Source organism: Suncus etruscus, chromosome 6, assembly GCF_024139225.1.
Source record: "Suncus etruscus isolate mSunEtr1 chromosome 6, mSunEtr1.pri.cur, whole genome shotgun sequence".
Classification (NCBI taxonomy): Eukaryota; Metazoa; Chordata; class Mammalia; order Eulipotyphla; family Soricidae; genus Suncus; species Suncus etruscus.
The window spans coordinates 131,217,417-131,289,505 of record NC_064853.1 but is presented as its reverse complement, the minus strand read 5'-3'; the positions used below and the strand labels follow the sequence as shown (position 1 = coordinate 131,289,505).

Genomic DNA, 72,089 nt, shown 5'->3' with positions numbered 1-72,089 from the left:
TTCCCATTTCAAAAATTTGTGTCCTTTCTGTCTTTTTTCTATAAAAACTTCTTCTGATCATGCATAAAACATGGGTACTTTTAAGATGAGTCCTTCACCATTTTCAATATTGCTAATCTGTTGCCAGCGAAACTTTCTCAACCCAACACTATTTCTCTCTTAATCAATCCTCCAGCTGCAGTGGAATGGAACCTACATAGTTTCATAAGTGATGATCTATAAAATTGGTTTACATTTTTTATCCTTGAAAATGTCTTTTCACAATTGGTAGTGTGTAATAAAGGATTAGCATTTTCCCTGAAAGGTGTGGTCTTTGTAATCATCTAATGGGAAGTTGTCACTAGGTCAGTGGTGGGCAACCTTTTTTTTTTCAACCGAAACAAATCTCGCCAAAACCACAATTGAAATTTATTTTGAGAACCACACAGGGCGTGCACTGACAGAGGCTAGGAGCAGAGTCCTGACTCCTGGAGTGGCCACTCAGTACACAGAAGAGCCGCATTAAAAAGTGTAAAGTCATAGCCAGGAGTAACCCCTGAGCATCAAACGGGTGTGGCCCAAAAACCAAAAACAAAAAAAAAGTGTAAAGAGCCACATGTGGCTCACAAGCCTCGGCTTGCAGACCAATGATAGGTTAATGGACTGTCACAGTTTGTCTTGGATTTTGGATAACACTGAAGAGTCTGAAAAAAAAAAAAAGAATTAAGTTAGAAATTGATCATGAAAGACAGAGCAACCAATTTAAATAGGTGGGGACATTGAAACACCTGATAACAGTTGGTCTGAGAGTTGATATCATCCATGTAAGCAATCACTTAGTCATCCTTTCTCAGTAGAGATCCATATAATAACTCGGATACCACAAGTTTGTTAAGCTTTCCTGCTCCATAATACTTTATACACACATTTACACTTGAGAAACTTATGCATGCTGCCATCATGTTAAGAAGACAACAGAATTACTTGAATAATATTGATATTATTTTTTCCATACTTGAATTAATTAAATTTGTGATTGTTGGTTTTTTTGATTACTCATTTCTTATTTTTTTTTTATTTTTTATATTAATAATTTTTATTTTGACCAAAGTAGATTACAAATCATTCACAGGAGAATTTCAGGTACATAGTGACATTGAATCAGGGGCATTCCCATCACCAATGTTGTCCTCCCTCCACCCTTGTACCAAACATGCATCCCATATAATATATTTTAAATAAAAATAATAGAAGGCTGGATATATATTACAATGGTTAGGGCATTTGCCTTGCACATAGCAGACCCAGATTACATACCTGGCAGCATATCTTGTCCTCTAAGTCTTTCAAGAGTGATTGCTGAGTGTAGATTAAGAAGTAACCACTGAGCAACCACTGACCAGGTGTGGCCTAGAAACTAAAAGATAAAATAAAACAGTGTTATATGTATGATAAAGTATGTTAGAATTTTAGAAAAGACCAAATATGAGACTATTCTCATTTATTGACTCATTCTATACTCTTGAATTTGGCTGATTTTAATAGGTACTTACTTGAAAAATTAAAAGTTGGTAATTTTACATATAAGTGTATGTGTTTGAAATCCAAAAATTTACAACTATTCCAAGAGTACTCTTAGTTACTCAACACCGAATATTCTTGCTCTTACCCTCTTATTGTACATCCTGACTCTGTATTTATGTACCCCATTAAATATGTTCCCACTCTTTCTAATATTCAGATCTTTCTGTGCCTTTTATCACTCAGTTCCCTTAACCATAACTACAGTCTATGAATTTGCATTTTATCTCTGTGACTGGGGCAATTTTACCTATGGATGGACATCTGTAATATGCACACTTTATTGCTTTATTTCTAAACATTACCCTCTAAAACTATTAAAGTCTATTTAGTTTATAACCTTTTATAAAATATAAGTATATACATCATTATAAAGAACATCTGTATTTTCTCTCTCATGGTTACAGAGAAAAATATAAATCTATCCTTCATTATAGAATTAACCCCTTTACCCACATCCCTTTTCTCTTCCCACTTCCAGTCTTGCAATTTTGTCTTATAATTTAAAGTCTTATTTTTTTCAGGGCTTATGTTTTTTTTATTTAAACAACTTTATTCCATACATGATTGTGTTTAGGTTTCAGTCATGTAAAGAACACCTTCACCACCAGTGCAACATTCCCATAACCAATCTCCGAAATCTCCCTCCTCCCCACCCAACCCCCGCCTGTACTCTAGACAGGCTATCTATTTCCCTCGTACATTCTCATTATTAGGATAGTTCAAAACATAGTTATTTCTCTAACTAAATTCATCCCTGTTTGTGGTGAGCTTCATGAGGTGAGCTGTAACTTCCATTTCATTTCCTCTCGTGTCTGAAAGTTGTTATTGCAAGAATGTCTTTCATTTTTCTTAAAACCCATAGATGAGTGAGACCATTCTGCATATCTCTCTCTCTCTCTGACTTATTTCACTCAGCATAATAGATTTCATGTACATCCGTGTATAGGAAAATTTCATGACTTCATCTCTCCTGACAGCTTCATAATATTCCATTGTGTATATGTACCAGTTTCTTTAGCCATTCATCTGTTGAAGGGTATCTTGGCTGTTTCCAAAGTCTTGCTATGGTTAATAGTGCTGCAATAAATATAGGTGTAAGGAAGGGATTTTTGTATTGTATTTTTGTGTTCCTAGGGTATATTCCTAGGAGTGGCATAGCTGAGTTGTATGGGAGCTCGAGTTCCAGTTTTTGGAGGAATCTCCATATTGTTTTCCATAAAGGTTGAACTAGACGGCATTCCCACCAGCAGTGGATGAGAGTTCCTTTCTATCCACATCCCAGCCAACACTTCTTATTCTTTGTGATGTGTGCCAATCTCTGTGGTGTGAGGTGGTACCTCATCCTTATTTTGATTTGCATCTCCCTGATGATTAGTGATGTGGAGCATTTTTTCATGTGTCTTTTGGCCATGTGTATTTCTTCTTTGTCAAAGTGTCTGTCCATTTCTTCTCCCCATTTTTTGATGGGAATAGATGTTTTTTTCTTGTAAATTTTTGTCAGTACCTTGTATGTTTTGGAGATTAGCCCCTTGTCTGATGGGTATTGGGTGAATAGTTTCTCTCACTCAGAGGGGGGCTCTTGTATCCTGGGTACTATTTCTTTTCAGGTGCAGAAGCTTCTCGGTTTAATATATCTCCATCTGTTAATCTCTGCTTTCACTTGCTTGGAGAGTGCAGTTTCCTCCTTAAAAATGCCTGTAGTCTCAATGTCCTGCAGTATTTCACCTACTTGTTGTTCTATATATCTTATGGTTTCGGGTCTGATATCAAAGTATCCATTTGGATTTAACCTTCGTACATGATGTTAGCTGGGGGGTCTAAGTTCAATTTTTTGCAAGTGCCTAGCCAGTTGTGCCAACATCACTTGTTGAAGAGGCTTTTTTTGCTTCATTTAGGATTTCTTGCTCCTTTATCAAAAATTAGGTGATTGTATGTCTGGGAAACATTTTCTGAGTATTCAAGCCTATTCCACTGATCTGAGGGCCTGTCCTTATTCCAAAATCATGCTGTTTTGATAACTATTGCTTTGTAGTAAAGTTTAAAGTTGGAGAAAGTAATTCTCCATTATTCTTTTTTTCCAATGATTGCTTTAGCTATTCTAGGGTGTTTATTGTTCTATATGAATTTCAAAAGTGCCTGATCCACTTCTTTGAAGAATGTCATGGGTATTGTTAGAGGGATCGCATTAAATCTGAACAATGCTTTGGAGAATATTGCCATTTTAATGATGTTAATCCTGCCAATCCATGAGCATAGTATATGCTTCCATTTCCATGTGTCCTCTCTTATTTCTTGGAGCAGAGTTTTATAGTTTTCTTTGTATAGGTCCTTCACATTTTTAATCAAGTTGATTCCAAGATATTTGAGTTTGTGTGGCACTATTGTGAATGGGGTCGTTTTCTTAATGTCCATTTCTTCCTTATTACTATTGGTGTATAGAAAGGCCATTGATTTTTGTGTGTTAATTTTGTAGCATGCCACCTTGCTATATGAGTCTATTGTTTCTAGAAGCTTTTACGTAGAGACTTAAGGTTTTTCTAGGTAGAGTATCATGTTATCTGCAAACAGCAAGAGCTTGATTTCTTCCTTTTTTACCCGGATTCCCTTGATATCTTTTTCTTGCCTAATCTCTATAGCAAGTACTTCCAGTGCTATGTTGAATAGGAGTGGTGAGAGAGGACAGCCTTGTCTTGTGCCAGAATTTAGAGGAAATGCTTTCAGTTTTTCTCCATTGAGGACAATATTTGCTTCTGGCTTGTGGTAGACGGCCTTAACTATATTGAGAAAGGTTCCTTCCATTCCCATCTTGCTGAGAGTTTTGATCAAGAATGGGTGTTGGATCTTTATCAAATGCTTTCTCTGCGTCTATTGATATGATCATGTGATTTCTATTTTTCTTGTTGTTGATGTTGTGTATTATGTTGATAGATTTACGGATGTTAAACAAGCCTTGCATTCCTGGGATGAAACCTACTTTATCGTAGTGGATGATCTTCTTAATGAGGCATTGAATCCTATTTGCCAGGATTTTTTGAGGATCTTTGCATCTGTATTTATCAGCGGTATTGGTCTGTAATTTTCTTTTTTCGTAGCATCTCTGTCTGGTTTAGGTATCAAGGTGATGTTGGCTTCATAAAAGCTATTTGAAGTGTTCCTGTTTTTTTGATTTCATGAAAGAGTCTTGCCAGGATTGGTAGAAGTTCCTCTTGAAAGGTTTGAAAGAATTCATTAGTAAATCCATCTGGGCCTGGAATTTTGTTTTTGGGCAGATATTTGATTACTGTCTTAATTTCCTCAATAGTGATGGGAGTGTTTAGATATGCTACATCCTTTTCATTCAACCGTGGAAGATTATAAGAGTCCAAAAATTTATGCATTTCTTCCAGGTTTTCATTTTTAGTGGCATAGAGTTTCTCAAAGTAGTTTCTGATTACCCTTTGAATCTCTACCATATCAGTAGTGATCTCTCCTTTTTCATTCCTAATACGAGTTATCAAGTCTCTCTCTTTCTTTGTTAGTTTTGCCAGTGGTCTATCAATGTTGTTTATTTTTTCAAAGAACCAACTTCTGCTTTCATTGATCTTTTGAATTGTTTTTCGGGTTTCCACTTCATTGATTTCTGCTCTCAGCTTTGTTATTTCCTTCTGTCTCCCTATTTTTTGGGTCCTTTTGATGAGTACTTTCTAATTCTATGAGCTGCATCATTAAGCTATTCAGGTATGCCCCTTCTTTCCTGATGTGTGCTTGCAAAGCTATAAATTTTCCTCTCAGTACCGCTTTTGCTGTGTCCCATAGGTTCTGATAGTTTGTGTCTCCATTGTCATTTGTTTCTAGGAACCTTTTGATTTCCTCTTTGATTTCATCTCAGACCCACTGGTTATTCAGTATTAGGCTGTTTAACTTCCAGGTATTAAAGTTTTTCTTCTGTGTCCCTTTGTAGTTCACATATAATTTCATGGCCTTGTGGTCAGCGAAGGTAGCCTGCAAAATTTCTATCCTCTTGATATTAAGAAGTATGTTTTATGTGCTAGCATGTAATCTATCCGGGAGAATGTCCCAGTACATTAGAAAAGAATGTGTATCCAGGCTTCTGGGTGTGGAGTGTCCTGTATATATCTTCTAGGCCTCTTTCTTCCATTTCTCTTTTCAGGTCTAAAAACTGTGCCCTTACTTGAACTTTCATGCCACCCTGGATATTGACCTGAAAATAAACTTCATCTTGCCTGCAAAGTGGACAACCTTAAATCTCCTCCTTAGGTCTCTAACTGTGGATTACCATGTGATTCTCCGATTACTTCATAGGATCTTTAAATCTTCCAGATCCATGATCTCGGAATTCTGGCTTTGTCATCTGGTCTACAAAGGAAGACTTTTTGAGAACTTTTCAGAATGTGCTTTGGAGACTGAAATAGTCTGGAGCCTCTAGTTGGCTCCTTAACTCATGTTTATGGGTAAGAACACCCTGTTTTTAGGCCTAAAGTTTTTTCTTTACATTTTTCTTTTTGATGTACCTATGCAAATTATTGCTATTCATTTGATTTAGTTTTTCCCTTGTCTTTTCAGGGCCTATTACTCATTTTCTGTTTTAATAGATTTAGAAAGGGGAAAATAGGTCCGGAGTGATAGCACAGTAGTAGGGCATTTGCCTTGCATATGGATGGACCTTGATTTGATCCCCTGAATCCCATATGGTCCCCCAAAGCCAGAGTTGATTTCTGAACGTGTAGCCAGGAGGAACCCCTGAGCATCATCAGGTGTGGCCAAAAAAAGGGGCGGGGGATATATGAGGTTAATTGAGGCCTTTGATATAGTTCCCATTTGTATCAAATATTTCTCATCTGTATTTTAATTATTTTCTGTTGGTCTTGTTTTCCCACTGCCTTTCATCTGGCTTTTCCCTCTCCCCCGAGGAGGGGCTTTGATTGGATCTCAGTAAATGGGAGGCAGGAGGGTTTAGCTGAGAGCTGTCATCTAGGCTTGTGGTTCCCTGTGGTGGAGCAACTGGCTTGTGGGTGAACAGCTTCCCGTGTGAGTTTTCTTGCCTGCTATAACCTCCATATCTATGTGGATTACTTATTGCGGGGAGTTGTTACCAAACCAGCTTCTCCTGTCCTCCACAGATAGAGAGTATTGGATACCCCTTTTCCTTCTGAAAAATGTGGGGATAACCAAACCTCAACCCAACAAAGAATTACATGTGATAAATGGCAACTGAACATAGCAGCTTTCAATGAGTTCTGAGAGCTTAATTCTAGTGAATTAACCCTGATGTTGGTTCTGAAACTTCCCCAAACTTGCCACTAGTATCAGAATTGAGAATGACTTAATGGGACCATGGACCCTCTAAACCAGGGGTGGCAAACAAGTTCGACACAAAGAGCCAAAATTTTAAACTGTAAGAGTCAGAGAGCCACACCATGAAGTGACCTGCCAAAACAGACAAACACTCACACAAAAGCATATAATTTTAACAATAATATATTAAACACATATTGCATTTTGCCATTTTGAGTGAGGATAAAAATCCTGTTCGCCACCCCTGCTCTAAACTGCTGTTGGCTAATGTATAATTGGTAAAAACTCTCAAAGAAAAAACTGCCAGATTCTGATATCAATGGGAGCATACTATTTTATTAAGTACTTTCATTGTTCCATAGGCATTTACAGAATACTAATGTTTTTCTTTATGCTTTAGTATGTCATCATTTTTCGAATTAATCATTCAATAAAAACCTAAAGGGGTTGGAGCGCTAGTCCAGTAGGTAAGGTGCTTGCCTTGAACATGGTTGACCTAGGTTCAATCCCCAGAACCCCACATGGTCCCGTAAACCCACCATTGAGTGATCCCTTTAGTGCAGAGCCAATAATAAATCCTAAGCACAGCCCAGTGTGGTCCCCAAACCAAAGCAAAACAAAATTAAATGGAAGCTTCTTAACTGCTGAAACATTTGAAATTTAAACATTATTTTTCCCCTATATTCAAACATGAATCACATGGTTAAAACTATAGTTACACCTGAAAAACAAGTTGAAAATCTGCAAATTAAAATGCCATAGGAGAAACAATACAATGGTTAAAGTACTTGCCTTACATGCAGCACTACATATGATCCCCAACCACCATTAGGAGTGATCCCTGCACACAGTCAGGAATAATCACCACCAAGAGTGACCCCTCAGAACAGATGTTTGTAGATCCAAAACAAAAAAAAAAAAACAAAGTAAGTAGAGATGCAAGTTTTTTATTTTAGTTTTTACAGCACAGAAAATTTTATTTTATAATTATTATTGAGACTAATATGAATTACAAGTCTTTCACAGATCTATTTCAGGTACATAGTGACATTCCCCCCACCAGTGTTGACCTCCCTCTGCCACTGTCCCCAGCATGCCTCCCATACCTCCACCCTTAGCACCCTGAACTGCTATTGTAACAGGTCTCTTTTATGTATAGCTTTGTAGTTTGGGTCTCTTGATTCTATTGTTGTTGACTTTGGTTTGGGTATTTAGGTTTGACCATTTTTTTATTTCCACTCAAAGCTCCTGAGACCACTTGGCCCCTGGGTTCATCTACTTTATTTCTTTTTATTTTTTATTTATTTATTTTATTTTTTTGCATAGGTGCAGTAAATATTGTGGAAATTATCCTGGAAGCATACTGTCATGAGACCGACTACAGGCCCCGGACATGTTAATTGTCAAACCCTAAGGTCTTTTTTCATGGTGCCAGGAAACATTCTGCTCAGTTGTGGTTGTCAAAGTCAGTCTTCTTTAATTAGAGATCTTGGTTTTTGCTAAGATAAGCCTAGGATAGTCTTTCTTTATGGTCCCAGGAAAAGTTCTGCTTAGTCGTGGTTGTTGTAGTCAGTCTTCTGTAATTAGTGATCTTGGTTTTTGTACAGATCCTAGGACAAAGGCAGCACAGAAATTTTAAGGCATTTTGACACTACTTGTGATATAAACAATAACTGCCTTCAAAAATAACTTAATAGTAAGTCTCTGCATATAATCATTTAGCTCTATAATTTTGGTTGGTTCTTAAAAGTTATAAATTTTCAGCAAAAGCTAATTTCTAAAATCAGTGTTCTCAACAGTAGCGGTTAGGTTTGCAAATGTTAAAAAAATCTTAACACTGAGTTCAAAAAGTCATAGATGAGGGTTAAGTATATCACTAAAGGTTCAGGGACCCAAATTTTGCAGGATCTAAGCAAAGAAGTTCAATCCCCAGAACCATTTGGCCTTCCTCCATTACACAATATGGATCAATCACTGCATTGAAGTGACTATACCAGATTCAGTCCCCAGGCCTATCCCCATCCTCCAAAAATGTAAAAATAAATTCTTTGAACTTGTTTTGATCACACCTGATTAAACTGCTTGGTGGGTGGTAGAGGAAATCAAGATAGTCAGCTTCTATTTTTGACAAAACATAAAATGGTCAAGTCTAGATGATCTAATGAAATTCATTTTGATGCATTATTAAGTTACTTTCTACAAAATACCTACTGATAAATACAATTTGCCATAAACCTTGACATTTTCATATGCTTTATAGATATATCCAAAAATTCATTTGCTCCACACATTTTTATTACTAACAGTTTAACTAACATTCTACTTCAGGTCAAACTGTTTGCCACTATTTCCTTGTTTTCTTTGAAAATATTTTTACTCATAATTTCTCCATATGGACTATTCATCTAAACTAATTTTCCACTTCTTTCACACTTGGCAATGACATAAAAAGGAAAAACAACAACAGAGCTGTGTGTGTACCATCTGTTTACTTATCAAGATCCAAGAAAAACCACTTGTTTTAAAATTGATTATTGATATTGTTCCCAATGTCCTCAAATCTTCAAGTAAACACAGTTGCCAAAAGCCTAACTAGTCATACACTAGTTGGCTTTCTTTGACTACATTTGTTAATAGATAAGGGTGAGGCCTCTTACTACAGCAATCAGCCACTATGATGAGTAGTTCATCATACTCCATTTGAAATAGAAAATTCTCTCTAAAACTTAATTTCTTCCACTCCAAACAATCATCTTCAACATACCACAAGCTTATTAAGATCCTCATTTGTCAGGAGCTTCCTGACTCCTTCCTTTTCTCCTTCCAATCTTCATCATGCTAATAAGATATTTTCTTCAAGCAATTGTAGTTTCCTCAAACTCCTAAAATAGGTTAAAAAAATAGTAAGCAAAGCATATTTGTAACTGAGGAATTTTACTACCTTAGGCACATTTGATCCTAGGATTTCCCTTCTGCAATGTCAAAACTTTTTTTAGAGGACCAAAGAAGTAGTACAACAGATATATTTTTTTACACTTACCTTGCATGTGGCCAACCTGGATTCAATCCCTGGCACCACATATGGTTCCCCAATCTCTCCCAGGAGTGATCCCAGAATAGTCAAGAGATAGTCCTGAACACAGCTGAGTGTGCCCCCACCCCCCAAAAAAATTATTCTTAAAGGTGAGAGCTGAGAAAAGAGGTCAAAAGGCTAGAGTCAAATTTTGCATGTAAAAACCCTGGTGTTTCTAAAACAGCCCTTGATCCTGAGTATGGTTGATGTGGCTATAAAGGAAAAGTAACACAAAAAGGAAATTTTTCATAAGGGTCTATCCTGCATCTTGAGTTTGTAGTTCTTCCAATCTTCACAAACACCCTCTTAGGTGTTTATTAAGGAAACATTCAGTACAGTTTTAAAACTTTCAATCTTCTCCAGGAAGAACAGGATAATGCAAGAGGTGATACTGAAGCATGTTTGTAGCCTGATAGAAGTGTTCCAAGCATGCGTGGAGAAAGTAATCATACAGAAAAAGTGATCATAAAGAACATAATGTCACTAGTGGTGACAAATTCTTTTTGTTTATTTGTTCTGACTACACCCAGTGCTCAGGGATAACACCTGGCTCTGAATTCAGAAATTGCTCCTAGCAGGCTGGGGGTACCATACGGGATGCTGGGAATCGAACCTGGGAACACCCCGGGTTAGCTGCATGCAAGTCAAATGCTCTACCACTGTGCTATCACTCCAGCTTCAGGTGACAAATTCTTGACTGTTTGAGATGGGAGTATATGCAGGCCTTTACAAAATTACACATTTCAAAAGGAAGGAAAACTAGAAATATTGGAGCCAGATACAAACAGGACTAAGTATGAGACTGAAACAAAAAAGGCCTTTTCTCTGTTTCAGCATACCATGAGAGATCCAAACACCATAGGATTTGGGTGACTGCTGGATTCTAGATTCAGTTCAATAGGTTCAAAGGCATGATGTCAAGAACAAGTTGTATGACTTTTTTTCATCATAAAGATAAAATTTTTGTGTTTTTTGTTTTGTTTTTGTTTTTTGAGTCACACCCAGCAGTGCTCAGGGGTTACTCCTGGCTCTGTGCTCAGAAATCACTCCCGGCAGGCTAGAGGGACCATATGGGATGCTGGGATTCGAACCACCTTCCTTCTGCATGCAAAGCAAACGCTTTACCTCCGTGCCATCTCTCCAGCCCCAAAATAAAATTCTTATAGCACATACTTCAGAAAGATGAGACAATAAAATGATTTTATATGTGAGAGCTTGTATTTGACACATAAACATGCAATGAACTGCTATTTGCTTAGTAAAATGTGAAGTTAATTAGCTGGAATTAAAGAAAAGAAGGTAATGAGAGATGGGGAAGTTGTCTTGAAGAATTAAAAATTAGTGCCCTCTAGTTATAAAATTATAGAGTATCTAAATGATTGAATGGCTTTCTTCTGCCACATTTAGCTATTTGGGCACAGAAATAAGTTAGGCCAGTGATTTTTCAATTTGGCTGCACATAGAGCCACCTGAACTTTTATTTTTGTTTTCTTGTTGTTGTTGTGTGGCCAGACCCAGTGGAGTTCAGGGCTTATTCCTGGCTTTGTAATCAGAGGCTTCATGACAGCCCTCTGGATACCATAAGAGCTATTGGATATAGAATTCAGGTCAACCATATACCTGCATGGCAAGAGTCCTACTGTTATACCATTTTTCTAGCCCAAACCACGTAAGCTTTTAAAACCTTTGCCCTTCCCTCCTCTGAATTCTGATTAAAATGATATAGAGTGGGAATCCAGCAGATTTTATGACTCTCATGTGTCACTGGAATACTGGAATCGGGAATCGCAGAAGTAAGGGAAAAGACTAATGGAGTTAAACTTAGTTGGGGTAAGGGAACCATGACATCCAAACTCTACAGTACAACAATAAGATACAAAGCAAAGAAAATTATCAAGTGAGGCTAGAGATATAATCCTCTCCACCAGAAATAATCTATTAACAGTCAGGAGTGAGCCCTAAACATAGCAGGAAGGAGGGAGGAAGAGAGGAAGGGAATATGTGAAGAAAAGAAGGAAAGAGGGAGAGAGGGAAGAAGGTAGGTAGGAAGGGAGAAAAGGAGGAAAGGGAGGGAGGAAAGAAGCTATCAATTAAAAACAAGTGGCAAGTATAACCAATCTTGTTATTTGCATGCTTTCTTCACTGCCTCTTCGTTCTTTTTCCATAAAGATCTCTCCCAAGACTAATAGAAAGAACTGTGTGTGTGTGTGTGTGGGGGGGGGGGGTGTTGAAGGCCTCTCCAGCAATGCTACTCCTAACAGAAGTTAGAAGGATAAAGAGATTTTCGGCCGCAGTGTGAGAGCACACACAGAGACACTGTGGGGAAACAGTTTAAAAAAGTTCCATCTTTATGCAGAAAAGCAAGGGTTTATATAGGATACAGGTGGCCGAAGCTGGCCAAATAATTGTCCATAATAGGACAATGTCAGCCGGGCTTGCAACATTCTATCTCAGATATGTTCTGTTTTTCTAAGGGTTGGTGTCATTGGTTAATCCTGTTTAAAAATGAAATGTCAGACTGGACACACACAAGTTGTGCCTTTCCCTTATCAATATTAAGTTTTATCAGAGCACATTTTTTTACTGAGCAAGGATGGGATCAGGAGATGCAAGACTGGCATCACATCTCTTTGCTTAGCAGGGGTGAGGGCTGGAGATGCAAAGCTGAGGGTACAACAGTGGGGGAAGGGAGGTCAAATTTGGAGCTGGAGAGCTAGTACAATAAAATATTCTCATTCTCTTCTAAATTATCATTTGCCTGGGCTTTTTATTTCTTCACTGCCTCTTCGTTGTTCTTTTTTGCCATAAAGATCTCTCTCAAGAAAGCAACAATATTTAGAAGAATACTAGATACAGGGTTGAAATTATTGGGTTGAAGCTTGGGCTCTAAAAAATAATCATCTAGAGAGATAGTACAGTGGGTAAGAAGCTTATTTTGTAGTAGGCCAACCCAGGTTTGATCCCAAGTACCACGTTTCCTTGAATCTACCTGGATGCTCACTGTGCACAGGGTGAGAGAGAAAAAGTGAGAATGAGAGCGAGTAAGCAAGGGGGGATGAGAGAAGGAAAGTATCTAGCTTTCTCTTTACAACTGCAATATATTTAGAATTAATGATTATGCTAACTGGAGATTAAGGTTGATTTTTTTTCCCTTCATGTTATACAAAATGACCCAGCACTATCTTTCAAAGACAATTCTCTCCGTCATAAATCAAGTGAGCGCGCGCGCGCGCACACACACACACACACACACACACACACACACACACACACATCTGTTTATGGTTTCTTCTCTTCCTTTGATCATATACTTTTATTTGATATTGAATTACCATAATACTGTATATATCCTTCACCATTAATATAGGTCCTTCATCTCTGTTCTTCAAGATTTTTGGGCCACACCTGGCAATGCTCAGGTGTCACTCCTGGCTTTGTGCTCAGGAAGTATTTGGGGGACCACATGAGATGCTGGGGATTGATTGAGAATGGGTAGGTAAGTTCCCTACTCACAGTACTGTTACTCAGGCCCCTCCTGAACATTCTTAACCTTTATATTTCCATGTAATTTTTAGAATCAATCATGAAAAAAAAGACTGCTTTCTAGAATTTTTTATTTTTTAGAAGACTTTGGCACTTTATTGTGATGGAGATGCAGTAACTGCACAGAAAAAACATAAATATCAATGCTATTGTAAATGGTCTGATCTTAACAATAATAAAACTTAGAAAAAGAAATTATGTCTTTGAGTAGTTGACACTCTAGTAAATGCCTTGAGACATAGATATTATTTATGTTAAGAAATTCTATGAGAAAAGTTTAGACATATTTTAATCATTTTTGTTTCTTAAACAGAAAATTCATAGCATTTTAATGTTACAACAAATAATTCATTGTTCTAAGTAGTATAAAGATGATTATTTTAAAAAAATTATCTAAGCTTCCATTTTTAGTTGAATTTAGTTGAACTGTTTTATTATTAAATTACAACATTTTACTAATTAAATTAACATGAATTAACATATTATTAAGTTTTTAAACATTCATGATGTAATTTCCTTAGATTACATTGGGATCCCACCCTCATGATTTATTTTCTAATCTTAATCATTTCCCAAAAGCTTCATTTTTTAATACTATTGTATCAGAGAACAGTGCTTCTACATCAGATTTTCAGAGAGACACAAACATTCAGTAAGTAACAATCTATTCTTGGCCCTCCAAAACTCTATCACCTTCACAAGAGAGAAATATTTGCTTTCTATTTCAACATTTCCTAAACTCTAAAGTAATACCAGTAATCACTGAAATTTAAGTCTATGTTTCATCTATATAGCTTTCTAGAAATTTTAGGATTGTAAACGTTAGATTCATTTGGAGACAAGTGAAGTCTTTATTATGCTCTTATTCATTTCTTTAATTTACCTTGGAGATGTTATGTGACTTCCAATATTGAGTTTTTTTTCCCTCTTTTTCCCTTCTTTTTATTCTTATGTAAGTTCAATACTACTGAAAAAGAAACAACACTGTTCAAACTTTTATTTGTAGAAAATCTAATTTTGTGATTACTCAAAAGGAACCTTTTTAAAAATAACTTTTTATTGAGACCAATGTGAATTACATGTCTCTCATAGTTATATTTAAGGTACATAATGACAGTGAATTAGAGCAATTACCACCACCTTTTTGTTGACCTCCCTCCGCCACTGTTCCCAGCATGTATTTCATACTTCCATCTTTCGCCCCCTGGACTGCTAGTGTGACAGGTCCCTCAAAAGGAACCCTTTTATATAAATTCAGGGGTTGAAGAAGTAACACAGTGGGAAATTTGTCCTAGTATTAATTATAATTTTTTTCAGTTATTGGGTCACACCCCAGAATGCTCAGTGGTTACTCCTAGCTCTGCACTCAGGAATTACTCCTGGAAGTGTTTGGGGGACTATAGTTTTGAATCATGGTGAAAATGATTAGATATTAAAATACAATCCACTGCAGGTGAAGTACACCTTTAAATTTGGACAAGTGGACCTTAGTTATTTAAAATCCTTACAATTCAAATATATTTTAGAATTTGCCTTTCTGCCAAAACAGGTTTTTGAGTTTGCTATAGGAAAAGCATTACCTGTGGATCTTTTCAGAATGCTTCACAATATTGACAATTAATTTCTATTTCTATTATAGCTCTATTTAGATTTACCATTTCTCTATGAATAAATTTTGGTAGGCTAACTTGGACTTAACCATTTCATCTGTTCTAATTTGTTGGCTTACAATCAAATTTTCTCTTAAAATCCTCTTAAAAGTACTGTCTCCATTTCCAAATGAATTAACTTTGGGTTATTAATTGATTTTTCTGTTCTTTGATTCATTAATTTTTGCAGTTGGGCATGCATGAACAGTGAGAGGAAGTCTCTTATAATTTAAAACCATTCAGATTTCAGGATAGGGGGGCTAACATAATAAAAAAAAGTGGGGGGAGAACATTGAAGTAGATAGTTCAAAGAACTGGAGTGCAAGCTTTGAATACTGATGGTCAGGCTCAATTTTCAATACCTCATGTGCCTCAGGCAGTACTAAGAACAACTGAAGTACCCCGCAAAAAGGAAGGAAGGAAGAAGGAAGGAAGGAAGGAAGGAAGGAAGGAAGGAAGGAAGGAAGGAAGGAAGGAAGGAAGGAAGGAAGGAAGGAAGGAAGGAAAAGAAGAAAAAAGAAAAAGGAAAAAGAAAAGGGAGATGCAGAGAAGAACAAGAAAATTACTACAGTAATATTGCTTGGCAACACAATGGTAATCTCTGGGCCAGAAAACTCTGAAGAGCCTCCTCATCCTAGGACTTTTATCTGGCAACAACTAATGTGGTAAAGTGTGGTAGGATATGCAAGTTCTAAATGGCTAATAATGTTACTTGGGTTATCAAAAAAGTAATTAAATGTGTAAAACGTTGAGATTGGCAGTGATGGCTTTTTGAATCATGGTGAAAAGAACAGCCTAGGAGATATGGCAGAAACTATCTCTGGCTCATTTACATTGTAAAGTCTAATCATTCTGGAACTTTTCCAGTTTTGGGGGGTGTGGGTATCATATCTATAAAAATATTTCGTGCTTTCTCCTTTCTTGGATTTGCTTTCTGCATAAATTGTTGCTTCAGAGTGTCCCGCAGGTCTTTTATACTATTCACTTTTTAATAACATTTTGTGGCAGGAGTACATTGGGACACACCCAGCAGAGCTCAGGGGATATGTAGTGGTGGGGATTATACTAAGGTCAGCTTCATACAAAGCCAATGCTTTAAACCTTATAAAACCTTACATAACCCCCCCCCCCCCTCCCAGCACCAATATTCTGTTAATTCTTCTTTATTCTTCATCCTTTTCATTTTGTTCTTCAGCTTGAACTATCTCAATAGTATCTGCTCAAATTTAGTGTTAAACCTCCACTACCAATGAATGGGCTCCTCACTTGTCAGTGTATTCTTAATTCAAGGTTCTACCAGATTCTTCGGTATAATGGCATTGATCTCAGTTCTTTGTCTATGGTTTCCATTAACTCTTGGAGTAAATTTTTTTGTCAAGTATTTGTCTAGTATTTTTTTTGTCTGGATTCCCTCATACAGTTTATTGTGAGTCATACATCCTATATATAGTTTAAACTTTGTTTCTTGTACATCTTGTCATGTTAAAAATTGGACTTGGTATTATGTGACAAATCTGAAATCAATTTTGTCCTTTTCGAAGAATTGTAATTATTGTTGTAGTTATATGTCTTTCTGGATTCATTTGGTACCCTTTATTTTCCTTATGTGTGGCACGTGAGCCTTCATTACATTAGTTTAATGGTCATATTCTGATTCCTCCAGGATTTCCTGAAATGCCAAGACTCAGATCTTTTCCCTTTTTCTGGGGAGTAGGCCTCAGTCAAGTGTTCAGGAGGACTGGGAACCATTCCTCCTGGGTCTAACTATGTGGATTAGATGGTTTAGTGCTAAGGTACTATGATAATGAAGTATTCCTTAGTCCCACAGGCTCTTGGGACCACTTGGGCAATACTGACAATGCTTAGAGGATCATAGGGTGCTATTAGTTCTTCACATTTGAGCTCTCTCCCTTGTCCCATGGCTGATCTATCTACCTGATACCTGTACTTTCTTCATTTTTTCTTGGTTTTGGGGACACAGTACATGATTTGAGGGGCCATATGCAGTGTCAAGGACCAAATTGATGTCAACTATATGCAAGGATAAGTTACCTTACTAACTGCATCATCAAAATTCATAGTTAATTCTGGCAAGTCACTGCCAAAAATCAGTATCTGAATCTTGAGTACTTTCTATACAAATTTTTGTGAGAAGGAAGATGAAGATTCTATCTACATATCTGGATCATCTAGTAAAGAAAAAAATGTATTTAATATACATTTTTAAACTGCTTTTTTTGCAGCATATTAAAATACAAAGTTTAAAACTTATGATACCAAAAGAGAAAGAGATGTGGGTTAAAAGTCAGCTGTACAGTGAAGTATAAAACAATATAGTTACACAAATATTATTTCAATAACCATTAAATAACTGTAGTGGATCATAACCAGCAATGTTTAGGCTAGTCCCAGCTTTGGATAAGCTGGGAATTAAAGTTAGGTTGGTCACATGATAGGCAAGTCACTTATGTCACATATTTGCCCACAGTTCTATTTCTGGCTCCTGCATTAATATTACTATAACCCAAATATCTGACCATAATTATTTATATTAATGACTAAAACCTATATAATGCAATATTTACATCAGCTAAAATATTCTTTCAAAATATTTTTCAGGGACTAGAGAGATAACTCAATGGGTGCTTAGCACATGCTTTGTATGTGGAAGACCAGATTCAATTCTTAGCACTTACTATATGGTGTCCTGATCATTGCCAGAAGTGATCCCTCAGTATAGCCAGTAGTCTGTTTTGGGGCTATACCCAGCTGTGCTCAGAGAACACTCCTGGCTCTCCATTCAGGAATTACTCCTGATGGTGTTTGGAGGACCATATAGGGTACATGGGATAGAACCTGGGTCAGCCACATGTAAAGCAAGTACTCAACCCACCATACTTTCTCTCTAGTCATGGCAATTTCCTTTTACCCCAAATACCATATTTTCCGGCGTATAAGACGACTTTTGAAACAAAAAAAGTCAACCGAAAATCGGGGGCCATCTTATACGCCGAGTATATTCTGAAAAATGTTTCAATATGCTGCTAAACGAAAATTGTCTGCATATTGCCACAAAACAAATTTTCCAACTCGATCCTGCACCAACTGCCAGGCTGCTCGGACCGCCTCTCTGACTCAGCCAATCCAAGCAGGCTTTTTATGCATGCAAAATTAGACAATGTTCTGGACCCGAATCTACACTGTAAAAAGCCTGCTTGGATTGGCCAGAGTCAGAGAGGAAGTCTATTACAGTAGAACCTTTGAACCTTTGCTTGTTGGGATTGGCTCACTGTGGTACATACAGTTGCAGCACAGGAATGTCCTGTCTGATACAGCGAATATAAGCCTAATCCTATGTTTTAACTGCAAAATTAGGGGGTCATTTTATACACCCAGTCGTCTTATATGTCGGCAAATATGGTATTTAAATAAATGTATCGAATTAACAGTGATGATTAACTATATGTGTCAACTTGGCTGTGCAATGTTCTGAATTCTATGATCAAACATCTGAAGTTTGTTTTTAGATGAGATTAACATTTAAATCTGTGGACTTTGAGTAAAAAAATTGTCCTCTATAATGTCAGCTGAAGTCCTGAACAATAGATGCTCCCTGAAGAACAAAAAGTGCTATCCCAGAAGGAAGAGAATTTCATAGTTTTTGCCCTTTAACTACATCTCTTCCTTGTAACTCCAGTCTGCCAATACACTATAAATTTCAGGCTTGCCAGTCTCCAGAAATCACACAAAACAATTCCTAAAAATAAATCTCTGTCTACATAGATTTATATACCCACCAATAGGACATATGAAGTTAGAGACTCATGTTATAAAAGGAAATAAAGTATTAAGAAAGCTTAGAATTAAAGCAACTATTAAATGTGTGGTATCTTAAGAGCCCCTGAAGTATATTTTTTCTGTACTCTCTTTTGATAGCACCCTATTCTTTATGATGGTTAGACGTTCAGTATTATAGGGGTCAGAGATTACAGAAGGCTAAGACACTTGTGGCTAAGACATGTGGCACATCAGGGTTCACTCCCTGGCACTGAAACAGTACCCCAAGCACTGGAAGAGCATTTCTTAAGCACTGAGCCAGATTTGAGTCCTGAACACAGCTGGGTTTGGTCCAAACAAAACAAAAAGAAAATTAGGAAGAGAACAAATTGTTTTATTTCAAATTTTAAATTTTAAGATAACTTTTTATGTTGAGACATAAAAATTATACAAAGAAAAAATATAGTTGCTTTAAACAGACAAATCTAGCAAAACATGTTTCTAAGACCAAATTTCTCTAACAGTGAAAACCTAAGTTCACATAGTACATAGACAATTATTTCAGTATTCTCTTCAAATGTGATTTTAAAGATAAATATTAATATAAATTAAAGCTAAAAAAAATACATTTCTGATACCTTTCCTTCAGTTAAGAAGTGATTTATGAAAGCCCATGAAAACTCAGCACTCAAGGAATTCTCCTGGTTAGTACCAACATTTTGATGGTTGGCTAAAGTAATGTGAAAATTTCAGTTCTTGGCACCATAAGTATAAAGAAAAAAAACCCAAGATTACCTATACCTTTTAGATAATCTTAAAATCAAAGCAAACTTTTGGGAAAGTGGTACCTTATTTTCACTAAAGGAAAGACTTTATTGTTGAGGGCACTGGGTCTCAGGAGTTGATTTGGAAGATACATATAAAATAGGGTGTGATTTCTTATGATTCTCCTCCAATTTGATTGCAGTTTCTTTTTCTTCTTTAACTTCTTTTTGAAGACTTGAATCATCAGCTAACCTATAGGCATTAAAGCATCCACTCTGAATTCAAATGCAGTTAAGAAAAGTTATAGTTTCTAATAATACAAGGTGACTGTATATAATGATGAAAAACTTCTATGATTGGGTGTTTGCCTTGTATACGGCTGACCTGGGACAGACTCCAGTACCAGTATGATATGAAGTCACTGCCTCTCTAACATAGTTTTCCTATCAATAGACATTTTTAATGTCTAAAAAAAATATATTTACAGTGACAGAATATTATGGCAAAGTCTGAGAATTAAAATATAGGGTCCAGAGAGATAGTACAATGGGTAAAGTGGTTGCCTTGTACCTTGTCTTTCATTGGTCCAACCCAGTTTCAATCTCTGGCACCCCTCATATGGTTCCTCTGTCTCACCCCCAAACCCTGCCAGAAGTAATCTCTGAATACAGAATCACCAGGTGTAGTCCAAATCAAAATGAAGACAACATAAAAATTAAAACATAATGGGATAACTGTCATAAGCATACCAACAATTCTAACATTACGTAATATTTTAACATTAATGTGACATATAAAAGGCAAATCCAATGAAAAAAATAACATGGCATCCTTTGCTACATAAAAATTTGTCTACTTGGGCCACATAAATAGTATAGGGATAAGGCATGTGCCATGAGTAAGACCAACCCAGGCTCAATACCCAACACTGCATATGGTCCCCTTAGCACTAACAGAATTGATCTCAGTAGAACATAGAAATAAAATAATAAAAAAAAAATCTCTTAAATTAAAGCTCAATGATCAGGATTATCATTTAGATAAAAATAAGCAGCAAAAAACATCTTAAAAAGACTATCTTAAATTAGCTATGTTATAACAAAGGCCATCAATTAAATTTATATGGAATGCAATAGTAAAATTCTCAATAAAACCCATAATTATTGTTAAAATATTTATCATAGAATTATAGATCCTGTAGAGAACAAGATTAGAAATGTCTTTCGTTAGCAGATGAACTCACACAAAGAAACAAATTTTTGTTGTATTTTATTTGGTTTTGTTTAACTAGCAACACAAAAAATTCCAATATGCTACTAAGTCAAGTACCTGAATACATTTGCTTAAGTTATTTTTAATCAAGCAAGAAAAGGCAGAAAAAGAAATGAAGAGAACACAGAAAGCAGTTTGCACTGATCACACCTTCAGAGATATAATAGTCAAGCATACTTACAAGATGAATTACATATATACAAGCATAACCTATCGAATTCACTTCTGAACACTGAAAGCCGTGTCTGTAGATTAAGATTAATTGATTAAAAGATTGAGAGGTTAATAATTTAAAGTTAATTTATTACGCCTTTATTTTATGTGATTTACAAATTATGTTCTATAAAAATTCAAGTAATGGATAAACTTCAATTCTAGCAACGGCTAATGTTGCCCAGGTGCTGCCATGTGTGAGACTACAATGAGGAGCACTGAAGCCTTCAAGAAAATGAGAACAAAAGACACACAAGAAAGCTTTTACCTAAGATACACTAATTCTTACAAACACGTACTAGTAAAACATCTTATTCTCTACTCTTCCAAGACTAATGTAGCCCTAACAGCAACATTAAAGATGTTTTACTCACAAAAGATAATTTTCACATCAATGTGCCTAGCTTCTTACGTGTCTAAAGCTATTTATTTAAAATAAGCCTATTCTACTGCATGCAAACATCCTTAATCATTTGTCATCTTTTTTTTTGTTGTTGTTGTTTTGGAGCCACATCTAGTGAGGCTCTAAGACTATTCCCAGATAAGTGTTCACTCCTGGAGGTGTTTGGGAGACCATGTAGTGCTGCGTATACCTAGACTGCTCAGATGCAAACCTTGCACTCCAGCCTATAGAGCCATTTCCCTGGCTCCTCATTTCTCATCTATTTTTTCCTTCCAATTTTCTTCTTCACTACTTCCCCCCACTATGACTCTTGGTTCTGTTGTACCCCCAAAACCTGCATTAACACCTTATTTCTTTCTCGCTTCAGGCACAATTCTTTTTCTTCTACTTACTTTCTTTGACCCTCTCACAATTTCTTTTAAAGAACATGCGGCCATAGAGATAGCAAGTAGTAGGGTGTTTGCCTTGCAAGCAGTCCACCCAGGACCAAGAGTGGTTCAAATTCCGGCATCCCATAATGTCCCCTGTGCCTGCCAGGAGAGATTTCTGAGCAGAGAGCCAGGAGTAACCCCTGAGCACCGCCAGGTGTGGCCCAAAAACTAAAAAGCAAAACAAAACCAAAGAAACAAACAAAAAAAGAGCAATGCTCATTTTATAACTATGTCACCTACACGACAATAAATTTATTTAAAGAAAAATAATTTCCTTAAAACATTAAAATGTACAGAGATACATATTTGATATTCTTCTTTTAGCTACAAACTAAATATGCCAAAATCAGACTTTAAAGTTTGAGTATAAAATAATTTTTGAGTGGTTGGAGTAATAGTGTACTGGGTAAGGCATTTGCCTTGCATGCAGTCAACCTGGATTTGATCCTCCACATTCCATATGGTCCCCAGAGCACTGCCAGGAAAGACCCCTGAGAACAGAACCAGGAGTAATCCCTGAGCACCACTGGGTATGGCCCCAAAACAACAACAAAAAGAAATTTCAGAGATTTTATTTATTTATTTATTTAGTTTTTTGTGCCACACCCATTGGCCCTCAGGGGTTACTCCTGGTTCTGAACTCAGAAATCACTCCTGGCATGCTCAGGGGATCATATGGGAAGCTAGGGATCAACCCTGGTCCATCCAGGGTTGGCAGTGTGCAAGACAAACTCCCTGCCACTATGATATCGCTCCAGCCCCAGATTTCTGAGATTTTAAATGGTTAGAATCTTCATCAGGAGTGATCCACTTCTCTCACTTAAGGCACTTGCCTCAAACACAACTGACTATTGTTAGATCCCCAGGACCATGTATGGTACTTCAAGCACTATCAGGAAGGATCCCTGAATTTAAGTGTTAGGATTAAGTCCTGAACGCCACTAGTGTGAACCCAAAGCAAAATATAGAAAAGCCTATCCTTAAAGGTTTAGGGTAAACAATTTCAAAAGTCATTAAAAATTTCAATTTTCTAAAATAATTCAATTTCTTAAACTAATGAAGACATTTTATGAGTAAGTTAATATTCCCTTTAGTCACTCTTGGGCCCAAAGCAAAAAAACCTCAACCTAGTAAAAAACAGGCCATTTATTCAAACTAATAAAAAATTCAGATATACTAAACTGAAAGTCTATCTTTTAAAAATTTTTCTTATTCAGGAATCCTTTTCCCTTCCAATCATTTTAGTCTTTCTTAAAGTTTTAGAAAGGTCGAAGGAAGACAGATGGAACTTGGGAATTAAACTGCATGCAATATTAAGAAGGTAGATAAAAAAACAGATAGCACAGCTCATGCAGCGATAGAGAAGAGATGCAGAAGTCTGCTTGCTGTCTTCAAGAAAGGAGGGAACTGACCTGGAAGAGTCAGGGGTGTTTCCACTTCTCTCACTTAAGGCTTCAGAGTCCGTTGTAACGCCTGCAAGTTTCACACATTTCTTTTCCTTCACTGGCGGAATATCCATGGGCATATTTTTGTGAGGAAAGAAACTGATTCCTGGCGTGTTTACAGAAATGGTGTTTGTCAACAGTGAGTTATTTTCTAAATTAGCAGGACACAATTGTGCTTCCACTTTAGGTGAAGGCCAGTTACATTCTTGTCCCACAACAGCACTGTTGGCATTGTCACTGACAGGCATAGGCACATCAACAGGCAGCACCTCACGCCTCTTTTTGAGTACCGGCACTTCAGTGTTCTCTGACAAAGGACACCAATAAAAATATGTTCAGTCAATAAATTAAAACAAAGACACAATCAACATGAAGATGTATATAGATTTCTACATGTTTTTCCTCTTTACTTTTTTCCAGTTTTTATAACACATTCATCTCCTTATTAATATTGCTTTTATATTTCTTTTTTCATGAACTGCATTAGTTATATTTCCTAAAGGTTATCTGGCTAGGCTACAAATATTTCCTTGGCTCTATTTTAGATCCTAGGAATATTTAAATGTTCTCTTCTGAGTCCTGAAAGAAGTTGTAGAAGGCTTTTAAAGATCCCAGTGAGGATAAGAAAAGACTCAATGGTTAAGAGTAAAGGAAACTAGTTAAAATTCCAAAAGAGTTGGTGCCAGAGCAATTGTACAGAGAGTAGGGTACTTGCCTTGCACATCGCTAACCTAGGTTCTATCTCTGACAGCACCGAGTCCCGAGTCTGTCAGGAATAATCCCTAAACATCAGGAGCAAGCGCTGAGCACAGCCAGGAGTGGCTCAAAAATAAACAAACAAACAAATCTATCACAGAATTCTTTTTCGAAAATGGGCAACCATTCTGAACTGTATTTCCTTAATTGTTAAATCGTAAAATGCAATTTAAAGTACCCACTTTAGTATGACGTGGAAAAGGATTAAATGATATAGGCCACGTTCTCTGAATATTGTAATCTGTGCCTATTAATTTACCCACAAAATGAGTATTTCTACTATGAATTCAAACTATATAATGACCACAAACATCTGAGTTGTTCTGTCCCAATTAAAACTATATTATGGGGGCCCGAGCTATAGCACAGTGGTAGGGCATTTGCCTTACACATGGCCAACCCAGGACAGACTCGGGTTCAATTTCCAGTACCATATAAGGTCCCCCAAACCTGCCAGGAGTGATTTCTAAGTGCAGAGCCATGAGCACTACTGGGTGTGGCCCAAAAAAAGAAAACAAAAAAACAACCCAAAAACAAAAAAACAAAAACTTATGACTCACTATAGACTAATATAATAGATGCTTAACAGAAATCATTCTGGTCCTTTGCATGTATGTATATTTTATCACCAAATGAACTGTTATCTTTTCATCATTAAGCCAATGTACCGTTCATTTTCAAGTCAGATGTCAAATCACTGTCAAGTGTCACTTTCATGGGCTCTGCTTTTAATGGAGGGTCTTGAGGATCTATAGTCCCCAGGATTAAATTAGGATTGGCTTGCATATAAAGCAAGCACCTTAATCTCCTTTCTGGAGTAAGGCATTACAATCTTAAAAAGAATACTTAAAATATCCATGAATACCCAATATATAGTTCTCTTTAAATGTGCCAATATATGTGGGGCTGGAACAATAGTATAGCAGGTACTTATCTTCTATGTGGCTAACATCTGGTACAATCCCCAGCATACTATATGGTCCCTCAAGCTCCACTAGGCGTAATTCTTGAATACAGAGTCAAGACTAGCCCCTGAGCATTGCCAGGGGTGGCCCCAAAACAAAGCAAAGCAATTTCCTATATATGTGGTAGTAGTAAATTTATTTTATAAAGTAGCTATACATAAACCACAAAGATTCACACTAATCTAGAACAAAGTAAAATATTTTATATTCTCATGGCTTCCCAGAGAAAAGATAAAAAAATGTGAGATATAATTACCTTCAAGACCATACTTAAGTTTCAACTCATCTAGTTGAGCTCTTAGTTTCATATTTTCACTTTTGGAAATTTGAAGGCATCTTTCATTTGCAAACAGTTTTCGCTCAATATCCAGAGCCCGTTGGCTCTCAAATAATGCTTTCATTCGCTGTATTGACAATTCACCTTTAGTACTTTCATTTTCCTTGCTGTATTAATTTATAAAAAGAGAACCAAAGAATAGCAATAAAAATAATAGAAATGAAAGTAACTGTTAGAGAAAAGCTTTTAAATTTTAAATTTATTGGGGATTTTCATGAAAAAATTAAAATAAACCTTATCAACAACATCAATAAAATCTCAAGCATTTTTTTTTTTTTGGTTTTTGGGGCCACACCTGTTTGACGCTCAGGGGTTACTCCTGGCTATGCGCTCAGAAATCACCCCTGGCTTGAGGGGACCATATGGGACACCGGGGATCGAACCGTTGTCCGTCCTACGCTAGCGTCTGCAAGGCAGACACCTTACCTCTAGCGCCACCTTCCCGGCCCCAAGCATTTCTTAAAGAAAATACACAAAGAGTAGCTAATTTTTTAAAACCACATTATACGTGTACAACAAAATGCCTTTCAACTATATTCTTAAAATTTTCAATCAGAATATTTTTCACATTAAAATTTCTTTTCACTTAACTTCACGATGACTAAAAAACTTAAAAAAGTGTTTTTTACTTACCAATTAAAAGCTAAACAATAAAATGTTTACTAACTGAATGTATTTTTCTTTAATCAGTAATTATACAATGAATAATCTCTTTTTTTTTTTTTCAAAAGGATTTTTTTTATCTGTCTGTTTTTTAGACCACACCTGGCAGTGCTCGGGTTACTCCTGGCCCTGCTCCTGGTTGTCCTGGGTCAGCTGTGTGTAGCCCTACTACTGTGCTACCACTCTGGCCCACAAGGATGGTTTGTTACCTTTCTTTTTTGGAGTTTGATTTTGGCAATTACAAAACAAAATTTTCAGTCACTATTACATTTAGCAAACAGAATGAGTCTCTGTCTTTTCATCCACTCTATAGATACTTACTTTAAGTTGTCAAGCTTCATTTGAAGCAAGTCTGTGTAATAAGTATTATCTTCTACGACTTCAGAGCTGGATGAAGGCTTTGATTCCATACTTTCATATAAATTCTAAAAAAATAGTTCTTATTAAATAACAAATTAGATTAATACAAGATAACAGATATTATAGCAGATAACGTAACAAGATAACATAATACAAGGTAACTCTTGAATGCTAATAGTATAGTAGCTAGCACTAACCTCTCATTTGCCTCCTGAATTATATAGAGAATGAACTTTCCACTTAAAGATACTGAAAAAAGTTTAAGATACCAATTAAAATGAAAAAATACAGTCTAAATCTAGATCTATATTCAAGGCCTATTCTCCTAACCATATCTATATCCTAATGTTGTCCCCCCCAATTCCACTTCTAGGTATATCCAAAGAAAAATAAACTAAAAAATTGGGGCCGGAGAAATAGCATGGAGGTAAGGCGGTTCCCTTTCATGCAGAAGGTCATTGGTTCGAATCCTGGCACCCCACATGGTCCCCCGAGCCTGCCAGGAGTGATTTCTGAGAGTGGAGCCAAGAGTAACCCCTGGGCACTGCGGGTGTGACCCAAAAACCAAAAAAAAAAAAAAAAAAAAGAAAGAAAAGAAAAACAAACTAAAAAATTTAAAAGTTCCGCATTCAAAAGTACTGCATTCAATGAATGCAGAATTATTTGAATAATCAAGACATGAATGCAATAATGCAATGTGAATGTCCTCTGATGGATAAACAGATTAAGAAATTTGGAGATATATGAAAAATTCAATCTTAAAAAAAAATTAAGAAAAAAAATTAAGAGCCTCACAGCTCTTCTGTGATCCCTGGCACAAGAAATTTCTAGCTACACCACAGACAGTAAGGAAAGTTTCTCTGCAGCTATCCCTGGAGACACCACAACCAAACCTGTGTGCCTCCACTAAGAGTGCAAGTCCTGGTAAGCACCTGTAATCATTGCAAATAAAGAAGTGCAAATCTCAGTGAGCAAGTGGCTACTACAGAAAAGTGTGTGTGTACTTTGAATTAAGTGTGATCTTAGGCAAGCACCAGTCATCCATGTGTGCAACCCTTTGGGCTTTGTAATATCAACAACAATGAGAATGGGAAGAGGGGGGAAAGTATGAATCAAAATATAAGAAGCGACTTTCCTTCAGTTCATGTGTTACTGGTTTGTTTTTAAAAATAAAATTCAAAAGTTCTACTTGTATTCAAAGAAAAGTTGAGTGCTTTAGAAAAAAGTATATTTAGAGATAATGTCTTTCCCAATTTCTAGAGGGAAAGATGGCAAAGAAAGTATTTAGTAGCCTTTTGGTTCACATTTCTCTCACTGAATTACTGACAATTCTTTTTTGAATCATTTAACTGCATAATTTTATAACAGAAAAAGATACGCCTCCTTAATAATACATTTAAAGAAATTTACTCAAGGGAGAACTATTAAGAACCTCTACCCCAAATTTGCTTTTATCCTTATTCATGGGTAGGGTGAGGGGAGTGTGGTCTTTTGAGCCAGACCCTGTGCTATTAGGAGACTACTCATGGCTCGGTACTCTGAAGTACACGGGGACCATAGCAGTGCCAGTTATGGAACTGGGTCAGTCATAAACGAAGCAAGCACCATAAACCTTCTGTACTACACCTCTTTAGCACTGGGTGTATTTTTGTTTGCTTGTCTATTTCTTTTTGTGGGGGGAGGGGACAGCATACCTGGCTCAGGGGTTACTGCTGGTAATACTGGAAGAACATATAGGGTGCTGTGGGTAGGTTGTCCATTTGGGAAGGCACCCTACCCACTCTCTATCCCTACATGTTTTTAAAGCTGCTACAAATACCTTAAATTTTTCCAGATTTTTAATTTCACCTAATAGATGTTTAATTTCACCATTCTTCTGCTCCAACATGGCAAGCAACCGTTCTTGTTGATCATTTTCTGTCTGAGATCCTTTCATTTGCAGCAATGTGGCAATTTGTAACTAAAAAAATAAACATCCCTATAACTGAGTAGGAAAAGAAGATATATTTTTGTACAAATTGCATTTTGTAGTGAATTACTTTGACCTCATTTTAGAAATAAACTTGTTATTCAGTTTAGTATTCTAATAATTTGAAAACATATCAATAAATAACTTTTTCTCCTTTACTTCTGGCTTTTGGAACACACCCAGCTGTGCTCAGAGCTGACTCCTGGCTCTGAACTCAGGGATCCCTCTTGGGGAGACTCAGGGAGCTACAAGGGGTACAAGGTGGTCAAAGCAGAGTCAGTCAAACGTAAGGCAGGTGCCCATCATGCTGTACTAACTCTCCAACCCTTAATTTTTTTAGTCCTTATTGTGACCACTCATGAATGATACCTGAAACCCATAACATTTATACTTACACAAAAGATACAATTAACCTAAATTAAACCTAGTTAAACATGTCATTTAACTACAAAACAAACCTGGCTATTTTAAATACTGTGTTCATTAAGGGTATATCTAATGGCACTTCTCAAAATGTTTAATTAACTTCCAGAATAGTGAAGGAAATTACTAAGCCACTCACATTTCATATGTAAAATTCACAAATGACAATAAAAAGCAAAAGTAAAAGGTGATCTAGTGTATTAACAAGGCCATCTGCAACATAAATATGAAATTACATTTTAAGAGCAGCAATCAGGGCTGGAGATACAATGGGTAAGGTACTTGCTATATTTTCGTATGATACAAAAAAGTTAAATAAACCGTTAAAGATGGTAGTTGGGGATGAGGGTATGCCCTACAGTATTCTAGGAATAATAAGATATAGGGGATCAAAACCCCATGATCCCCCCCCATACAAAATATGCACTTTGGATCTTAGTCATCTCTGATAATGATAAATCAATACCTTCATTCTTTGCATCTGTTCTCTATTAAACACATTTTGTTTCTTTAGTGACTGATACTTGACTTTCATACTGATAAATTGGCGCTCCATTGCCGCCCTTCGATCTTCCACCTAAAAAATATTAGCCTACTTAAGCATTTTTGCATTAAGTGAAATTTTAATTTAATCAATATAATATTTTTAAATACCTCAGCAAATAAAGAGTTTCCTTTACTACTGGGGTGCAAGGTTTGCTGGAGTGCCTGTTCTAATTGCACTTGAAGATCTTGATTTGTTTCACGAACTTTCTACATTCAAAAGAAAGTAATTAACAGAGATTAGGAAGACAATTAGATGATACATTTGAAAAGAATATGATACTATAATCACATACCTCTAAGGCATTATAGTAAGAAACAGCTTCTTTCTCTCGTTCTTCTTTTTCTTCTTTAAGGCGGTCTACCTGGCGCATTAAATTCTTACTAAGAAGTTCTTGTTGTGCTTGTCTGCACTGCAGTTCATTCAATTCCTCTTGGAGGGTGGCCTATTCAATTAAATTAATGCCAGAAGATTAGTTTTCATTTACTAACTACTTAGTGTATCTTCCAACATAGCTCACAACCAAAACTATAATTAAGGAACTAGTCATGGGTTTTAAGTATATTAATACTTTGAAAACCAGTTTCCAGAAAACTTGCTTTCCAATAAATTAAGGCTCTGGTTTTACTTTTTAAATAATTTTTATTGTGACCAAAAGTGAATAACAAATCGTTCACAGTAATATTTAAGGTACATCAGGGCCAAAAGAGGGAGATATGGTACACATGCTGAGAAAAGGGCTGGAGAGAGGACAACCCTGGCGGTGGGAATGACCCAAGGCTGTGGTTTTCATAACTTTGCCTTGCCTGGCCAAACTTCATAGCTTGCCATGAAGTTTCTGTTTGTCTTTAGTTTGTTTCTATGACATACCCAAGTGGTGCTCAGGAAACTACCCCCAGTTCTGTGCTCAGGGGTTGTTTCCAGGAATGTTTGGAAAACCAGACAGTGCTGAGTTACTAAACCTGAGCCTCCTGCATGCAAAACATGTGCTCATTCATTCACTATCTCTTCAGTCCTAAAAAAAAAATTTTGTTCATATGTATGTTAACATACAATGGAACAACTCTTTATATTGTGCTTTTATGACACAAAATTGTATCAGAGTACATGTCTCCCAATTCTTCAAGAGGGTTCATTATGCTAAATTCTTCTCTAATAATTATGCATTCCAAAGTTCTATTATGCATGAAATAAACCACATAAAAATCACATAAAATATTTTGAGTCAGATCAGTTAGACCAAAATTTTGTTAGCTTTAAAACAATTTCAAGATTACAAAAACATGTAAAGATATATGCAAGGAATAAAAAAGACCTAAGAAAACAAACCATAAAGATTACCTTTGCATTTTCTGTTTCAGACAGCTCAATTTGAAGAGCCAGCATCTCAGAAGACAAGCTTTCGTGCACACGGTCAGACATTTTCCGCAATTCCTCTGATTTACAATGGAGGAGTTCTTGCTGATGAGTTAGTTTTTCTTTCAATTGACTTTCACTAAGTCTAGCTTCATCTAATTCTGCCTTCAGGTTTTCTAGCTAAAGTTCAAAATAAGTTAATAAATCAAGGTATCAAAGGTCAGGAAACTACAAATAATTCAAATGTTCTGATGTCTAAAAGATTATTTTTCAAATACAGTCAAGTTAAAACAAAATTATTTAACTACTTTCTATGTCACACAGTTACAAATCTATGAAAACTAAGGATACACACATTAAGGAACAGCCTTATAGCAAAATAGCAAAGTTTTATAGTCAGTTCTAGGTATAAATAGCTTGAATTTCATTCCCAATATATAAAATATGGGTTATCAGGAGGTTCTCAACTAGGACTGAGTGATTTGTTAATATTCAGCATAGTGACAAGCATTCGTTATGGTTTCTGTTATTCCAACAAGCTTTTACTTAATGTCCAGGGTGATAATTATCTATACTGGGTGAGATTAATACTTTTTATTTTTTATTATCTACACTTCAGTGGAGTTCCAAATTATTATAATACACCCTGAAATAATTTCTATTTTAAAAATATAATACTTTGTTTTCCTTTTATATTTTCATGCTGTAAAATAAAAATTACATGACATGTTAAAACATGGTCATCACTCTAGGAAAAGAAAAACAACCTGCATGATAAGACTGCTAAATGGGATGAAGAGTCTACATGGGGTGGGCAGGGCACTGGCTTTGCATGTGGCAAACCTGATTTATACCCCCAGCACCTTATATATGGTCCCCAAATAACCACCCAGAGTGAACCATGAGTGCAGAGCCAGGAGTAAGCTCTAAGCACTGGCATGTGTAACTCAAAAAGCAAACAACCAAAAAAAAAAAAAAAAAAAAAAAAAAAAGATTTCCAATATGATCGATCATTAAGAAACTCAGACTTAATATTTTTTGATTTTGGAGCTACACCCAGTTGTGCTCAGTGCTTACTCCAAGCTCCACACTCAATGATTAAACCTGGGTCAGCCATATACAAAAGCAAGTACTTTCTCAGCCATAAAATCTTCCCAGTCCTAAAAGATGCCTAATCTTTTAACAGATGACAGGTTTCTTTTATTAAATACATATATAACCAATGTATGTCATCAGAGTAGGTCTGAATAGTTTTAGACAAGATGAATTACATTTGTCAAGTGATGTACATTGTGAACCTTCATTTGATATGCAAGCATATTTTTAATTAGTATTATTAACATTAGGAAAAATATAACCAGCTCAACTATACAATTTCATTATTTAAGATAAGGAAACATTTACTCTATTAACATAATTTTTTTTTTTTTTTTGGTTTTTTTGGATCACACTCAGCAGCGCTCAGGGGTTACTCCTGGCTCAGAAATCACTCCTGACAGGCTTGGGGAACCATATGGGATGCTGGGATTTGAACCACCATCCTTCTGCATGCAAGACAAACACCCTACCTCCATGCTATCTCTCGGCCCCCTATTAACATAATTAACATAATTTTATATTATTAATTACATTAACATAAATTATTTTTCTTTATGGCAGTGCCAAGAATGATTCCAGGGTCATATACAAGGTAAGGCAAATGCTTTCCAACTAAGCTACATGCCAACCCAGAGTGAGAAAATATTTAGTGAGTCAATTTAAGGAGAATCTAATAGCAATAATGATGTATGGAGGTAGAGAAAAAAAACTTAAAAGATACACAAAATATACTTAAATAAGAAAATAAGAGGCCAAAACAATAGCACAGCAGGTGTCTTGCACACGGCCAACCCGGATTCAATCCCTGGAATCCCATATGGTCCCCTAAGCCTGCAGGAGCGATTTCTTAGTGCCACCAGTTGGCAACAACCAAAAAACGAATAAATAAATAAATAAATAAATAAATAAATAAATAAATAAAATAAAAAGAATAAAAAATAAAATAGATGTTAGGGAAAACAGGATATAATTCAGGCAATTGTTTGAGAAAGGATTGGACAATATAAAACCTATACAAAGAGGAGTCACAATAAATCATCAACTAATCAATCATTTATTTAAAATAAAATCAGTATATGTCACTAGACTAAAAATAAAGCTTTATGGCCTTTGAAATTTGTCTCATTTAAATCTTTTTTCTGTTGTTGGTTTTGGGGACACACCCTGCAGTGCTCAGGGGTTACTCCTAGCTCTGCCCTCAAAAATCGCTCCTAGGGCTAGAAGTAAGGCATCTGCGCTAGTTTAGGATGGATATGGTCTCCCCAAGCCAGTAGCGATTTCTGAGAGCATAGCCAGGAGTAACCCCTGATAGTCAACATGTGTGTCACAAAAACAAACAGACAAACCAAAAAAATCGCTCCTGGCAGGCTTGGGGGACCATACAGGATACCGAATTTGTGCTGGGTTGGCAGTGTGCAAGGCAAATGCTCTACCGCTATGCTTATCACTCCAGCCCCAGTTAAATCCTGACCAGTAACTTTTAGCTTTGTGATTTTTTCATACTAAAGCAATCTAACACACTCAATCTATTTAAACACTACTTTTCATATAATTTAAAGAATTTAGTAATGTTACTTCCTTTATGGAGATGCTATAAAAAACAAAGTCATATTAGTTTATCTTCAATAAAACAAATATAAAGTGTCAAATTCTGATGAACATAATTATTGGTTTTAAGGGTTATTAAAAGCATGCCATAAGCAACAATGAAAGGCAGTGGACTAATATTTTTCTTTTTTGGGGGGTAGCCACACTTGTGGTGTTCAGAGTTTACTTCTGGAGGTACTCGAGGGACCATATGAGATGGCAGGAATCAAACCCAGGTTGGCTATATGCAAGGTTTCCACTGAACTATCAATCCAGCCTCCAGAATTTCTGGTTTGTTTTGGGATCACATCCAGTGATGCTCAGGGCTATAATCCTGGCTCTACGCTCTAGAATCACTCCTGGTAGTGCTCAGAAAATCATATGGGATGCTGAAGATTTTATCTGAGTTGGCCACTGGAAGGCAAGTCACCTTAACAGCTGAGCTAGCACTCCAGCCCTAGGGGACTAATAGTTTTAAAGTGGCTATCTTACCATGTACTCTAAATATGGAGGTCATAGTGGTCATTAAAGTAAAATTCTAAAATTTACAAAAGGCTGTATAAACAAAATTTTTTTTCAAAATATACCAATATTTCAAACCTTATTTTTCAATTCATTCACTTCCTGTTCATTACTTCTGTTCAGTTGTTCTTTCAATTTCTCCAGTTGTATTTTCTGTTGTTGTTTAATAGCTTCACATTCAGAGCTCAAACTCTCTAACATTCTATTTTTTAGCTCAACTTCTCTCTGAAGAGTATATTTTTCTTGTTCATAATTCTGAAAATATTCAAAAACTCAATTACACAAAAATAAATCAAAACATGCAAATATAAATAATTCTCAAGTCAAATGTCTTATTCCTGTTTTATACATCTACAGTTCTCAAAGTGATAGCCAAAAGTTAAATTCAAAAGACCTTTAAGTGGTTATTTAAAATCTGTCAGGGACTAGAGCAATTGTACAGCACTTGCCTTGCATTCAACTGAAACAGGTTGAATACCCCACATCACATATAGTCCCCCAAGCACCATCAGGAGTAATTCTTGAATGTACAGCCATTTTTTAATGTTAGAATGAAATCTTGAATTTTCTTTTTCTTGAAGTCTTGAATTCTTGAGTGTTACCCCTGAGTATCACTGGCTGTGGCCCAAAACCAAAAATAATTTAAGGGCTGGAAAGATAGTACATCCAGTCAGGCATCTGCCTTGTATGTGGCTCACCTGAGTTCTATCCTCAGCACCTCATATGATCCCCTGAGCCTACCAGTAGTGATCCCTGAGTGAAGAGCCAGGAGAAAGTCCTGAGCACCACCAAAGATTGCGTGTGTGAACTCATGTACATACACACACACACTTTAATAGCACTCATATTTGCCTTGTGAGATTTGTTTATTTTGATAATGATATGTTTTACTTTTAGCTCTCAATGAAAGGAATATTATCATTTGGAAAGCACTTCAGTAAAGTAGCACACTGTATTGTCCTGTGGCTCTAAAAGCCTGCTGGCTTTAGAAGTCAGCCAGTGGGGCCAGAGAGATAGTATGGAGGTAAGGCACTTGCCTTTCATGCAGAAGGACGGTGGTTCAAATCCTGGCATCCCATATGGTCCCCTGTGCCTGCCAGGGACGATTTCTGAGCATAGAGTCAGGAGTAAACCCTGAGCACTGCAGGGTGTGACCCAAAAACCAAATAAAAAAAGTCAGCAGTGACAAATTTGACTATTCTGTCAAGTGCAAGAGAAAGAATAACTGCACTGCCAAGGCTAAAAGATAAAATATAACTGGGTGGGATGGGTCAAATGAGACATATAAAGACTGGAAATTGTAGATTCAGGCATGGATTCTGTGAGAATGAAACCTAAACCCAAAAGGGGAGTTGTAGCATTCAATTCATCCTAAGGATTTCAATATCTGGTTTAAAAAAAGAGTAGACATCTAAGAATATTCAAAAAATGAACATATGAATGGGTCGCTGCTGAGACAAAACCACTTCAGGAAGCTTTTTCTCAATGAAAGTTTTTCAACAAGTTTAAAAATAAATTAGGGGTCTGGGGAGAGTTCAAAGGTTGAGTGTATATGATTTACATGCAGGAAACCCAGGTTAGATTTCCAGTACTATCTGTTCTCCCAAATACAACTAGAAATATTCCAAGAGCTGTGTTGGGAATAACCCTGAGCACTACTGGGTACAGGGCACAGGGCACAGGACACACACACACACACACACACAAACACACAAGGTACAGAGCACAGGACACACACACACATACACACAAGGTACAGAGCACAGGACACACACACACACGATTAAAATAAATCTAAAGAAAGTTTAAAATATTTCATTATAGTTCTTCTATACTTCATATTATTCCCAAAAGACACTCTATTTTGAATTAAAATTTTTTTGATTACCAAACTAGCACTTATTTTGATAACTCCCCAAAACAAATATAATATGGTTTTATTTTCCACTACTATAGGTATCTGTAATCTGTATGTGGCTGAACTCTTGGTAATAAGCAATATCACAAAAAGGCTGTCACTTGCTAGTTTGACCTTCTAATTTATATTTAAGCTTATAATACAGAGAATCAATAGAAGTCTTTCTCCTGAAATGATATGTAATATAAACCTGAAGTGAAGACAGGTCTCAATCCAAGATAATGAGGGATGAATATATCAGAAGAAAACTAAACCTGTTATAGAGTCCTTAAGTACTAGTCTACTTAAGAACAAAGGGAAATTCTGAGATGAGGTCAAAAAGAAAAGGTCAGATCAAATAAGGATCTGCAAACCATGAAAATATTTGGATTTGGTAGGAATACAAGTGCAAGTTGAGTGCTTTTAGTTGTTACCTGATCTTTGAAATAAACCTTAATAACTGCTTTGTTTGGCTCTCTGTGATAAAAGGATGGTGGAAGGGCAATGAGGAAAGTGAGATATTAATAAGAAGACTACAATTAGTGAGAAAATTAGGAGACAAAATGTAGATTCAGGCCATACCCAGCAGTATGAGGGGGCCACTACTGGTCAATTTGAGAGGATTAATATGTAGTATCATGAATGAAACGAGGACTGGCTGCATAAAAATTAAGTACCTTACTCCCTACACTATCTCTCTAGTTCATAAAAATTGAGGGGGTGCTGCTGGAGATTAATTTCTTACAGGTTATTTTTTGAGTTAAATGTGAGAAATAAAAGACAGAAGTATATTGTCTAAAGCCCCAAGATTTTTTACTCAAGAACTGATCGTGTTATTATACTTATCATTGTAAGCCAAAGAAACTGCAAGTGAATGTTTGTGGTTAGTAGTTAGGAAATCAACTTTTCTGTTCTATTTAGTAGACAGTTTAGTCTACGAGTATAGATTACAGGGCACAAGTAAGAATATAGCCACTGTCACAAGTCATTTCATTAACTAAGCTGTGATCTAAATGCACTACCTCAGAAAAATGCAGATAAAATAATGTAGAGGAGAGAATATATTGCTTGCTTTACATATGACTGACCTTGGCTCGTACAGTAGCACCAAGAATCACCAGAAATAGCCCTCTGGCCTCCTTTGCTCTGCTTGAGAACCCCCACCCCCCAAAAAACAAAAATCTAATAGTAATAAAAAGTACAACTGTAATTTAATCTTTCAAACTCAAAATAAACTGGCTTAGAAATGATATAAAATATATACTAGTTATTTTCCTTTATGGGGTAGAGGTGGAAAGGAGCTAGATAAAAAATAATCAGAAAATAATATATTAATTGCTTTACAACCAAACTATCAATACTTAAGCAAAGCATAGTAAAGACAAAGTCTAGAGTCCTACCTCAGTCATGGTCATCATTTCATCACGACATTTATCCAATTGATTCTGCAATTCACTCTGACTCTCCAACAACTGCAAACCATATTGAGCAGCTTTTAGTTGCTCCTCTTCAGCCTTTTTAAGTTTACATCGAAGATCTGTGATCACATCTGCCTCCATTTTATTTTCTTCTTTTTAGCCTACTATATATAAGAAAAGTATTTAGCACAAATCTTCCCTGGTTAATACCAATAAAAATATATTTAGATATAGGCAGTAGCACTGAATGTATGAACATATATATGTATATATGTATATATATACACACATATATATACATTCATACATATACCCAATACTACTCTTCTATAAAGACATATTAACATTTTTCTTCCTGATTTGTAAGTAGCCAATTTACACTTCTGCTCTAACACAACTTTATTACCAAATAATTATTACCAAACCAAATCAAACAGAAATATAATTAAAGAGAAAAGAATGGATTAATCTGTTGAGTTGGAAAAGAGAGCAAAGTATACTTAGATACAATGTTCTAGGAAGATAAGGCCATACGACGCATCTTATAGCCCAATTTTGTTTTTTTGTTTTTGTTTTTTTTTGGTTTTGGGGTCACACCCGGCAGTGCTCAGGGGTTACTCCTGGCTCTACACTCAGAAATCGCCCCTGGCAGGCACAGGGGACCATATGGGATGCCCGGATTAGAACCACCATCCTTCTGCATGCAAGGCCAATGCCTTACATCCATGCTATCTCTCCAGCATAATTTAGTTTTTTAAAGTGTATTGCTTTATGGCTTGAGACAGAAGCAGCTGGTGATACTACTACTACTAAATTAAATAAGTTGAGCGTAAGAAATGACTAGTAGATTTGAATTCTAAAAGGTCAGTAGAAGCTGTAAAAAATTTCAGTGAAAGAGACAAAAGTGTATCTGAATTAGGTTGACAAAGAACTCAATAAGAACTGCAAGTATATTTTTTTGGCAAAGTGTAGTGAATAATATGCAGTAGCTGGAGAGAAGCGTGGTAATTTTTGCATATTTAACTATAAAAAGTATGTTTTATTCCATGTAATAAATTCAGGAGAAGTAAAACTGTAATTGAGAAAATAACAAAAAATTGCTAGAGTAATGAACCAAAACAAATCTGAAGTAGAGGGGCTACTTCAGTCAGGGCGATGAACATTTCATCTAAAGTTGGAGAAAAACATGACACAATAGTAGATAACAGTGGTGGAACCTGTATAATTATTTAATGACTCAATTGATAAATGAATTAAGATGCAAGACCTCAAGGTCTTGGAGCATGAGGTATAACTTAGTAGATCACTTGTCTTGCAAGTGAGAGGTCCTAACTTCCATCCCCAGTTCAGGAAAAGGGAAAAAAGGCAATGTCTTCAAATGAGAGTAGGGATGAATGGTTTCAGAAGATAATAAAATGTCACTGTTTTCCAGGCCTGAAAGTTAACAGCTCTAGAATGTAAGACCTCTTCAAAGCCTATGTGTAATGGGATCTGTCAGCTAACTTTTACGTTGTATTTGTTATTATTTATCATCTGTAATCCATGGCATTCTCCCTCAAATCTCTTGATGAGCCATAATTGAATGCTATAGCCAACGTTCAGCCAAGTACTTTTAAAATATGTAAGTGGTGGTAAATGGCACCTGCCTTGACACAGCAGACCAACCCCTGGCATCCGATAGGCTCACCTAAGTCCCATCAGGAGTAATCCTTGAGCACAGACCAGGAGTAAGCATTGAATATGGCTGGATGTGGCACCAAAAATACCAAAATTAAAATAAATGAAAAATATAGTAGACTCAAGATATCCTATCAGAAAGGCTGAATGAGGAAGGGACACAGTATAGGACTTAAGGTGTGAAGTTAACATGATACGATCCCTGGCACTGTTTAAGGTCCCTTGTGCATGACCAGAAGGGACCTTGAGCACCTATCGCTAGTGGCCTCAAAACTAAAGTTCAGTGAAGTCAATTATTTAGCTCATTCAAGGACTGTTCAAATTGCTAGTGTGTATTAGGTACTGAGCTCAGTAGCTCCCAAACTAGATTGCATTCTAATCTGTTTTTTTTTTTGGGGGGGGGGGAACTGGGGTCACACCTGGCAGAGCTCAGGAGTTACTCCCAGCTCTGCACTCAGAAATCAGTACTGGCAGGCACGGGGAAACATGAGATACTGGGGATCCAACCCAGGTCTGTCCCTGGTTGGCAGTGTGCAAGGCAAATGCCCTACCACTGTGCAATCACTGTGTCCCTGCATTCTAATCTTCCAGTGAAGCAATTACTGTAGATACCCCAAATGTGAGTGGACCTGAGCAAACAGTGTAGTGCAGTCACACCTCAGAAGGGAACAGCTGTCATTGCTGTGGCCAAGGAAGATGTCCCTGAACAGACATCTAATGGATGTATTCAGCTAAATATCTACAAAGAAAGACGGACAGGGTTGAATTATCAACCATAACTAAGCGTGAGCCAAGAGCTTTGCAGACCTCTCAGATGATCCCACCGAATCATTCAACCACCCAGGAAACACAGATGTCATTTCATGTACACGAGTGCAACTTGAGGTGCACAAAGGTGAAGCCACTGACTCAGGGTTCTCAGCAGCACAAGGTTTAAGTTAAAGAGATGGGAATTGGGCGTGGGTGTGTCTCCTTTCAAATCTAGGGCTTTGGACCATTTGTCCGTTTGCTCTCCAACATAAGCAAGCACCAAAGCTGTCAGGAAACAAGGCGCCCTGGGAACCAAGAGGCTCGGGTTCGGACCCCACCTCTCCCAACACTGAATGCTTGTTGTTGTTGTGTCTTCTATAAAACCAGGACCTTTTCAGGTCGGGTGGGGAGGGAGGCGTCCACTCTGAAACAGCTAATTGTATTTCAACATTAAGGCAGCGGGCAGATGAAAAACAGTCCCCAACAGAAAGAGCTTTCTTTTTTTTTGGGTTTGGAGGTCACACCTGGCTCTTCTATGCTCAGAAATCGCTCCTGGCAGGCTCAAGGGGGGGACCCTATGGGATGCCGGGATTCGAACCACCAACCTTCTGCAGGCCAGGCGAACGCCCCAGCTCCAGGCTATCTCTCCGGCCCCTCGGGTTATCATTTTATTTCCATCCCATCTCTTGGACACCCTCCTGTCATTTCCCTAACTTGATTATCAACCAAGATTATTACCCAAATAGCAATATTGTCTTATAATATCGGCCGCCCTTTGGGGAATGTTTTTGTTTTCGTTTTTTCTTTTGAGGGTTTTGGGGTCACAGCCTGCAAGAGCTCAAGCAGGCAGAGCCCCGGGGCCCGGAGCCCCCAAGAAGGGCCGGGCCTGCTTGCAGAGGCTCGAGGGATCCCCGGGATCCGTCCTGCGTCCAGGCCCCAGGCTGGCCTCGGGCCCCGGCCGGCCGGAAAGCGTCCCCTGGGTCCTCCCCAGCGCTCCCGTTCCACAGGCAAACCGACCTCCCTCCGGGACCCCCCGGCCCTCCTCGGTTCACCCTTCCCGCCTGCCGCGACGACAGGCTCCCGCCGCACCGCCACCGCCACCGCGCCACCGGAGGGCCGGGACGCTTTCTGCAGCGCTGTCCGCTGAGCCGCCAAAGCGATTTGAACAAAATCTCGCGACAACGCCCACATCTCACGAGAAGAAAGGAGCAAGCCGCATCCGGTCCTGCCTCTGCCACGACTGCGCAGGCGCGGGAGGGCGGGGAGAGGAACCGGCTGTGCGCTGAGCGCAGGCGCGGGACAAGAGTCGTCGTTTGGCGCAGGCGCAGAACAGCTGTCGTTGACGCAGGCGCAGATTAAGATTAAGGGTCTCTCTGAGGGTGATCCAGCTGTTTAGCTGCCTACTTGGGAAATATTTCTTTTCTTTTTCGCTTTTTATTATGCAATAAGCTTTCCAAAATGGAAGTGCTTTGGTTCTCTCTGGACCCTACATTCACACTCATGAGTCCATGTTTCTTCCCTTAATTCAGTGCTTCTCAACTATTTTCTGTCATGCCCCCCTAGGAAGAAGAAAACATTAAATAGTATCTTTATTTAAAAAAATTAAAACTTTAACCTGCAAAACAAAAATATATAAAATAATTTGAGCTGAATTTGTCATCAGAGGTGATGTCTAGATGAATGGCTATGATGAGCACGTTTTTGCAACGCATAGCTTTTCCAAGCGGGTTTGAAGCAGGACACAGCAACTCTCAGCTCCAGAGACATACAGAGACATAAACATGGGGCTTAGCTTATTAGGACAGTGTTTGCTGAGGTCACACACCCCCACTATTTGAGAAGCACTGCCTTAATTCTACTCTTTAATTTACTAATTTTATCCATCTTATCTTTTTTTAAAAATTTTTAATAATATCTTTATTTAAGCACCTTGATTGCAAACATGATTGTAGTTGGATTTGAGTCATAAAAAGAAGTACAAAAGTTGCATTTTTTCTTTTTTTTTCTTTTTATAATTTTTTTATTTAACCAACTTTATTACATACATGATTGTAATTGAAACCATCTTATCTTTTTTTAAATTTTTTTATTGTGGCCAAAGTAAATTACAATTCTTTCATAGTAATATTTGAGGCACAGAGTCACAATGAATGAGGGGCATTCTACTTGGGAAATGTTTCTATCTCCACGCATTATTATTATTTACCGGTACCTATTTTTTTTTAATTCCTTTAATAAGCTGTCTATAAGGCCAGGCAGTGGATACGCAGTCATGTGCGGCCTCTGACACCTTTTGCAAGTCGTGTACAAGCAAGGCCCAAGTGGTACCTGCTTTGTGGTCCACGAAGCTGAGCGGTGACTTGAAAGCATCCTAGTACAGAACCACCCTGGTCACTACTATGGCGTTCCTTGGTGCAGACTAAGTCACATGTGGTCAATCAGTTAATATTTTAAAATACAAAAATTGAATTTAGAAGACATTAATGAGCCATAAAGATCAATCAAGTGACTAAGGTACTTGCCTTAAATGCAAACCAACCTGGGTTTGATCCCTCACACCACATAGGATTAAGTGGTATTAGCTGCTACACAAGGACACAGCTTAAAATGATCTTGCACGGGGCCGGAGAGATGGCATGGAGGTAAAACGTTTGTCTTGCATGCACAAGGACGGTGGTTCGAATCCCGGCATCCCATATGGTCCCCCAAGCCTGCCAGGAGCGATTTCTGAGTGTAGAGCCAGGAGTAACCCCTGAGCACTGCCCAGTGTGACCCCAAAACCAAAACAAACAAAACAAAACAAAAAATGATCTTGCCCGAGTGATGAACTAAAATTGGAACACATGTATATTCCTGCTGGAGATAAAGCTCTGTGTATATGTGTTTAAATAATACTGAAGTTGTTATGTAAACTGCAATCATAGCATTAAAATTTCCTAAGCAATAATAATAGCCAGCATGCAGTGAACATTTCTGAATTCTAGTAACTTTTATTCAGGGTCGTGCTTTTTTTCAGGGAAAGCACCCTTTCCCACCCCAACACATAAACTTGTTTTGTCACTTGTGAATTGCATATTTATTTTCTTATTTTAACATTTTTCCTATATAAGCTAATAAATATAACTTTTTTTTTTGTCTGTTGTTGTTTTTGGAAGGCACAACCAGTGGTTACTTCTGGCTATGAGCTCAGAAATTGCTCCTGGCGTGGGGGACCATATGGGATGCTGGGGATAGAACCAAGGTCCGACCGAGGTTTGCGCGTACAACTAAACGCCTTTCTGCTTGCACCTCTCTTCCGGCCCCATAAGCTAATAAACTTAACTTTCTTCATCATAAAAAAATGTACAATTTCACTTGGCCCCATTCAGTTTTCACCCCATTTACTTGCTTCCCTGGATAATAAAATTGGAGGGAGAGGGAAGAGTTTGCACCCTCTTTTTCTTACTTTTTTATTTTTCGGTTTTTGGTTTTTGGGTCACACCCAGCAGCGCTCAGGGGTTACTCATGGCTCCACGTTCAGAACCACCGTCCTTCTGCATGAAAGGCAAACGCCTTACCTCCATGCTATCTCTCTGGCCCCAGTTTTCTTACTTTTAATCTTTAATTCTACTTTTTGTCAGAGTGTGCTTCCTGCCAGTGTAGTGAAATGACTCTTGTCAAGGTCACTCACTAGTCATCAAAATCAATTATTTCATCCTTATCCCTTAATTTTGACCGTTTCTCACTTTCCTGGCATCTCTGTTTAGGTCTTTGGGGGCCACACCCCTTATTTTCCTCTTAGTTTCCTTTGCAGAATTCTTTTACTAACTGAGCTGGGCTAAACTATAAATGACTGATTTGGTTTGAAGATTGGCCACAATGCCTTCTAGCCACACACTTTCATGAAGGTAGAGGAACCAAATGGTAGTTCATGTAGCATCACTACCACTTTCTTGAAGTTCCATTTTTTTCTGTCATTTTATAAAGATTTCTTTGTCTCTGTCTCTTTTGAGATTTCCTCAACTCAGAATTCTGGAAGACAACATTCTAGAATAGTATAATCATGAGTAGCTGAAATTAACCATTCTAAATAAATGAGCCCTAACTTTATTTTCTTTCTTTACATGCAATATTAATCTTATATCATTATGAACATCAATATTTTGTTTTGAGCCATGCCTAATGATGCTCAGAGGTTTACTCCAGGCACTGAGCTCAGGAATTACTCTTGATGGTGTTCAGGTGATCCTATGTGGTGTGGGGGTCAAACCCAGATTGGTGTTTGCATTCAAGGCAAGCACCTTAGGCACTTTCTTGATCTTTATGGCTCATTAATGTCTTCTAAATCCAATTATTGTATTTTAAAATATGAACGGATTGACCACATGTACTTGTAGAGAATAAAAATTTTAGAGATATGTAATCTCCAGTCCTGTCTAGAAAACCTGCATAATATAGTAGAGGGAAACACATTTTCTTTTTCTTTTCTTTTCTTTTATTGAAACCATGGTGATTTACAAAGTCCTTCATAGTTGGATTTTAGATCTACAATGAATCAGGGCCAATCCAATCACCATTATGGACCTCCCTTCACCATGTTCCCAGAGTGTATAACATACCACCACCCGTTGCCCCCAAATCTGTCAGTATAACAGGCCATTTACAGTTTAGATAGTTACAATTTGGGTCTCTTGATTCCAGGGTTGTTTGTTGACTTTGGCTTGGATATTTAGTTCTGTCCTTTCTTAAAATCTCCACCAGGGACAGGAGAGATAGCGTGGTTGTAGGGTGTTTGCCTTGCATGCAGAAGGACGGTGGTTTCAATCCCAGCATCCCATATGGTACCCGAGCCTGTCAGGAGCGATTTCTGAGTGTAGAGCCAAGAGTAACTCCTGAGCACTGCTGGGTGTGACCCCAAAACCAAAAAATAAAATAAAATAAAATAAAATCTCCATAATGGACCTGAGACTGCTTTGCCCCTGGCCTCCATCACTGCAAATCTGTGTTTCTCCTCCTTCACTCAGTTTATTCCTTCTACTCCCATACGCTGGGGCCAAGGGTGTTTGAGACAACTCCCATTTAGATAATTGCATTTATTCATGCAATTATTCTAAATAACACATATAAGTGATATCATTTTGTATTTATACTTCTTCTGGCTTACTTCATTCAACATAATATTTTCCAATTCCATCTGTGTTGGAGCAGATTGCATGATTGTGTTATTCCTTATAGCTATGTAATATTCCATTATATTTATGTACCACATCTTCATGATCCACATGTCTGTTGTTGGACATTTAGGTTGATTCTAAGTTTTAGCTATTGTACTGAGTGCTGCAATAAATAGTGGTGTGCATGCATCCTTTTGGATTAATGTTTTTCTGTGCTGGAGATAGATACCTAAAAGTGGGGTTGCTGGGTCATATGGCAGCTCAATTTTGAGTTTATGAGAACCCTCCAAACCATTTTCCATAGGGGTTGGACCAGGCAGCATTCCCACCAGGAGTAGATGAATAGTTCCTTTCTCACAACGTCTGTGCCAACACAGATTATTCCCAGTTTTGTTTTGTTTCGTATTGTTTTATTTTGTTTTGGTTTTGGTTTGGGGGCCACACCCAGCAGTGCAGTATTTAAAAAATACCCAGTGTATTTTTTTAATTTAAATAATATTTATTTTGACCAAAGTGGTTAACAAATCTTTCACAGTATTATTTTAGGTACATAGTGACATTGAATCAGGGGCATTCCCACTACCAGTATTGTCCTCCCTCCACCCCTATTCCCAGCATGCATCCTATATTCCCCTCCTTTGACCCCCGGGGTTCCTAGGATAAGTGGTCCCCTCTGTGTCCAGCTTGTTGTAGATTGGGTTTCGATTCTACTGTCGTTGGCTTTGGATTTGCTGTTTAAATATGATCATTTTATATTTCTAATCAATGTTCATACACCTGCTTGGTTTTGGTACGCTCCTGAGGGTATTTCCCCCTCAATTTGTGAGGCAGAACAAGATGGTTCAAGTTATGTGGTCCTGTTTGGAGGGAAGAAAAAAGAAAGAGAAAAAAAGGTGGTAAAAATCAAACAAGAAAGAAACTGGAGGTCCTTCTAGAGGACTTCTAGAGAACCCGAAAAGTACCACAGCAATAAAGACAACAACCAAACAGTAACCATGATCCTGAAATAAAAACAAAACACATAAAAAAGAAAAAATAACAACAACAATAATAACAAAAAATTAATTTGTACTTTTTTTTTTTGCATAGGCACAATAAATATTGGGGACATTAGAAAGGGAATTCCTTGGCCACTGGTCTAGCTGAGACAACTGCAACTGAGCAGAACTTCTGGAAACATAATGAAAGAAAGACTCTATCCTAGGCTCCATACTAAGATCAGTGCAAGAACCAAGACTGATTAAAATTAGTGTTGGAACAGAACTTCTAGAAAAATAAAGGAATACTTCACTCTAATTTCCATCCTATGACCTGTGCAAATACCAAGATCTCTAGTTACTGAGGCCTGATTTTATCATCCACGACTGAGCAGAAAGTTTCCAGACAGCACAAAAGGACCTAGGAAAGAGAAAAAGAGCGTTAGAAAGCCTATAGTTATTCTCATGACAGTATGCTTCAAGGGCGGAGAAACCTTTTATCTCTTACCCAGTGTATTTTTTTTTTAAAAAAAAAACCAAGGGGCCTTAGAATTTGTTTGTTATCCGACCAAAAAAATTGCCCCAGGCAGATTGTTGTCTCCATGCTAATAGGTAACCTGGTTAACTAGAAAAAGAAAAAAAATTGGGGCTTTTTAAAATTTCTACTGAAAATAAATAAATAATAAATTTCTCTGACTTTAGAAATTCCTAAAAATCGGGTGAATAAAAATTGGTTGTAAAGTAATATTGTTAATTCTGTAAGGTGGAAGGCACAACAGAAAATCTCCCTCCACCAAAAGCCTGCAATACAAAAACCGGTTTCACTGGCAGGCTGACTGCAAATCTAAGTTGTCTAAAGATAGGGAAGCCTTTAAACTAAATCTGGGCATCCTTCAGCCCCATCACCTCAATGGGGAAGTACTAAAATGCTGCCTCTAAGGGTCCTTCACTTTTAAAGCAGGTGGTTCCAGGAGTAGGGGGAAGTACCCCCTCTCTTGAAACCATTAAGTGGTAAATATGCAAAGATTCAGATAAAAAAGTTTCAGGGGCTATAATATCCCTCATAGTCAGAGGTGTATCCTCTAACCTCTTCAAACAGGATATACTGGGGCAATCAAAGGCTTCTGTCTCCAAAACACCTAAAGGTGGTGTGGCTGGGCCCACCCCTAATACTAAAGGCTACTGCCCCTCAGGTACCATATTCTGGTGACTGGGAAAATCTGTCTGGGTGTAGCAGTGGCCACTCTCTCAAATGAAATTGGATGCTTTACAACAGATAGTGAAAACAGCCACCCACTCCTCAGGAATTCTGAAGGATTACCAGTAAAAGAAAATATTTCTGGAATTTTAAATTCAAACAGGCTAAAAAATATTAAAGTTTGGGTCTTTTATATTTCTGTTGGAAAATTTCTTTGATTTTAAAGGTATCTAAAAATAGAAATTGTGTGCAAAATCTGTGGTTAGCCTTTTTGTTTTGTTTTGTTCTGTTTTGGGGTTACACCAGTGGCACTCAGGGGCTACTCCTGGCTCTGCACTCAGAAATCACTCCTGGCAGGCATTGGAAATCATATGGGATGCTGGAATTCGAACCACTATCTGTCCTGGAATGGCTGCATGTGAGGCAAACGCCCTACCACCGTGCTATCTCTCTGGCCCCTGTGATTTGCCTTTTTTAAACTATTTGCATTTACCAAATTTAACAACTCAGCTATCAGTTAAAACACTGAAGCGGCAAGAAAGTATAAGATATATTCTTAAAAACTGCAAAATGATATGCCTGAAACAGAGAAAGAGAACTATTTTGGATAATGTACTAAGTTATTAAAATAAAAGGCAAAGTAAATCATATGGTGTGGTGAGGTCATACCTTGATTCCTCTGGATTACAAATTATTGAGACTCCTTTTAAGAAAATTTATATTTTGTATTGGTCTAAGAATTTTGTTAATCCGGCATATAAATTTTAACATGGAATACTTATAAACACAAAAGAGACCATAGTTTCTAAATTTATTTAATTTTGGTTCAATGTTTTAACTAGAAGTCTTCTTTTCAAATACAACATAAATTTAAAAAGGAATACTCATTATTTTGGGGCATTTAAAGTAGGCTAAATTTGCCTTAAAAGAACAAAAATAAAATTCATGGTAATTTTCAAATTATTAACTTGAGGTCTTCAAAAGTAGAAACATTTGCTTGTTTCTTGAGTTAGTTTTGTTCACCTTTAATAGTTTGTGTTCAATAATTGGAAATTTAAGATATTATTACAGCTGTTTTACTGTTTATGTTATTCTAATATAAGCTATATCCTTTAATAAAGTGCCTTCAGAGGATGAAACAGAGAAGGTTAAAAAAACGAATGCAGGTGTGTGATTTATGCAAAAAAGATAAGGTGTAAATTTATGAATACTGGGAAAAGGAAGGAAATTCTGTGGATTTAAAGGAATGTGTAGAAATATTTAAGAATGTGTTTTATTTCTTTTAATTTGTTTTATTTTTTTGGTTTTTGGGTCACACCCGGCAGCGCTCAGGGGTTACTCCTCGCTCTATGTTCAAAAATTGCTCCTAGCAGGCTCGGGGGACCATATGGGATGCCGGGATTCGAACCACCGTCCTTCTGCATGCAAGGCAAACACTCTACCTCCATGCTATCTCTCTGGCAGGATGTGTTTTAAGTAAAGAAACTGCATAATCAGATTAAATAATTATTAGACATAATTAGACATGCTTTTGTCTAATCAGCTTTTATATTTTCTGCCATCCAACTAAAAATTTCCAAGGACATTGTTAGGTGTATATCACAAAGAGCTTCTCTCCTCCAAGTGCAGAATTATAAGGATTCCCCTGTAGCTGACTCAATTTTCAGTAAGGAGAATGGGCCGATGCCTGACATTGTCAAAAAAAATCAGCCAAGCCCCAAGTGACATTCCAATTGAAGGTCCCAAAATCAGGGAAAAGGAGGGGTCCAGATCCTCTGTTGTCAGCAGGCTGTGGCTTTGGCTGTGTGTTCCCACAGGAAGAACCTAGACCCATTTGAGTCCCAGCCAGAAATATTAAATATGTACCTAGTAAAATAATGATAATGATGCCTCGACCCAGGTTAATCCAACCTGAGGTTAGCTTTTCTTTTGTTTTGCAAGATGAAGATTTGATGGATTTTTTTTTTTTTTTTTACTTTTTATTCAGTTTTCTCCTAGCACCATCCCCACACAGCACCAGTTAAGCAGCAATGGCAAGTTATTCGAGCTGCGGTGTTGATGCCCTTATGGTTGAGTCCTCTGCCTATCCAGCTGGGGCCTGGTTTCCGGACTTGCAGTTTGATTTATGTGACCTTGTGGGCCCCTTTGGTCCAGGATTAAAATACTTTGAATATGTCCTGAGTACCATGACCCATGTGATTTATATTATGATTACTCTACTTTAAATGCAAAAAAAAATTTGCATGATTTACAATTTTATATATGCCTTGGTCATGGTCTTTTATCTACAACTAAATGTGGAACTGAAAGGGATTATTATTGTGCTGCATGGGGGTCTGAACCTACAGGCTCAGGCAGCTGGATAAAGCATAACACCAAATATTTTATTAAAATGACCAAAACACCATCATGTGTGCTCATTTGGGGTTATTCAATGTAACCCTGTGTGTTTGCATGGAAAGAAAATGTAGACTATTTTAAAAGAGGAATAATGTGGGGATTAAGATTTTTATGAATTTGGCCATGATTCTGGATTACTTTTGAAAATCCAGTTAAGCATCAATTATCCTATCTTTAAAAATAGGGCCTGAGCTATGGCCCCTTGTCTCCGCATCGCATCCTGTTCTCTCTGTAACATCTCTCAGCTTTTCTTTGAGTCCAACTGCTCTGACCTCCGGTCACCAATATTTAGATCCCAATTTACCATGCCCCTAGTGGGCCACTGCCTATGCCACGTTCTCTAGATTTAACACCTACTGCGCATGCCCTTTGGTAGCTCGTGAATCCCACCTATGCTATGCCGAACTATACCAGGCCTAATTTAACTCAGGCTTGCTGGCTTTGCTTCTATGCAGCCCCCCTTTTTATGAAACTATTGCCCTTAATCAATTATTTTTTATATAAATGCAACTGAAACTCAATGGTGTTCCACCTCTAACACCCTGGGTCTAACATTTTGACAGGTCCAGGGTCAAGGCTCCTGCCTAAATAGTGGACAAGGGAGGCAGTACAATCATCCCCCTTCTTGCCTCAATTTTACCAGTTGGACATCTCCTTTTTCTGATTGGGCAGTCCCAACCACCGGGCAATAGCTGTGTAAAATTATAGGCCTTACCAAGTGCCTATATCAATCAGCATTTTTAAGCAATAACCCAGATGCATGTGTTATTGTCCAGTTAATTCCACCAAGTTGCCTGGCGCTCCTTTCCTGATATGTATGACTCTGCCACCATGGCTCGCTTTAAGTGGGACCCTGGCACTGTGGCCGCTATTACTGTGGCTTCCCTTTTAAGCCTTGCAAGAGCAGCCACCAGAAGAGCAGCTCTTGAAACCCAGTACACAGGCATCGCAACAATGAGGCTACAAATTGACTAAGATCTGGCTGAAATCAGCAACTCTGTCACATACCTGCAGACTCTGTCACCTCCCTGGCCAAGGTGGTGTTGTAAAATCGAGGAAGCCTGAACAGACTGTTCCTAAAAGGGGATGGCCTAAGTGAAGAGTGCTGCACCTATACTGACCATCCTGGACTGGCTGAGGACTCTATTAATAAATTCCAGGCAGGAATTGAACAAAGAAAAAAGAGTGGGAGGTGGGATCATCTTGGTATCAAAATTGGTTTAATTGGTCCCCTTGATTTACTACCCTTTTATCTGCATTGGCAGGACCGTTAATTATTTTTTTTATTATCATTTTGGACCTTGCATTTTAAATTGTCAGGTGGCCATAATTAAGAGCTGTTTTCACATGGTTGCAATGCTTGCTAATGTAGTAAATGTACAGTACAAACTGGAAACAGAAAGGCTGCAGTGTATGTTGTTAGCAGAAATCCATGACCTATAAGCTGTTTTGGTAGTCAATGGCCGGTAAGATTCTGAGACATCTGTTAGGTGTCACCAGGACAACCTCAGATAGGTTCTTTACTCACTCGGTTCTTAAAAAGTAAAACGATGGAGATGTGGGGAGAGAAACTGGGAAATACGGAGATTTCTGCAAGCTGGCTTTGAATATAAAAGAAAGTTTCTGTTTAGAGACTTGTGTCCCTGCTGTGCAGAATGAACTAAGGAGAAAGTCATCCAGGTCAAACAACCTGTCTAATGCAATAGTGTCATAAGCATTGCAGCCACTATCTTTACATACTTCCTGATTTAATGATGTCATGGGCATTGTAACCACTATCTTTGCATACTATCCAAATCAATGATGCCATGTGACTGTTGTCTCTGCATACCATCTTGTTGCTGGAATGCCTAAGATGTATTACTCACATTCTGTTTCCCCGCCTAAAGTTTATGTTTAAAAGCCTTGTCCCTACTTTCATTAAACAAAGTCCATTGCTCTGACAAAGCTTCCCTGTGTGTGGTCTTTCCTCCTTTTCCTGGGTCTGGCCTCAAAGGCTATGGGCTGGAAGAAACCCTTACTCACTCTTGCTTCGGCCTCATCAGGGTGACTGGTGCCAGAACTCTACAAGATGTTACTATGGCTCTGCACTCAGAAATCACTCCTGGCAGGCTCTGAGGAGCCATCTAGAATGCCAGGGATTTAAAGTCAGGTAGGCCACGTGCAAGGCAAATGCCCTACCCACTGTTCTATCACTCTGGCCCCATGTTCCCAGTATTTTTGATATGTCATCCTCCCTGGTGTAAGATGATATCTCATTGTTGCCTTGATTTGGATTTCCCTAATGATAAGTGATCATGAGCATTCCTTTCATGGCCATCTGTTGGTCTTCCTCTGAGAAATGTCTATTCATTTTTGTCACCCCATTTTTTGACGTGTACTAGATATCAAACCTTTATCTGATGTTTGAGTACAAAAATTTTCTTGCATTTAGTTAACTGTCTTCTAATTTTAGCCCAGAGAAACACACTTTCATCCGTTCAGTCACTTGATCACTCAATCAATTCATCAATCACTTACATATTCTTTATAAAGTGCGTGTACTCTGCTCTAAAATAAGATGTGATAAGGGAGAGGCTATTTTTTTTTACCAGGATGAGATTCTTTTAATGTTTTACATTATAGATATCTTTGTACAAGAACCTTGAAGGATAGCAGAGCTAAGGAGTAGTGCAGTCAATGTGAAGGAAAATCAGAAAACTTCCCATATAAATAAATACAGTCATTCTTTAGAAATTCTCATAGAGTGCTTGCCGTTTCCATCACTGAGCACTAGATGTCACACTTGACCTAAATTTTATATGGCCCCTGGTTGGTTTGGATAACTTACATGCTGTTGATATTCTTATTCAAAAGCCCAAGTAACATGTGCTAACTGCCTAAAGATCATACATCTGTTTTATTCAGCTCATATAATAAGATGGACTTGCGTCTTCAGATTAATAGATTCCATAACAATTCGACAATAATGGAAAAAAATTTTAGATGCTGGGGAACAATAAGAAAAAAATAGCCAGTCACCATACAATCTTTTAATATGCGTACTTTCTGTGCACCATGGGTTAAAGGCCTTATAGATAGAAAGTGATCACATACAAGCCTCTTGTATATGAAGATATCCAAGAAATATACACGTTTAGATAGAGAATTGATAGTCTAAGAAATGGGGCAGAAAAAGATCTGAAAGCAGTTAATTTCTCAAATTCCTGAATACTTGGAATGCAAGGCTGGTGGCTGGCAGGAGTCCTGTAGTCAATCTTTTATCTGCCACAGCTTCCCTCTCCTGGAGAAAGACAACATTCAAAGATTTTACCTAAACCTCCCTCTTTGAGATGTAAAGATCCAGTTGGGCTTTATTATCATTAGCATTAGGTAGTCATTGTCTGTTGGCTGCTGCCCTTCCTCCCATGTTGATTGTTCCTGAATATAGATACTGTGTGTGGACTTGTGGATTGAGAGCCCCCTTGCCCTATGTTTTTCTATCCTATGTCCTGCATAAGCTAGGAAAAGGACTTTCACCAGGAACTGAATGATCCAACACCTTTCTCTTGGACTCCCCAGTCTTCAGATCTGTGGTATATGTGTGTGTGTGTGTGTTTGTGTGTGCATGCACACACATGGGCGCAAGTGCATGTGTGTGTGTGTGTATTGCAAGCCAAACCAACTCAAATACTCCCACTTTATCCTTTACTCTGGAAAGGTTTTTATGACTACCCATTAAGAATGCAATACACATTTTGGAGTCAGGATTTGGTTTGGTTCTATTATTCCCTATTATGTTTAGCAGATTTCTTATATTCTCCCATGTAAGCTTCCCCAAAAGCATATCCCAAAAGCATATGTATTAAATGAACTAATAACTTTGAAACACTTGGGTTGGAAATTTAGCTTCAACAATTGTTATATGTTATATAATGGTATATACAAGATAGAAAGTTAAATATATTACCCTAACGTGTATTATATACTCATTTTCACAAATAATCTTTTGTAGAAATGTGTGTATAAGGTGAGACAGTGGGAAATTTTGAGGTGTGTCCTCTTCAGACCCTACAGCAGATTTACCGGTGCATGTACTCTGTGGGAGATGACCTCTGGTACTTTGTGATTCAGAAATTTGAACAAATGAGCCAGAGACTATAAGCATCCTAGGACAGAACCACAGTTTTCATCACAATAATGTTCACATTTCAGCCTATACCAGATCTACAATTTTTCACAGCTAGGTGTGATTCTATGGAACTGGCCAAGTGCAGACATGACATGTTTGTGGTCATCTCCTCTTTTCATTTCTGATTCAATAAGCTCCTGATCTCATTTACATTTTACTTTGCTGGATTTCTGTATCACTTATTTCTGTTCTGTTGGGACCTGAATTCTGAATAAGAAGGGACGTCAATTTTGTAAAAACCACATGGCAGGCTTCTTCTTAGGTTCTGAGAGGGAGAAACCATTTTGTAAGGACCACATGGAGTGAGCTACATGCTGGGCTTCACAAGCTTATTTCCATAGACCCTGTCCCCAATCTACCTGGCCATACCAGGTAGCCTATCAGGGAAGTACAAGGGAGCAGTAAGAAAGTACCCCTAGACAAGAGCCAATTATTTTAAGGATAATCAGAAAGCTGGAACCTCCCTATATCCTTTCCCTATATAATCTTCATCATGACCTTAGGCGGGGCTCCTCTCCTTTGGGGGGATGGCCCTGGCTGCCCAGGCTGGGGAATCTTGTTGGCAGATGGATTAAAGTGTTACTCTTTATTCCAGTTGTGTGGTATTGTCCTTCTACTCTGGAACCCTACAGTTCTAATTTTTATTATTTTCTTTTTTCAACTTACTTGGGAATTAATTTTTGTTATTTTTCTAGTTTTTCAAACTTGTGCTTAGATTTGAGCTTTTTCATATTTTCTTATATATCTTTATTGCTATGAATATATTCTTGTAGTCTTATTTTGCTGTGTCCCATAGATTCTGGTATTTTTTTCATCATTCTTATTTATTTTGAGTAATCTTTCTATTTCTTCATTGATTTCCTCTTGGTGTATTGATTATTTAACAGTATGTTGTTTTATTTTCAAATGTTCAAGTTTTTCCCAACTTCTATTTTATAGTTAATTTGTACCTTATGGCATTTTGGTCTAAAAAGACACCTGATATCATTTCTCTTTACATGATTGAACCTTTGAATTATGCCTCAGCATAATCCAGGAGGATTTTCCATGTGTGCTGGAAAAGAATGTGTATTAATCTTTAGGCATTAATGGTGCTGAACATAACAATTTTATTCTTCCAATTCTGTATGTAGGGTTTATCTACTTATTTATGTTCTGTCATTGATCTGTTCAGCAGCCAGCAGTGTGTTAGTCTCAGAATACTATTATGTTACTTTGATATATTTCCTCTGGCCCATTAGCAGTTGTTTTTATAAAGTTTGGGTGTGTGTGTGTGTGTGTGTGTGTGTGTGTGTGTGTGTGTGTGTGTGTGTATAAAAGAATTAAATCCTCTCAATCTTTTAAGCAATCTGTAATGTTCTTCTCTATTTCTTATTACTTTCTTTAGCCTCAATATTATTTAACATACTATAAGTATGGCCTGCCCTGCTTTTTAATTGAATCATCATCAGATACGCAGTTACAACTCTGTTCATAATTAAGCTTCAGTCATACAATGCACACCACCATTCTTCAGTGCAAATTTCCCACCATCAACGCCCCCAGGTTCTCTTCTGTTCTCCCTGCTGTCCTCTCTCCTGCCAACCTCTGTGGCAGACATTTTATTTTCTCTCTCGTTCTTTCTTACTTAAATGTCTCTCTCACTTGACTATCTATTTCACTTGAATATCATGAATATCATGCATATCACTTCGTCTCATTTCAGCAACCAGTTCTTGTCCAGAGGGATCATTTTCAAACTATCATTCTCACAGTGGTCTCTTCTTTGCCCTAACTGTTTGTGGCAAGCTTCCTACCATGGACTGATCCTCCAAGCCCTCATATCTGTTGTCTCTGGATATTATTATCATACTGCCTTTTTTATATCCCACAGATGAGTATGATCATTTTATGTCTACCCTTTTCACTTGGACTCATTTTGCTCAGCACAGTACATTCCATATCCATTCATGTATAAGCAAATTTCATGACTTTATCTTTTCTAACAGCTACATAGTATTCCATTGTGTATCTACAGTGTACCACAGTTTATCCACTCATCTTTTCTTGGACACTTGGGTTAATTCTAAATTATGGCTACTGTGAATAGTGCTACAATGAACATAGAAATGCAGAGGGCTTTTCTGAATTGTTTTATTTTGGGGGGGGGCTCTTGATGTATATTCATAGGAGTGGTATTGCTGGATCATATGAAATCTCAATGAATATTCATATTGTTTTCCCAAAAGACTGGACCAGTCAGCATTCCCACCAATAATGAACTGGAATTTCTTTCTCCTCACATCCACACCAGCACTGGTTTTTATTGCTCATTTTGATGTGTGCCAGTCTCTGGTGTGAGATGATATCTAATTGTTATTTTGGTTTGCATCTCCTTGATGATTAATGATAGGGAACATTTTATCATGTACCTTTTGCCATCTGTATTTCTTCTTGGAGGAAGTTTATGTTCATCTCTTCTTCCTGTTTTTGGATGGGCTTGGGTGTTTCTTTCTTGTTAAACTTTACTAGTGTCATATATAGGTGAATAGTTTAGGTAGGGGATCCACTTGGCAATGAGTTTTGGGGAAGCAATAAAACCAAAATGTTATCTGAAAGGGAGTTACTTACTTCCAACTAAGAGAGATCTGAGGGGCTGGAGTGATACCACAGCAGGTAGGGCATTTGCCCTGCATGTAGCTGACCATCCCATATGGTCCCCTAAACCTACCAGAAGTAATTTCTGAACTTAGAGTCAGGAATAACCCCAGAGTGATACCATATGTTACCCTAAAACGAACAAAAAAAGAGAGATCTGAGTTCACTTTTGTGCATGGAGCTGATCAGTTTTCCCAACAAAACTTTTTTTTTAACACCACTTGTTAAAGAGGCTTTCCTTACTCCATTTTGCATGTCTTGCCCCTTTATCAAAGATAATTGATCATATACCTGAGGGTTAGTCTCAGGATATTCAAATCTATTCCAAAATCTATTGTTTTTATTACAATACCATGCTGTTTTAATATCTGCTGCTTTATAATACAATTTGAAGCTGAGTAAAGTGGTGTTCCCCCATCTTCTTTTTCCCAAGGATTGTTTTAGTTACTTGTGGAGGCTTATTGTTTTTATAAATTTCAATTGTAAAATCTCTTCAAAGCCCGTACATGGGATCAACTAGCTAATGTTTACACAAATTATATTTGTTGTTATTTGCCATTTGCTATCCGATGTTCCTCATACATTATCTTATTTAACTATGAGTCATATTTGAGTGCTCTTGTCAATGTTAAGTAAATACTTTTAAAATATGAAGATGACGCCCCATGATGCCATAGTCACAAATTTTCAATGATATTAAATACTTAGCTCTCATTCATGTGAAAGATTTGTCCAAATTGCATCATATAACAGGAAATGAGCTATTGCTGAGAACAAAATAGTATTCCCCAAATTAGGTAGTGTCCCATTATTTTTTTATCCTATAGTCTTTTAGTGGAAGACATTAATTGTATGGCTTGTGTTGGTAGTGGGAGGTGTAAGGAGTACCAGGCCAAGGAAAGTTTTCCTGAGAAAAGAGATTTAATGTATGAGTAACAGTTCAGCTCTGTACCTGCAAAAATAGGTGGACCAGATTGATCTCAACCACAGCACATGTTCCAGGCATTGTGCTTGGGGGTTTGCAAACCTTTCAGACTATCTTACTGAATCTTCTCAACAATTCCATGAACAGAAGAGTCATTTAGTTTACATGAGGCACAGAAAGTTGAAGTAATTTGATCAGCATAAGGGGCTAACAAAATGGGAACACGATCTTGCTTCAAATCTGAAATTCTTTAATTTCTTAGTTCTGCTTCTCAAGAATAAACAGGTTCAGAAACATTGTGGAAATTAGATGCTCTGGAGCCAAGCTGCCCTGTTCTGACTCCCTCCTCCACTACTCACTGCCTGTAACTACTTAGAATACTCACTGATTGCCTTGTTTTGTCTTCTATAAAACCAGAATAATAGCTTCAACTTAAAGAAGTTAGGTTGACAATGAGTTTTGAGGAAGCAATAAAACCAAATGTTGTCTGAAAGGGAGTTACTTAGTACCAACTTTTCTGTTAGCTCTAAACATGGAGGTTTTAACTCCAGTCATCCTTTTGGACATGCCTCCTGATTCCTTAGCAGGAACTAAGTCCTGCTAAGACTCTGGATTACAGCTGTGCTCTCCATCATTGAGAAGCCTGTTAATATTGATACCAGCACAAAGGGACAAAGGAAGAAGGATGGATCCCTTAGCAGAGGATGTATTTCAGCAGAAATAAATAACCTGCATTCGATTGAAAAAAAAAATAACACCTATGTTCTATCTCCTTGAAGACCAACCCTAACCTGTGCAAAAAGCACCAGAGTAGGGCAGTTTGGAAATGGTTCTACAAAACCAATTTTGCAAAATCAAGGGATGCCTCCCTGAGTCATCCACGCTCTTATACTATTGGTGTGTAACTGCTTTTAATGCCTGGGGTTGTGAGTCATCTCTATTACCTAAAAGTATCTTTGCTTCGGTAGTCTTATCTTGAATTTCTTTGCTATAAGAATCATTGGGGACTTTAGTACCTGGGTTGAGACCAGGACATTAATAGCCACAGAGTGGGGAGGCAGAAGAGCTCACACAGGCTTTTTTCTTTTTCTTTTTTTTTCTATTGCGGGGGGGGGGGGTCCACACCCGGCAGCGCTCAGGGATTACTCCTGGCTCTATGCTCAGAAATCGCTCCTGACAGGCTCAGGGGATCATATAGGATGCCAGGATTTGAACCACCGTAGTTCTGCGTCTAAGGCAAACGCCTTACCGCTGTGCTCTCTCTCCAGCCCCAGGCTTTTTTTTTTTAAACGAATAATGACCTCCCCCTACTTCCCTGCAAGAGCAAGATGGTCCAAGTAGGAGGGGAGGCACACTTTGCCATTTTCTTGCCTTTTAACTATTTTCTTCTGATTTTTTCAGGATGTGGCTTCTGCCCATGATCAAGGCCATGGGTGAAGGCATCCAGTTGTATCTGGGAAACAGTCAAGGTGACAATGGAACATGTCAGTGTCAGCATGGGCAGTTCTGTAAGGACACCCCCTTGTCTTGTTATTCATGTTGGCCCAATACGAAGTGGACACATGAGTAGAGAAGGTTTGGGATCAAAATGTTTCTCTCTAAGAAGCACTTTGGAGATACTCACCAAGTGCACCAGTGTGGTTACTCCACGCAGTGACAAGTGATTGCTTGAAAAGGTAGTTAAAAGTTTGGTGGTAGCAGCACTGAGTCTGATAGGGAATACAAGTGCCAAAAAAACTAGAGTACAGGTCTCCCTTACCTTTTCCAGGGTTGGAACAAGGTCATAAAGCTTTTTGCATGAACCTGGGCTGGCTCTTGTGTAAGCAAAGAGTAGAAGAAAAGCATTATGCCTACACACCTGTCACAGAAGTCCTAAACCTATTTAGTGCATCACTGGGTCCAGCAGTACCTATTTTGGTTTCTTGGTATCTACTTATGTCCAGTGAGTTTCCAGGGGCATCACCATGTCCAGTAGAACCTTTGGTTTCCTCCATGTAGCTGCATCTCAGAGTCCACCAGTGGACTCTGTGCTGCCCTCCCTCACCAACCCAATGGGAGCAATTATCAGCCACTTCTGCCCACGTGCATCTGACAGATCCTGGAGCTTTACCTGCAGTGAGAAAGTCATCCTAGGTGTCCGTGCCCCTTGTCTTCACTACACCTATTGACGACACAGTGGAAGGACAGCCACCCACCAAGGGCCTTTTGGCAGTGGACAGGACAATTCACTGCGTTAGGGCAGAGTGTGACCTAGGTGGCTGAGCAGGATCTAGCAGGGCATACATGCCCCACCAGCATTTGGCCTTCTTTGACACAGTAGGGTGGAGTGGCCCTTCCTATTCATATGAACATAGGGGGACAGATAATGTTAAACACCATCCACTTACTCACTTATGCAGAGTATCCTAACATTCCACCAACTCAAATTCTGAGCAGTGCTTGAAAGCCACTCCCAGAAGCTCATAGGTCACCCAGGCAGCCCCAGGTAAGTGAAGCTACACTAGGACGGGATTTTTCTACCTTGCACAGCAGGTCATTGCTTACTAAATGGTCCTGGCTCTGGCTTTTTGCTACTGGCTGTGAATTGGTAGACATTTGGGGGAGGGAGGGTCTGGCAGTGCCTGATTACTTTCTATGGGGGGGGGATATGTTAACTATTTCTTTGTTTGTCCTAATTTCACTTGCTAAAAGTTTCCTGTGTCGAGAAGACTAAGGGCTATAGGTTGAGATCATGTGCAATGATGGTAGCGAGGTCTGAACCATTGGAGAAGAGTTGGGGTTCAAATTCCTTAATAGGTTAGATGTCACTGGAAAGTCACCCTGATTCTCCAAAACATAAGACATAGCTGTGCCTATTAAAATGAAAGGGGTAAGGAGAGAAAGTAATACCATGAACCAAGAAAGAAATGGCAAATAAAAGGATGGTTTATTTGAAAATCAGAAATTTCTTGAATCCTCTCAGAGGCTTCATTTTGGAAACAAGAGAGGCATTTAGTTTAAAGCTGACAAGATTGGAAGAGGGGTCAGAACCACAAATAAAGCTAATGTTTTTGCACGTCAGCTTTACTTGATCTATAAATATTCTCCAGTCTTAGGAGGGATTTCCTTGGAGAGGTCTTTTGTACTAAACTAGAGTTGAACATGGATGAAGTCCATGACCCTTCCCAACTCTTCCCAACTCCCCATTGAGTTTCATGATACTCCCAGGGTTCCTTCCTATTGACTACAGTAATGACATTCATTGTATCCACTAGGTTGATGGTGCCATCGTTTACAGATGAGCTGTAAGAGCTCATGTAAATCATGCTTGGAGAAACAAAGCAATTAGCACTGTTTATATATATATATAGAAATACCAAGATCCTAAGCTCTCTTCCCTCAACTCTTTCCATCAAAACAGTTGACAGTTATCCCTTTATGATTAGGTATTGCCATTACTTGATTTTTTCTTGGGGGGGGGGCTTGGGGGGTACACCTGGTGACGCTCAAGGTTTACTCCTGGCTGTACACTCAGAAATTGCTTCTGGCTATGGGTACCAGATGGGATGCTGGGAATCAAACCAGGTCTGTCCTGGATCTGCAGTGTGCAAGGCAAACACCCTATCGCTGTGCTATCACTGTGGTCCCGTCATTACTTGATTTTTTACTAAGTGGGATACTTAAAACTCAGATTGTGTTTTATGAGTCAAAAGTACTTGGATTTGGATGTTATCTCGATCATTGATTAGTTATTTATGTGACTTTGGCAGTGCAATTGCTTTTTATCTTTTTGAAGGAAGAAAATATTTGACTAAATTACTGTTAACATTTTCAAGCTATGTGTACTTTAACATAGACAAACATTCACAAAATAGGAGAATAGACATAAATATTAGAACAATAACTAACACTTTCTCAAGGATAGATCAGAGGCTAGACTTCTAACTTCTTTGAAGTAAACTTCTAAATTTCATTCCAAGAGACTGATGGTCAGATGTGAGAAGGGAACTAATTTTAGTCAGAAGTTCCAGGACTTCAGTACTGCCACTAAGCAATGTGGTCTCAGTGCACAGTACCTAATTTGAAAGTAAATACCCTTGCTTCTCAGTATTGCTAGATGAGAAGAGAAATTTATGATGTGGATACACTGCAGATTGAGAGGCACTTAACATCACTATTATCGTCATTATAAAGATTTATTCCAAGACGATGCTTTAAGTGTGCTGTTTTCTTGCAATATTAATGCTTATAATAATTCACCACATTACATTTTATATTTTAACTTGACTTAATAGACTTTAATGAAAGATTTCTCTCCTATCCATTAAAAACCTAGTGTGGCAGATAATATTTACACATGTGTTCACACAGTGGATACCCTCTTCTAAGACTGTGTTTCTGAGGAACATCTATGTATTGTAACCGCCCATTGATGTGTATTTGTCTTTGTTATCTTCCCTATACCCTGAACAGAACACAGTATCTATCTAAAGTAAGCAAACTTGGAAGATACTATGGTGTGTAAGGAGTAAGAAAGAAAACATCTACCTTGGGTGTGTTTCCCAAAGTGAACAGACCATTTCTAGGTGGAGACACTATTCTGACTTTTACTGTCCTGATTTGACATCGTGGTTCTTTTCATTTATCAAGTGTTTTTACTTAAATTTTCCAGCAAATGGGAGTGGGGGGAAGAATGCCTCTAGCAAATGCTCCTTGTTATAAAACTGACCAATATTGCTTCTCGGCCTTTTGGCTAAGGTCAAGTGTAGTATAAAACTGACCAATAAAACTAAATATGCATACCTATTTATTTGGGCAGAGTTTTAGTCATTTGTGGGGATCCCATAGTTCTCAGAGAAAGTTCTAGAATTTATTTTATAAAATAAAATAATAGAAATCTAATAAGACAAAAATAATAGCAGTTGAAATAGGCTTCTGATGTGGCTCAGTCACTAACCAGCAACTGATGGTAGATTAGTCACTTAAACTTTTTGTGTTACTTTTTACCTTATCTGGTTGTTATAAAGCTCTGGGATGGTGGCATGAAATGCTTTGAAAGCAAGGTCTTATTTCTGATTTGTTATTCTCGGCCTTATTAATAACAGAAAAGAAATAGCACCATTCCAGAGATGGTTGAGTAGATGTATGGCTCTGGAGGTCAGAGGCAACAGAACAAAATGAAAAGGAATGTGTTTGTGAAATATGTAAGTGGGGGACAAATGGAAAAAGGGAACCAGGGATAAGAAAGACATAACAAAAAGGAAAGAGAGAGTGGGAGAAAGAGATGATTTTGGAGATTAGAAAAGGTGATCTGAATAAAAATCACTTTTAATCAAATTATTAGAAGCCAGAGCTGGAGAGAAGATCCAGTAGGCAGAGTGCCTGCCTTGCACACAACTGATGGGGTTCACTAGGTTCAACCTGCAACCCCCATAGATTTCCCTGAGTCCATGAGGAATATCTTTGAATATAGAGCCAGGAATAAGCCCTAAGAAATGCTGGGTATGGTCCAAAATCCAAAACCAAAACACATTCTCAGAAGCCACATGGAGAAAGAAGAAAAAAGATTATACCTATTTGTCTGACCATGTTATTTCAGGGAAGAGATGCCAGTTGCCCCCAAGTGACCTCGGTGGCTCTGGGTTGCAGAAAATTCATGTGGGAGTGTGAACCCTTTCAAACAGTTATAGCAGTGTGAGAAACTGTTGTTGTATCTGCCCACCAAGAAAATTCTGCTCTCTAGGACCATGGAGGACCCCCAACCTGGGAACAAAATGTCAGAGCAGAATATTATGGGATTAAGTAATGCAAAACCTTCAGGACTGAGGAGTAAATGAAGAAGAGGGCAGCTAGAGGGTAAGGCTCCTGGGGATCCTTACCCATGTACTTGTGTAAAGGGAATGTGGTTCCACCATCACCAACCAGCTTTTCCAGGGAGGCTGGATTCTCAACATGCAAATACAACAAGAAATAAAACAAAACTGTTTATCAGACACAACACATATACACATACATACACACATAACTGTGAGCCAAAGAGATCAAGCCTGATGGTTGCATTTGGGCTATTTAGGAGACCATTTAAATCCTGTCTGGGAGCTTCTGATAAGTCACCACACTTCCATGGAAAAAGGCCTAAGAACTCACGTGCATAGCTTCTATGTCTTCACTGTAGAAGGATAATCAAGACAAAAATTTTTACTCCTGTTTTCATTCCCCCTTTCCCTCTGCTGTAGTATTAAGCAGATAAAAATATGCGATAGCCGGTCTTAGAAATGAGCTATTCATCTATCCACCCACCTATGCATCCATCCATCCATCCAACCATCCATCTATCCACCTATTTGTCCGTAGTTTCACCCTTCCATCTAACAAACCACTCATCATCCACCTGACCATATGTACAACCTTTTATCCATCCATCCACACACCCACTATCTACCTACCCAAACATTCATCACCAGATATTTAAACTACATCCCTTTAATTATCAGACACTGATCAGCATCGATGACAGAATTTGCAATTCAGTCGGAGATGGGAGCTACTAGAAACAAATGCATAAAGTATTCCTTGTGATGGAATCTGAATAGACATACAGGGAAAAGAGTGTGGCAAGGTATGATTTTTAGTCAGGAAAACCAGGAGAGGTTTTAATGATTTAACAAAATAATTCTTGATTTTGATCTTCTTGATTTAATGAACTGTTACTGGGTTTCCTCAAGTTCTTGAGCAACCACTGTGATAAAAATGGGCTTTTTATGGCCAGAACAATGGTACTGGTAGGGCTTTTGCCTTGCATGTGGCTGACCTGGGTTCAATTGCTGGCATCCCAAATAGTCCCCCCAAACCTGCCAGAAGAGATTTCTGAGCATAGGGCACTAAGCACAGCTGGGTGTGGCCAAGAAACTAAAAACAACTAAAAAAGGATTTTTCTCTGTCCTTTATGTCCCTGATCTCTGAGGTTTACTCAGCCCTGGCCATGTGGAACAGGTGCAAATCTCAAATCCCAATTGAGAAAGTATTCCTATTTGCCAGGATAGCTGAGAACAATTGAGTTTACTAAGAGAAGGTGGCCCAGAACTGCAGGACAGCAGCTAGAGGATTAAGATGAAGGCTGCAGGCTTGGTTCTCAGCAAGTTAATTGGAGGAAAAAAGAGGGGGACAAAGTGCATCTTAGGGGCCAGAGTGGTAGAACAGCCATAGGGTGTTTGCCTTGCATGTGTCTGATCCAGGATGGATGTGGATTCGATTACCGGCATCCCATATGGTCCCCCAAGCCAAGAACAATTTCTGTGCGCAGAGCCAGAAGTAACGCGAGTGCTGCTTGGGTGTGAACCCCCCAGAAAATAACAAAAAGCAAAAAAAAAAAAAATCAACAACAGAAAAGTGCATATTGGGCTAGAGCAATACCACAGAGGATAGGACTCTTTCCTTGTAGGCAGCCTCCTTGGATTCAATCCCTCGTATTCCTATGGTCTCCCAGAATGGCCAGGACTGAACTTTGAGTGAAGAGCCAGGAGTAAACCCCGAGCACATTCAGGTGTGTCCTGAAAATCGAACAAAGGACGCATGTTATGAGATCTATTTTGAAAATGGAAGTTGGTATTATTATCTCCATGGATAAGAGACAAGTCCACTTGGAGTGAAGTAAACTTTTTTGGATCACATGAACCTAAAATCCCTAAAGGGGCATAGCTGGGATCTGGACTCAGATATTGACAATTTTCCCCTAAACCTTATGTTTCATGTTAGCAAGCTAATTACTGATGATTACTTTGAACATTTCAAAATCCCTGTTGCCATTGCTTAACACATAGGCAGCAGTGTAATTGGTGTGAGGGTAAAGGGAAAAGGTCTTGTGTGAAGAAGTGAGGACATGATGGCATCTGTCCAAATTGTTGGGCAAGTATTCTTTCTCCATTTTCAAGTAGAATTTATCCCACTAGAGGGCAATATTGGACAAGGGAAAGGATAGATCTGCTGTCCATCTCTTTCTAGGACTGAAGAAATGCACATATGTGAATGCAAATCCAAACCAAAAAGGGAGGCTGGAGTTCACAGAGCATTCAAAGCAGGGGTCTCAAACTCGCGGCCCGTGGGCCGCAAACGGGCCTCCGTACAACATTTTGTGGCCCTGCCCTAGAGGTATCTTTTTTTTGTTTTGTTTTGTTTTGTTTTAGTTGTTTGGGTCACACCCCCCAATGTTCAAAGCTTACTACTGACTTTGCACTCAAGACTTTGCCTCCTGCAGCCCGCAAGTAAGCTGAGTTTGAGACCCCTGATTTAAAGTGAGATAGCTCTCCCCAAGGTTCAAGCAGTGTCATATGGTGTCATCCTTTCTAGATTTAAAAATCAAAAGATCCAGGAGAAGGGGAAAGCCTGGTCTGCCTGGAAAGTGAGTATTTTTAGATATTAAGACATTTATTTGAAAACAAAAAAGGCATTTTGTAGCTTTCCAGATTTTCATAATATTGATGAGAGTTAATGTTTCGAAAAATAGTATTATGATGAAGTTGTGTGCTGAATTAATTTTCCCTAAATAAAACCAGACTTTTTCGCAAGATTGCCTTTTCTGCCCCATCATGGGGGGCAGAAGTGTGGAGGTGCTGCCAGTCAAAAGAACTTTCTCTCCCCCACGTCCACCTGCCTTTTCTCTCTAGAAACCCCTGAGTAACATAAATTTGGATTTGAATTTGGGCTATGTTACCTCTGAGTGTGTCATCTTGGGTTCATTCCTGACTTTCTCTGAGTCGTTGTCGCTAGCTGAGAAAAAGGGAGATGCATGAAAACACTAAGATTTCTTTTGAGGTGCAAAGAGAAGACATGGAAAGTTCTAACTAGATCCTGAAGCCCACCCTCAGAACATGAGAATCATCCATGTCATGTCCAAAAAAAGCTAGTACAAATTCCCTTGGAACAAATTCCTTCTAGATTCTTCTTAAATCTTTCTCTCTCTCTCTCTCTCTCTCTCTCTCTCTCTCTCTCTCTCTCTCTCTCTCTCTCCTTCCCTGTCTCCCTTCCTCCCTCCTCTATCTACTATCTATCTACTATCTATCTATCTACTATCTATCGATCTATCTATCTATCTACTTATCTACCTATCTACCTACCTATCTATCATCTATCTATCTATCTATCTATCTATTTATCTATCTTCTGATCCTTCCCTCCCCCCTCATAAACCACAAAAGTTTAGTGGTCAAAAAAAGAGTAGCTAAATCTCAGAATTGTGAGAATTCTCTAAGTGAAAAAAAAATTTTTTTTTTTTTTTTTGGTTTTTTGGGCCACACCTGGCGATGCTCAGGGGTTACTCCTGGCTGTCTGCTCAGAAATAGCTCCTGGCGGGCACGGGGGACCATATGGGACACCGGGATTCGAACCAACCACCTTTGGTCCTGGATCGGCTGCTTGCAAGGCAAACGCCGCTGTGCTATCTCTCCGGGCCCTAAGTGAAAATTTAACAGATTTTTCCTTCCTAAAACTACTATAAACCCTAGATTTGCATACTAGAAGATGCTTGAATTGTAATATTCAAATCAAGGGACCCAGAAAAATAAATTTTTCAAATGACTGTTTTTCAGATTTAGTGCCTAGTTTGTGTAGATAATCAAAAACATTTCCTGGCACTTACGATTTTCTGTGCACAGCATGAATTGTTTTGTATGCATTAGCTTCCTTAATTCCTAATTCAAACACTTTGTGATACTATAGGTTTCTTTTTACAGATGGGAAACTGAGGTTCAGAGAGTTTAAGTAACTTGGCTGAGAACACAGTTATTGAGAGGTACAATTGGAGTCTCACTGAAGAACCAAGATCTTATCTCCAAAGCTGTTTAATGTATGCCTCATTTACTACTGCTATATGACTTTGAAAGTCACAGAAGGACACATATGACAGAGACACCCAGAATTAATTGATTGTGGTGGTATCAATTTTTAGGGTCCCAAAAATTTATTAGGGGTCTTGGGGCAAAATTGAAGAAAGCACAAATTATAGTAGGCAGAGAAACTGCCAAAGGCAAAGTAAAAAGTCTGGTATTTGGGGGTTTGTGTGGGAACAAGTGTAGTCATGCATCATCATATAATGGAGGTACAGACAACTACTATTTGAAATTTACAGAGGAATAAACTAAAGCAGTTAACTGAGCCAAGGTCCACAGCGAAGTGGCTGAACTGGGCTTTGAACCTCTTTGTCTGACTCCACAGGCTATTCAAGGAGGAGATTGAAATTTAGTTCTCAGGCAATGGAACAGCTGGAGTATCATGACTATTAGAACTTAAGGCCCAGCTGCCCACCTATGTAGAAGGCAGCATGCTGTTGTGAACTCCCCACCCAGAAGAGTGTGGGGCTAGGAAGGAGCAGAAAAGTAGGTCTTAGGACAACTTTTAGATTCTGAGATATTTATGGTGAGACTGTCTTACAGGCATATACTCACCCTTCCCCTCTCTCTCCTCATTAACATTCTTTTATATCTAATAAGAATGACTCATACCCCATTTACACAAAGACCAGGCCAGGGTAGTTTAGAAACCTGGAGGAGGTCGCATAGCTGACTAGAGAATTCCTGTGCTCTCACCTATATTCATTACAGTGCTATTTTTAATAGCCAGAATCTAGAAACAACCCAGATGCCCTTCAACAGATGAATGGCAAAGAAACTGTGGTAGATATACACAATAGAATATTATGCAGCTATCATGAAAGATGAAGTCTTGAAATTTTTCTACACCTGGATGAACATAGAAACTATTAGGCTGAGTGAAATAAGTCAGAGGGACAGAGATAGACACAGAATAGTCACACTCATCTATGGGTTTTAAGAAAAATAAAAGACATTGTTTTAATATTATACAGAGATAATAGAGATGAGGGCTGGAGGGACTGGCTCATGATATGAAGCTTACTACAAAGAGTGGTGAATTCAGTTGGAGACATAACTACACTGACAACTATCATGACAATGATAGTGAGTGAGAGAAGTAGAATGCCTGTCTCAAATACAGGCAGGGATGAAAGAAAGGGAGATGGGGCATTGGTAGTGGGAAGCTTGCACTGGTGAAGGGGAGTGTTCTTTTTTATAACTGAAACCCAACTACAAACATATTTGTAATCATGGTGCTTAAATAAAAACTTTTTTTCTTTTGATTTTTGGGTCACACCCGGCAGTGCTCAGGGGTTACTCCTGGCTCCATACTCAGAAATCGCTCCTGGCAGGCTCAGGGGACCATATGGGATGCCGGGATTCGAACCGATGACCTTCTGCATGAAAGGCAAACGCCTTACCTCCATGCTATTTCTCCAGCCCCAAATAAAGATATTATTATTTAAAAAATATAAAAAAAAAACTCCTGTGCTCACCACTGTGTCTCCTTTAACCTACTCCACCATTTGTATACAGTGTGACCCCTGTGTTCCACCTTGCTTCTCATGACTGTCCTAGAGGGAAACTGAGGCCCAGGAAACATGATGGATTCAACTCTAAGAGTCAGCCTGGAATCTAAACCCTGATTCTCAGTCCAAAGTTTCCTCAGCTGCCTTGCTCCCTGCACTCAGTCCTCAGCCACCCACTCACCTCCATGTGTCTAAGGACATCCCCTCTACCAGCACAGCTAAGGACCTGGCCTAAGAATCCACCTATAGAGATGGGAATTCTAAGCTGGTCTAATTATGTGAGTTTCAGACTCAGGGTAATCCTGGATGTTTTTAATTTTTTGAAACAAAAACAACTTTATTTGGTGGTTCTGAGGAAGGATAAGGAGAGAGACACAGAGAGAGCACTAAGTGGAGAAAGGCCCAGTATACAGCCTAGCATTAGAGTAATAAAGTATGAAAGTACATATATCAAGATGGGAGAGGCTGTATATGGGTACCATATGTATTGGGCTGACAACACACATGTCCTGGATGTTTCTTTTTTTTAATGGGAACTGCTTGACCTTGGAGAGACTTTTGTAGGAACCAGAAATACCCCCAAATGACAGAATTGCTTTTCAAGCTTAAACAGAAATGAGGAAAAGGGAGGCATAAGATCTACCCAGGGGTCCTAGCAGTGGATTTAGATGGAGGCTTATCTTTATGTCTCTTGGAAAGGAAGATGGAAATTTGTGCTCCCTTTCCTTTTGTTGCTTCTTCTTTCCATCTATGTCTCCTTCCTTCCCTCCTTTCATCCCTACCTCCTTCCTTCCTTCCTTCTTTCCTCCCTCCCTTCCCTCCTTTCTTCCTCTCTTCCTTCCTTCCTTCCTTCCTTCCTTCCTCCCCCCTCCCTTCCTTCCTTCCTCCCTCCCTCCCTCCCTCCCTCCCTTCCTTCCTTCCTTCCTTCCTTCCTCCCCCCTCCCTTCCTTCCTTCCTCCCTCTCTCCCTCCCTCCCTCCCTCCCTTCCTTCCTTCCTTCCTTCCTCCCTCCCTCCCTCACTTCCTTCCTTCCTTCCTCCCTCCCTCCCTCCCTCCCTTCCTTCCTTCCTTCCTTCCTTCCTTCCTCCCTCCCTCCCTCCGTTCCTTCCTCCCTCCCTTCCTTCCTTCCTTCCTTCCTTCCTCCCTCCCTCCCTCCCTCCCTTCCTTCCTTCCTTCCTTCCTTCCTTCCTTCCTTCCTTCCTCCCTTCCTCCCTTCCTCCCTCCCTTCCTTCCTTCCTTCCTTCCTTCCTTCCTTCCTTCCTTCCTTCCTTCCTTCCTTCCTTCCTTCCTTCCCCAATACACACATTAAGTATTTGCTCTGTAAGTATGAGGCAGTGTTTTGAACACTAGAAAAATAATGGGGAAGCAGATCAAGTCCTCATGCTGCTCTGTGTACTTCTTCCTCTGCTGGTGATTAGGGGAGTGGGAGCTGATAGTGAATAACTAATAAGTCATTTGTTATTTAGAAAACCTATAAATTAAAAAACCATATAGGTTAAAAAATATAGATTTAAAAAAATCAGGCAAGTCTGGCATCTGGCAGATGGTGCTGAGAGCCTGATAGGGACTTGTGGATGAAGGTCCTCTATATCCAGGCCAGTACACACAAAGATGACTGGGTAGGGAGTGTCATGGAGGCAGTGAAATTTAGAGGAGAGAGGTGAGTTCTGAAGATGTTGGGGTTTTGTCTAGGAGTATATCACAGAGAGGGACACAAAGGGACCTGGAGCTAGAAACAGCAGAACCTAGCAAGGGACAAATTAAGAGAGCCAGTTTTTGGCTTGGGTTATGGATTGTAAGGTGGAAATCACCCCTGAGAGTCCCTAAGGGTATGGCCTGGGATAGTTGAAAGATCTGAGTTCAAAGTGATACATGTAGAGTTTGAGGGATCTGTGGGACATAGTGGGGTAGGCCCCCAGGCCTAGATAGGAAATGGCTTGAAGCATGGATTTGGGACTCAGAGTTCAGATTGGTCTTGGAGGCCTAGAGGTGGGAAGGAGGTGTTGCTTATGGACTTGAATATTCAGAAGGGAACTGATCAGTTCTTAATAAAGCTGGAGATGTGTGTGCCCAGAATAACTAGCATCCTGATGATCTAGAAGACCCAGTTCATTTTCTTTCTTTGGTCTCAGGTGCTTCAGAGGGCCCAAAATGAGGAAAAAGTTTCTGGCCTCCTAGGATGCATTTTCCTCTCCAAGCATAAGGCTGGTTAATCAATGTTTGTGTAATGAGGCCCTGGAAACCCTGCCAGCCTGGTCATTCCAGGTAATCTTCTAGCAGGGGCTCTTGTAGACATGTCACTTTCTGTGTTTGTCAGAAGAACAGCAAAGGTGAGCAAGGTCTGACTTCCCAGACCAGTGCAGCTAATTGTCTGTACAGAGATTAGCAATGCTGCTCATGGACAGAAAGTAACTGCTTGACTTGTATGTGTGTGATGCATAAGTTTGATCATCAGGGCAGCAGATATGTTTTGTTAAGATGCCTTTCTTGGTTCTTTAAAATAGTAAGAGCTGGAATATACCCAAGGAACACAAAAATACAACTCAAAAATCCCTTCCTCACACCTATATTCATTGCACCGCTATTTACAATAGCCAGACTCTGGAAACAACCAAGATGTCCTTCAACAGTGCTAAAGAAACTGTGGTACATACACACAATGGAATACTATACAGCCGTCAGGAGAGATGAAGTCATGAAATTTTCCTATACATGGATGTACATGGAATCTATTATGCTGAGTAAAATAAGTCAGAGGGAGAGAGAAAGATGCAGAATAGTCTCGTTCATGTATGGGTTTTAAGAAAAATGAAAGACATTTTTAGCAGTATCTCAGAGACAAGAGAGATGAGGGCTGGTAGGTGCAGCTCATGACATGAAGCTCACCACATAGAGTGATGAGTACAGTTGGAGAGATGACTACACTGAAAAACTATCATAACAATGTGAATGAATGAGGGAAGTAGAAAGCCTGTCTCGAGTACAGGTGTGGGGGGTGGGGAGGAGGGAGATCTGGGAAATTGGTGGTGGGAATGTTGCACTGGTGAAGGGGGTGTTCTTTACATGACTGTAATCATACAACTGCAATCATATTTGTAATCACTGTGCTAAAATACAGATAATTAAAACAATAAAATAGTAAGAGCTGGGGCTGGACATATAGCATGGAGGAAGGGCATTTGCCTTGCATGCAGAAGATGGTGGTTCGAATCCAGGTATCCCATATGGTCCTCCGAGCCTGCCAGGAGCGATTTCTGAATGTAGAGCCAGGAGTAACTCCTGAGCACTGCCAGGTGAGACCCCCCCCCCAAAATAGTAAGAGCTGACTCTTTCCATACAATATGGGAAGCCTTTTACCAACATTGATTTAACTCATCCTCAAGAGGGATGCTGTGCCTCTTATCATTTTCTTCAGAAGGACATCAAGCCTTGAAGAAAGGAGGGAACTTGCAGTTTGGGAATAGAGGGGCAGGTTTGAACAGAGGATCCTTTGAGACAATTGTT

General features: G+C 38.4%; 2 protein-coding genes across 3 annotated transcripts in view; both read right to left on the bottom strand.

Annotated features, from left to right (window-relative positions):
* Window positions 1-1,663, bottom strand: part of DOCK2 (dedicator of cytokinesis 2) — a 442,819-nt gene extending 441,156 nt beyond the window's left edge. Inside the window, exon 1 of the mRNA XM_049775655.1 lies at window positions 1,649-1,663. Coding sequence (XP_049631612.1) covers window positions 1,649-1,663 — 15 coding nt within the window. The remainder of the gene's footprint in view (window positions 1-1,648) is intronic.
* A 17,971-nt stretch (window positions 1,664-19,634) lies between these two features.
* Window positions 19,635-37,476, bottom strand: SPDL1 (spindle apparatus coiled-coil protein 1). 2 transcript variants are annotated; one of them, XM_049776055.1, is made up of 11 exons: window positions 37,307-37,476; window positions 34,088-34,264; window positions 30,788-30,982; window positions 29,742-29,891; window positions 29,557-29,655; window positions 29,369-29,479; window positions 28,330-28,470; window positions 26,472-26,575; window positions 25,407-25,594; window positions 23,397-23,736; window positions 19,635-19,917 (listed from the first exon to the last, which is right to left on the bottom strand). In XM_049776055.1, the coding sequence occupies exons 1-11, from the start codon at window positions 37,463-37,465 to the stop codon at window positions 19,773-19,775; spliced, it is 1,809 nt and encodes a 602-aa protein (XP_049632012.1). In that variant the 5' UTR covers window positions 37,466-37,476; the 3' UTR covers window positions 19,635-19,772. The 2 variants fall into 2 exon arrangements, with proteins under 2 accessions (XP_049632012.1, XP_049632011.1); XM_049776054.1 differs by lacking the exon at window positions 19,635-19,917 and having other exon boundaries at window positions 23,098-23,736.
* Between the last annotated feature and the right edge of the window lie 34,613 nt (window positions 37,477-72,089).

Coding starts and splice junctions, on each gene's coding strand:
- SPDL1 (XM_049776054.1), bottom strand. CDS start 37,465: ATGGAGGCAGATGTGATCACAGATCTTCGATGTAAACTTAAAAAGGCT. Junction 30,983..34,087: donor TGAATGAATTGAAAAATAAG/GTTTGAAATATT, acceptor TTTGAACTTTAG/CTAGAAAACCTGAAGGCAGA. Junction 26,576..28,329: donor AAAATCTGGAAAAATTTAAG/GTATTTGTAGCA, acceptor CTATTTTTTTAG/AATTTATATGAAAGTATGGA.